A 72,089-nucleotide genomic window follows, 5' to 3' on the forward strand; every position below is an offset into this window, starting at 1 on the left:
GAAGACTACGAAAATAAATAATGAAAAAAAATTCCTCTCTTGTGAACTCTGCTGTCCTCTGGTGATCTGCCTCATCTGATGAGCAAAGTCCATATGAGGTGCTTTTTTGTTTTGATACCAGCCAGTTGGGCAACCTGGTTGTTCTTGCTGTGAATGGTTGCTCGTGGATTGTGAACAACTATGTTTTGTGAAACCTGTGCAGTTATCGTTTGGGATTGCTGATTGATTTAGAATCACAGAGTCAGAATAAAAGAATAAATGGTTTGAAGGAACTCAAGGGTTTATCTAGTTAAAAGTCTGAGCCAGCTTAGAATAGGCTCCAAATTATTCAATGCCTTGCTGTTTTGTTTTCTGGGTCTTGAACTTGCAGGTAGAGAAGAGAGGAAGCAAACAAGTATTCAATTGAGAATTAAGTGAAGAATCTCAAGAAGTTACATACACAAAAAGCATTATAATGTAGTGCCTCTGAAGTGCCACCCTGATTAACCAGTGTGCTGCCAGGGTACCGTGACTTCTGTAGATGTCTCTCACAACTTAGTCTGTTTTTCCTAAGAAGCACCTATATCTCAACATCCTTAAAAGTAAAAAATATTAGGAGAAAAGAGTTAAGTATTCCAGATGTAAAGTGGCAGGAAGTTATTCAATTGGAGCACTTGAGTTATAGATGCTTTGTTCTCAGACTTACTGCAATGTTCTTTATTCACCCTGTTGTCCCCTCTATTGTCAGTTGTCTTCCCTCTTAACTGGATGGAGACCAGGAAAAAAAGTTGTTTCTTATAAGGCAGGTTTAGCAGAAAGAAAGAAAAAGGGTGTTGAACTTAGATTTATACGTTGTTGTTGCTTGACATATCTCCTCTGGAGCACAGCTTGAATTCTTTAAGAAGAATGTTCTCTCCACCTTGTCTGACAGTCTAAACCTGGCAACACTCTACCTGCTGAGTACAGCCCTCCAGGTGTACAGAAGATAGCAGGATGGGTTCTTCCCTACCAGAGCCAAGATCCTCTAAAATGTGAAGAGCCATAAATAAGGGATTATTAGATCAATGTCTCACAGCAGTCCTTTTCTTGTTTGTTTTGGTAGCAGCAAACCCCAGAACGTTTGTGCATCCATGTATTCTGTCACTCCAAAGTGGAGTGAATTCACAGATTCGTAGGTGTTGGAAGGGACCTCTGGAGATCATCTAGTTGAACTGCTCTTGGAGAAAAGGAAAACTTGCTGCTTTCCGATGAGCAGGATGTTACTGAATTTGAAGACATAGTGGTCATTAAAGATTCAACACTCTTGTTGCTTCCATCTTCTTCCCACCTTCTAAAGGGATGGAGAAATAGCCTTTGGATGTAGTTCTTTATATATTCTGAAGCATTCAGCTTGGAAAACAGCAGCATCTCTTGGGGTTATTATGAGATATATTACATCATAAAACATATTTGCCAGGTTGAGTTAATGTGTGGGTTTTAAAGTTCTCTCTGTGGCTCTGGGAGGCTCTGCCAGCAAAGCACAGGCTATTTTGTTTGAGTATTTCAGTCTGGTTTTGACCATGGCCTTTTGTTGAAAGACGTTATGGGTGAGGAAAAGGTCAGTTACTGGTTCTGAAAGAAAGTAATATCTTGGGTTTCATTTGCATCTTGCATACTAATTAATTTCTAGAATTTTTAAAAGAAGTAAACCTGAAAATACCATTATCTGTCTCTGAGTTCTCTCTTTACCTAGGAATTAGACATTTTAAACAATATTTGGAAATGTAGGTATTGTAATGTTTTATAATTATACATATTTTTAACACGTTAAGATGACAGAAGAGAAGACAGCATATGTTGGTATTCTGATAATAGAATGGATTGCATTTTCCCAGTGAAAATTCAGGTTTCAAAGTCTCAGCCTAAATCCCCTACAGAAATCAGTTCCATGGAATTTAATAATTCATGTCTCATATAATGGCTGGACTTTAGGGGGAAAAAATTGTTTTAATACATTATTTGAAGTTACTAATATATATGTTATTCAGCATAGACCCAAAATAGAATACTGTATACTGAGAAATACATTTTACTGCATTGCTTTTTTAAAAGAAGTGTCCATGTGATATTTCAAAAGATATATGGCATTTAAAAGGTGATGAGCAGATCTGAAACTGAATTGCAGTCATAGTAGGCAAACAGAAGAATATTTGTATACCACATGGGAATTGACAAATTCATATGTCCTTCCATTTTAGAATGTGTATTAAATTGACATAACAATTTTGTAAAGGAAAACAGTATGTTTTTTTAATATTGGAAAAAACCTTTGAGACAATTCTTCTGAGACTTAGCAGTCACTTGAAATTGATGGGAGGGACCATAGGAATAGGTAGCCAGATAAACAGTGTATTTGAAGCTGCACTGTTGTTGTGGAATCAAATCTAGGGTTAGCCCAATTAGTCATCTGCTTGGACATAATTGTTGCTATTCCACTTCAGCTTGACTACTTCTTTCTGTGCAATCTAAATACAGTGCAGACACATTTGTTTTAGAGTTCAGAAAGGTGATACTACTCTATTTCTGAAATAAAGTATATGTTTTGTCTTGAGGTAGCATGCAATGGCTTTAAATTGTCCTAACATCTTCATGTGAGAGAACATTTTCAGAATTACTGTAAACACTGGATTTTGTTTCCAAAGTCAAATCAGCAAGCAAATGCTGGTAGCAGGACCATTGTTTGAGCTTCAGGTGCAAAGCAAATAAAGTTAATACAGTGCTATTTAATTGGGAAAAAGATATTTATTTCTTAAATAATATTAAAATGTTATTTTTAAATAGAATATACTATTAAAGAGAAGCTGCCATTAACTATACAGAAGAGACACCTCTTTCTTTCAACTCTGCTGTCCACTTCAATCCCATCTGCAGAAAGCTAATGCCTTTGTTCGCTGTGCACTAAAGTAAGGCATGGTACTCATGGGCTTCCAATTTTAAGTTACTTCCACAGTGCACTGAGGTTTCCATGGGTGAATGGCACTTCTAAAACTGCAAAATCATGGAAAGCTGGGATCTTGCCAGTCAGGCAGTTTAAACAGTGAAAAGTACTACAGTGCCGTACCAAAAAATGTCTGTTCAGATATGGTATCTGTCATTTTTGCAAGACTATGACATATGTTTGGAATCTTCTGGGGAAACAGAAAATCCCATGCTATAATCAGTGCTTTGGATGATGTTTTCACTTGTCCTGTAACAACTGTCTTTGCTTCAGTTTATAAAGAAACTCATGAAATAGCTTTCTCTAATTTTCAGCAGTGTTTTGTACTCTTCCAGTTCAACTGTAGGAGTACAAAATTATAGTTGTTAAATGCAAGCATACACAATTTTTTCTGTGTACCTCTCAAATGTGAAATGTATACTGAGTCCAGCGAACAATATTATGTCATAAATACATGGAAGAAGAGCCTTCCGTTAACCTGAATGCTGAATAGTGTATTGAGGAAGATGAAATCTACAACATTTAGTGCTGTATAGAAATAGGTGTGGAAAAAATATGATGGAATCTTTTGTGTTATGATGCATTTTTTTGGAACTCCAGACCTGGCTATTCAGCGTATCAGAATACATGATACTCTTACTGTAAACTCTGCAGTCTCTTTTTCCTTATAGCATTAATGTCTAGGAAACATGATTTTCATCAGTAACAGCAGCAATTAGTCCTTTAGAAATTTCATTGAATGAGAAACCTGTCAGGGTGAATTGGTTTACTGTCCTTTTCCTGCTGGAGACCTAAGGTTGAATTCTGGGTTGAGTCACAAGTGAAAGAGTAATTTTATACAGGTCCCAATCTGTGCAGCATCACAACATTACTGCATGTTCCAGCATCATTCAGAATGCTTTGAAATCAGAGTAGCAGAGACACGCATCCTTGCCTCTGTAGTGAGATGTACTGATAGTGCTGCTTGGGAACACTTAAGCAGCACTACTGTATGACGGTTCATTCTGTTACCACTTCACTTATTAAAAGCAGATTTTCATCTCTTGCATCTGAGGAAATGAGATCACAATTTGGCCCTGTAGTAGTGAAATAACTCATTTGCTATCTGCTGCGTTACTCCATTAAACACCAATACACCAACCGGTCACACATCTCATCCCATGCATCTTGTTTTAATCCTGCTACACTTTCAAATATACTTGGAACATTGGAGAATATTTCTGCGTGGAAATATAACTGCATCTTTAAGTTGAGACCATGAAACATTGCATCTGGCAACAGTGTCTCTGATACCTACAGATAGATTGCATTAAGCTAACTTTGCTGCTGAAAACTGACAGGGCTTACAATTATGCTGTCACTAGATCTGCAAAAGCAGAGCAGGGAAGCAGCATTTGTAAGACTGCTTTGTGCCAGATGGCACACCATGTCAGAAAAATCTATTTGAGCCCTTGTGTTCTTGCATTATAACCAGCAGATTGTCAGCTGGAGTAAAGTACAGAAAGTATGTAATTTAGCTGACCTTGTCTCTGTAGGAATTGATTCAGAATCAGAGGATAAAACCACTGGTATTTTGACTTGGGAAGGCCATTTCCTTTTTTTCTTCTCTTTCATGAAAGATGTATCAGTGATTGATAAGGACTGCTGCAAAACTTGTTCTGAAATTTGAATGATTTATGAAGTGGAAAGACATGTCATTTTAATAAAACAACACTTTAATACTGCTTCTCGATTCTAAGACCTCAGATACCTGGAATTAAGTTTCTTTGGATGGCAAATTACAAAATGCAGCTCTGTTCACATTCATGGTTACAAGCTGGAAACCGTGTCTTTTCAGGTTGTGATCTTGAAGTCAGACTTCAGGCACAGAATTACGCTGCTCTGCAACCAATCTGCTGACTTCCTGGGATAAACCATTTGAGGCTGAAGACCCAAAGCACACTCTCTCTTACACTGTGTGGTGGGCAAGCACCAATGTTTCAGTTACCTTGGGGTTCTGTCATTAACTTTCAGTAAGAAAACATCAGGTAGTGTGCTCAGAGAAACTCTTTGAGAACCCTCGTGACTGGGTATGTAGGCAGTCAAAAAGAGCAGCTCGTGCTCTCCCACCAATGCAACCTGCCAGGGTGTGTGTCTTTATTGCTTTATTGTGTAACAGGGGAGGATGCTCAGACTGCTCATTGGCTTTATGGATACATTCTGATACAGTTCTGAGAGTGCCCTACTGTGGATTCAGCAAAGGTTGTTGAGCCCAAGATATTTAATATTAAATACTTTAGAGTCAATGAATCAGTGTTTTCTAATTCTGTTACCAGCAACATAGGGCCTTTTGTGGAACCCAGTTAAAAAAAATGGGGGGTTATCTCTCAAACCACTCACTAGTATTTTTTCATGAGAACAACTACATTTTTGACTGAACCCAGTGAAAATCAAATTTGAAGTAACTGAACAATAAACAGTACTACCTTAATTATATTCCCTCATTTCTTCCAGTGCTTTAATTATAAAAAATCAAGCAGACTGTTGTTTTCCTGGAAACATAGGGCGCTTTTTTTATGTCACTGTTTATGACTAGGATAAATTTAAACTGCCTTTGAGCCTGGGAAATGTTCAAGGCTAATGCAACTTGTGAAATCAAACTGGAGGTGTAACTGTCTCTTGAACAGGAGGTAGGTGAATAGAAAAAAATCCAGCCTTAAATTTACATCTCTTTGAGCACTCTACAACAGAAACAAGAAAAATTATTTATTAGGATAGTCAGAAATTTCAAAATATTGATTACTGCCAGTGCTGCCTTTGTTGTTGTAGAGAAGTTTCACCTTGTCAAGCAATTTTCCTTCTCTTTAGTATGAAGTTAAACAATAAGTCAGAAACAGCTTTTTAAACTCTATCTCTTTGTCATAGGTCTCTAGACCTTTTCCAGTTAATGGAAATCTACATCATGTAGTGAATTCATGAGTAGGAAAAAAGAAACCAACCTCCATCTCTGCACACTGTTATCCTGCAGGCAAAGCCAGACTGAAGGATATTAATTTCAGGTAGTTTTGGATTAAGTTTGTGCTTCGTAGTTATATTTAAACTGTAGTAAGTAAAATTACTTTAATGGGAGTTCTGAACATGGTGCATTTATGTGGAAAAACCTGTATTTGAACACAGGTGATCACATTTTGCTTGTTGTTATAGCACTAAGGTGATTAATAGATATTATGCCAAAATTCCGTGTATCATTTTGCTTTGCCTTTACTATTGTACAATTTATGTTCCCAAAATCATATTTAAAAAGTCATTAACTTTTCTGTTTGTGACATCCTTAATATGTTAGTTCCCATTTATTGAATGAAAAAAATCATGTTTTTCTTTTTCATTCTATCTGTGGCTATTTTTTATCTTCAGTTCTGTGATTAGTGAATCTGAGCTTCGTTGTTTCTCTTGTTTTTCCCACTATGATGGGTCTGTAATTTGATCCATATGCCACTTGTTCTACTTTTAGACTAGTGTTTCTGTTTCTCCAAGAGTACATCTGAATGCTCTTGCTTCTTTTGAATAAGCTGCTGTACCCATGTTATCCAGGAATAAGTTATGTCCATGCAGCACTTCTGAGGTACATCTAAAAAATATATCTTGCTATGCAAACACTGAATGTTGCATCTGCAGACAATTGCATATTGAAAGTGTACTGTGGGCCACCATAATAACACTTAAAGAAAGAAAAAATAATTTCTAATGTCTCTGAACTTCAAGCTCATCTGAAATTGTGCATTGGGATTCCACACACCCTTTCAATATGTTAATCGCCCACGTTTTCCTGACCAGCTCGAACAATGGTTGTGGTTTTGCTCCCTATTTACAAAGATACAAATTTAGTACTTCCCCCTTTTTAATGTCTTTGCCTGTTAACTTTCTGTGATTAGAAAACTTTAATTAGCTGTCAGTTAACAGATGTATCAGTGGACTTTTCTTTAATTACCAAGTGGCTAAACCCATTTCCCTCCTAATGAATTTTCTGATTATTTTTTGTGATTTTTTCTGTCCAATTTTTTACTAATGATTCCCCCTGCCCCCACATTTTAATTCTCTGCTCCTCATTTATTATTTTTTACCTCACTTAGGTCTGTAGCCACCTTGCTGTTAGAGGTCTGCACAAATGTATGCCCTGTTACAGTATTTGTCTGCAAAGCAGGGTAAATGCTCTGTGTTTTTTCCATATGCAAAACTGTTGGCTGGAACAAAAGCTAGCTAGAATGGGCTTTTGAGTTATGCTGACTAGACAATAATTTGGATATTTTTATATTTCTAAACAAAGCTTCAGTGGAAGTGCTAAGCAGGTGACAGGATATATCAAATCCTGTGGTACATCTGATATTGTAACATACAAAAAGAAGGGCTGCACTTTCATGACTTTCGTAGTTTTGCAAACCAGAAAGAACTATTACATCATCCAGTCTGGTGTCTTACATATTGCACCCAATTAAATTTCAATCAGTCACACCTTTATTAAGCTAAACCCATTGCTTAATCAACCAATCAACAGTTTACTCTGTAATTCTGAATTGGAAAAAAAACAGAGGTTAATTTTGATTGCAAGGGATGTCTGAATATCATCTACTCCATTTCCCTGATGAAAGTATGTCCAGCTTGGACTGCCTTCTGCTAATTTCACAAGGCCTCAATCCAGCCCTTCTAGGCTTGTTATCAACTTGTTTTACGACCTTGGGACAGCAATGGTATGGCTCTGTGGTTCTTCACAGCTAGATGGGAACGAACTATGCCTCCTCCATGCCCAGCTGATGTCAGCTGTAAAGAAACAGTCTTTGGCTATAATAAGTAGGAGCTGACTGTGACACAGTTTATTCTCCCTCTCGGCAAGAATTTTTCCAAACTTGTACAACAGTAACATTGAAAGAGTTTTGTTTCAAAGGTATTTTGGTGATTTGATTTAATTTTTAGGAATCCTCAGTGATTTCCTAACTAAAAAGTATACCTGCATAAGCCAATGTAGAATTTTTCTAAAGAATTATTTCCTTGTTGGCTATAGGTTTCTCTTGTGTTAGAGAAATACTTTAGGGGAGATTTATTCCTAGATTAAATTAATCACTGGACAACCTGGAACTTTTCATAGCTCCTATATGAGTAGTAGACTGTTTTTAAGTTTTTAAGTAGCAACGTTTTTTAAGTTAAGAAAGAAACCCCTCTACATTCCTTTTTTGAACTGTATTTCTGGGAAAAGGTAGACTATATTCTTATGTAGTTAGATTTTCTTTGAAAGCATGGCCCTTAGGGAATTTTTTATTTTTTTTTAAATCTATCTCCTGGTGTGGTCTGTTATTCTCCAGGTTCTTTTTCTCTAACTGTTCTCTTTCATGTTAGAGTAATTATATTAGTATTATCCGCTACTGTAAGATGCAAAAGACCCATTTCATCTTACTGGGATTTTCTCCGTTCCCTAAAAATCTAAGCTTTATATAATGGTGTTAAAGCAGAAGAAAGACTCTCCAGTCTTCAGTAGTTCTGTTCTCATTGAGTCAGTGAGCATTCCATGCCTTTAAAAAGCCCCACTCTACTCTTTGTTGCTTTAACATAGACTTAATGCTCTCAATTATCAGACATAATTGTTTAAAATGAATAGTTCATTTATCGTTTACACTTGAACTGGTAAAAAATTCATCCTGGAGCATTTGGAACACTGTGGTAGTTCTGCCAACAACTGAAGACATCTGTGGCTTCAGGTCTGACCCAAGGAGGAGAAATCAAGGAGGGTAGAGTCCCCACGGTATCCTAAGTTATAGAGGGGCAGGTAGGCAATTAGTGGGTGAGGGTAACAATTTCAGTGTTTAGTCCTGAACAATGAAACTTAGCCTGAGCTCGACTGCAGCATTTTTTAATTAGAAGCCAATTTCAGATCTTCATTTCCTTAGCAAAAATTCTTAAAACAGTGTGGTTCCTTGATTATAATTATTAATCCAGTCCCTTGAATATAGTTATTTACAATGGGATTTGCAGTGTATTGCAGAAACTCTGCTTAAAGACAAGGTTATATTGGCAGCCCTATTAAAACTATCTGGAGACAAAAAGATAAGTGGTACCTTTTTTAACCTTGTTGAAGGTTTTAACCTTGTTCAAGACTTGATTTTTATTATTATTTTGACTAACTCTTTGAAATTAAAGAGATTCCTTTAGGTTATATCTTCATTTAGGAAATGAAGGAAAAACAAAAAAACCCTCCTGGACCAACTTCCCAGACTTTCCAATTTGGCACACTCTGGAGGAAGAAATTCTTTGGGTGGTTGTAGCTGTGTTCACAGAGGGTACTGCTATGGGGAACACTGTGTAACTGCTTTTCGGCTCTTGACCCTCAGAGTGTAATCCTCCAAGGCCCACACGATGCGAAGACAAGATGACAGGTAAATATCCTTGACCGATAGATGTGAGATATCTGGCAGATGTGTCCTTCATCCTATTGGATTAAGTCATTTAGGTGGCACTGGCAAGGGAATAGAAAAACCCTTAACTATTAAAAACATAGTGTCTTGTGTGGCAGCAGTTTTGAAGTAGGGGTCTACATTTAATTATGGTGGTAAGTACTTTGAGTCAACAACTGCTTGTTTCTTCCAGTATGACTTGATTTCAATGAACTCACTGGATTCATATTATGTTCTTTACTCTTGAAAGTTAGCAAAATGCAGTTAAGAGAAGTTCTACAACCTAAAGAAGATTCATTCCAGTGGCAGGAAACTTCAGTTAGGTTTTAAGAAATACGTCAATAAATGGACAGGAAAGCAAGTGTTTAAGCCCTTCAGCTTACACTGAAGATCAAACGTTTAAAAATGCAATGTTTTACAAACAGAATAATAATGGACCTACTGTCAAACAGTTGATCTGCCAATGACTTTCAAATATTTGCATTTGTTTCATGTCTGAAAACCAAATATAGTAACACTAAATACGTTATTGCTTCATATTTTGGAAGGTAATGCTGTTTAGAGGGTATGGACATTTGAGGACAAGCCTGCTGAGCCAAACCAAATGTCTATGTAGACTGATCTCCTGTCATTAACTGTACCCATGGAGTGCATACCTAGGAAGATGTAGGAATAAGGTAGCTGTATACTTTCACCCAATGCTTTTGCCAACTTTTTGCACCTGAGCAATCCTTTGCAGCTCAGAGGCTTTCAAAGTCAGGTGCAGTTTCTGCATGCTCCGCCTTAATGTGCTGTTCTCCTGTGAACCTGCATAGCCTTCCTCAGTGCCAGGATAAGCTCTGAGTGTCTGCAGTGCCCTTTGACAGAGTTCCACAGCTCTAATACCTACTGTAGCACCCATTTTATTGCTCTGAAGTGGGATCCCACTACCTTGATTTGTGGTGTTTTTAATTGATTCTTGTAGTCCTTGTAGTAGAGGAGGCGATGAATACCTGAGATGTCCCCAGCCTTTCCGTTACACTCACCACCCTGTACTTTTATCATATCCCTCCATGATACCTTTTCCTCAGATTAAAAACTCCTGCCTTACTTAATTGGTGCTAGTAAGGAAGTTTTATTTTTGATCACCCCTCAGCTCTTCTCTGAATGTTTTCTAGTCCTAGTTTACATTTTTTTTGGTAATAGCAGGTGACAGGACCAGCATGGTAAACCACAACAGAGAAATTTCAGTGGTTTTGACTTTTTTTCTATGCCAAGTTATATTCTGAAAGTAATACTAGAGATTTCAATCTGACTTGTAATTTTTCTGTTATTTCCCTCATCTTTAAAGCAGGGATAACATAAAATACTTATCTCACAAGACTGTTAAGAAGATTAATGGAATTATTTTGCTGACATAAGGGACACACTTGGTACTTCTGCCTGCTGGGCCAAGACACACTGTTTTGGAAGTATCTAAATGGCACAGTAGAATAGCATAGCTTATATCTAAAGACATCTCTGAAGATGTAAAATAGAAAGTAGAGTACAATGTAGAACTGGACAAGAGCTGGCTGGATTTTAGTTCTTACAGCATGGGACAAAAAAAAAAAAAAAGGCCTACTGGAACAGAAGCCCCAATTATATATTCCTCCTGGAAAGGCTGGCAAAGAGGAATACTTCTTCATAACTACTATTATTATTACAACAAAAATGAAATGGAATTACTGAAAATCTTCTCATCTTCCAAATTTGACAAAACAGTGTGAAAAGGACTTCGTTGTGTTACTCTCTGCAGATTTCTCATGACACAAAATCACATTAATGCTAAGGCTTTAGCTAATTGTCCTGGTTTCAGCTGGGATAGCATTAATTTTCTTCCTAGTAGCTGGTACAATACTGTGGTTTTGATTTAGTATGAGAATAATGCTGATAACACACTGATATTTTGGTTGTTGCGAAGTAGTGTTAACATTAAGTCAAAGATTTTTCAGCTTCTCGTGCCCTGCCAGTGAGAAAGCTGGAGGTGCACAAGAAGCTGGGAGGGACACGGCCAGGATAGCTGACCAAACTTGACCAAAGGGATATTCCACACTATATAACATGATGTTCAGCATAGAAACTGATGACAGTTGGCCAGGGGGCAGCACAGGCTGCTTGAGGACTCACTGGACATCAGTCTGCAGGTGGTGAGCAATTGTTTTTCACTTGCATCACTTGTTTTTTTTCTTATTTTTCACTTCAACTTATTAATATTATTACTTCAATTATTAAACTGTTTTTATCTCAACCCCTGAGTTTTCTCACTTTTACCCTTCCTTTCTATTCTCACTCCCACTCTACCAATGGGGGGGGGGGGTAGATGAGCAAGCAGCTGGAGTAAAACCACAACACTACTTTTCGACTCTAAGACTGGAATCAAAAGATTAAATAAACCTAACACATAGATGGGTTTCATTTGACATTAGCGTGTCACTTTTGAAATGCTCATGTCTTTTACAGGTTAAACACATTAAAATTGAAAGAGGTGGCTTTATCATCTTTAATGTATATATGCAACAGCAATGGAAAGTAAGCAGCTGCTGTTGTGGATCACAGTTACCATAGCAATGCATTCCCATAGTCACTTTGAGCATCATTTATAATAATAGGGCCTTTGGTAAATAATGCAAAAGTTGCCAGTAGTATTCATGATGTGGCTTCCTGTATTAAAGATTTTTACTGTTTACATAACTTTATTAACAGATGGACAGTCACCACTGAAGGAATGTGAAGTAAATGAGAAGGTTGGTTTTCAGTTCATTTGTTCCCATCTGAGTAAATCCTTGTAAATAATCCTTTGAAATCAGTACCATCAGACCCAGGACAACTCACTAAAAGTCCAAGCCCATGTCTAATGAATGATCATCTATTAAATTTGGTGCAGTCTTATTATGTTCGTACTTATATAAAATACCACAAAAAAGAAGAACAACTTTCAGGGGCTCACGCATTCCATGCCATGAAAATTTGGATTACTATAAATTAAATAAATTAAAATTTGCAGACTCATCAAGTGGTGCATGTACAAAGCAAGAAAAAAACCCCCACAGCTCTAAACCCACCCAGCAGACAAACCTGAAAATCCACTTTAAGCAATGATACATTAAAACAGATGTACCGACTGCTATGTAGTACTTACATGTAGAACTAACTGAACAATATCTGCTACTTAGAAGTAGCAGAATTCTGCACTCAAAGAAAAAAATCTTATGTGTTTATGGTAAAACTGTTTTGTGAAGTTTGGAGATGAAAACAAGCCATTGTTTTCATTGAGAATTTCAACATTTCCACGAGGGATAAATTAAATGGACTTCACACAGTAACATAAGCACTTTCACCTTATTGCTACACCAATATAAAGTGAAATCACTGTAGAACTAGATGTTGAATGTAAAGGACAAAAATAATGACCATCCTTTCTCAGTACTTGAAGATGCAAAGAAAGGAGAAAGGAGAATTTGAAGTCAGTTTGCAAATTCTGATATTCAAGTTCAGCCCTGTAATCAACAAATGTGCACATCATGATGATAAAGCATGTTTGCTAGGATACCAATTCGGCAAAATAACTCAGCTGTTCAAAGCATGTCATACTTTGCAATTAAAAGGAAGAAATTGAGGAAAAATGCCAAATTACTCAAGGCAAAAATTCTACAGAGTCAGTATTTCTGTTATGATGTGGCATGTACAGTATGTTAGGTGCATGAAATTCAAGCCAATTGTTGTACAAAGACAATTAAAATACCAATTAACTGCAATTGTTTATTGGTCCAACTTCTCATGTGACAGATTAACCTAAACCATGTTTTAGGTGTTATTTTTCCAGAGTCACAGTACTAGTTTCATTTTGCTGTACAGTAAGTGGTGCGACTCAGTAAAATACATTTTGAGCCTGCAGAAGGTAGAACACAGAACAGAGGAACTGCAATTGGTGTCCCTCCCTCTTGGTCTCTACAACAACTAGGAGAGAGGCCCACTGCAGCCATAACCTGTGACCTGTGCTTCTGAGATACGTGTGAGCAGTCAGTCTGATGCATCTCAGCAGAAAACCATAAACTCTGAATCATAAAAGTGCATAAATTATAGAATTGTTCTTCCTGACATATCTTCAGACTTTCCTGGTTAAAGTGACAATGATCCCTGTTTCATAAGTGGCAAGGTGATTCTGTGGCTGGATGTGGGAATGAGCCTCCAGACCATTAAAAAAGGAGAAAGAAAGAAAAGATACTCTGGACTGTTTAGCCATATCTGCAAGGAGTGTGAGACAGCTGCCATTTTGCCATTTAGTTTGAAATAGAAGAGCTCAGAGTGAAGTGCCCTAGTGTCTGTTACCACACCTTTACATAGAATTGCTGCATTGTGTTTTCATTCTAAACTGTTCAAATTCTGGTGGTTGGTTGCTTTCTCATTATGGAGAGAAAAGGCCTGGATCATTTCAATTTTCTTTCAAATTAAAATACCAGATAATCTATGTAAGACATCTCTGTAGCCATATAGCCTGTGATTTTCATGAAGCCTCTTGATGTCTCTGAAAACAGTGGGAGTATGTTATGTCCACTTACATTAAATATCTTTGTGAAACTCCAACACAACATTGTTATGGGAAATGTAAAAAGCGTCCCTCTCTAACTAAACTAACCTGCTATACATCAGAGAGCTCCATGTACTTGTACTCCACTACTGATGGTCTGTGTTTTCATTCCAGTCACTGGAGTCTTTGATGAATTACACTGTCATATATAATGAATTCTTCACGGGATACTAGAGTTTATTTTGAAGCTTAGTCAGAAGGCAGCAACTCTAGAAAAGACAGGAAATGCATAGATTGTAGTTCATTATCTAGTTTATTTTGCAATCCCCTGCACCTTGAAATAGATCATTCACAAGTCATGCTTTTTACGAGTTACAAGGCACATACATCCTTCTCACAGAATTAATCATTTTTTACTCAGGTGCTCTCTGCTTTTACTGCCAACTGTGCCCCAACTTCTTCCCTTCTCAGTCTTTCAAATGGAACCTTCCTTCCTTTCAGTCTCCTTCATTTCTTTAAGCAACATTTGTGAAATTAAATTACAGCCACATTGTGTAAAAAGGCAGCCTTTGGCTTCCTTTATCTGTCAGCAACAATTCCCAGAGTCTCCAGTGAATACCAACAAAACCAGGGGTAACAGAACTTGTACATAACACAGAACAAGTTTTCGGATGTTTAGAAACAGCAAATTTTTTTGTTTATGGATTTGCAATGTCAAATGCTTTAAGAACACTATATTGTTGCTGAAAAAGTGTATTAGTTAAACTATTCAAAAGATTCTTTGTGCTTCAAAATCATGCTTTTCACCTTGTAATGATTAAAATACTCTGTTCATAGTCAGAAGGATCAAGCTGTTTCCTTACAACTGGGCAGATAAGAAAGCTTGAGAAATAAGCATTGCAGAAAATGAAGGTTTGTTCAATGTATTTGTTTATATTTGGATTTGTTAGTGACTTGGTAAGTAACAGACTAAATATTGTTAGACGAAAAAACACCACCAGCATGCAAAAACAGATCAAACAGGTTTGGCTGGTGAGTTTGCAGTTTACATCCATCAAAAAAAAATCAGTTCTGCTCTCTTGAGAACATCCACAAATTCAGAGTTAAAGGATAATACACGTATCTATAGATACTTTGTTATTTCTAATAAACCGAGTAGTTGGTAGACTAAAACGTGCTGTTTGGAGGATTTGACCCTACACACAGCCCGGAACAAGGCACGCTGAATGAGAAATGGTCACGCCCGGGTCCAAGTTCACCGAGCACATCCAGCAGCGACAAAATCCCAGTACGATGGATTACTTAGGCTGGTTTTATGCATACAGATGTCAAAACACAGTACAGAGAGGTTAGTACATGCTAATGTAGAGAGACAAACGTATCTCCAATGTTCTGGATACTAACCACTGAAGTTTAGGTAGCGTGAAGTAACTGGAGATTATCCAGGCAGCTCCCCTTCCTCCCCCCATCGCATCCCTGCTGCACCCTTGCCAGGCAACACCAAGGCGGTCTTTAACTTGGGGGAGCACAAGCCCCCTTTACGAAAAGCAGTGGTGACGACCAATGCTTTCACTTTTTTCCCCTTCTTCCTCTCTTTTTCCCTGTGCTGTGTCACTTTCACACCGCGGCCGTTAACCCGCGACAGGCCCGCACCGCACCCAGCCTCGCCGCTCCCGCCGCCTCCGGCCGGCGCAAGGCGGAGCCCGCAGGTTGCCGCCCGGAGGCGGGATGGCCTCGCACGCCCGGCATGGCGCGCAGCGGCCCCGCGGTAAATCCCAGGCGTTTGGCAACGCCACTCAGGAACCGCCCCTGGAATTCACGGGAATTTGAAGCTGGAAAACCCGTCCTGTGGCCCCAGCAAACCCGACTGGTTTGTGCAGCGCGGGGAACGGCACCAGCTGTTCGCAAGGTGCACACAGAGCCCAACGAGCTGTTTTACACGGACCTCAGCTCTGTGCTTCTGTCCTGAGGAAAAGCACCGTAAACTGGGCAGGGAGGGGCGGGTTCCGGCTGCGGGCGCCAGGCAGCCTGGGCGCCAGCACCGCACTGCTCCGCGCCTTTCCCCGGGCGAGAGGCTGGGTCCCACCGCGCCTCGGCGTCCCGGGCCCCGCCCGCGGCGGCGCGTGTCGCTGAGCAGCCGCTTAGCGGCAGGACTGAGCCGCGCCGGCTGCCGGTACCGACCCTTGAGCCCGCAGCGCCGTGAGGCGCCGGTTTCGGCGGGGCGCGGGGGGCGATGGAAACGCACTGGCAGCGGTAAGGTCAGGTCCCGCCGGTCGCGTAGCACCGCTGCCCCGGGGCGGTCCCGGGCAGGCCGCCTCCCGCTGTGCGGCCAGCAAGCGCCCCTGTCCGGGGCCGGGCGCGAAACAACATGGCGGCAACACCGACCGACCCCTGCACCCTCTCCCGCCCCTCACTCGACCGGCACGAACACCCAGCAGGGTCTGGGGGCTTGGAGGCGTGAAGAGCGCCCCGCCCCCTCCCACTGCCCGCCTCCCGCCCCGCCCCTTCCCCAGCGCGCGCACACGGACCTCCCCCGAGCCCCGCCCTCCCCGCGTCCACCCCGCGCGCGTGGCGGCCCCTCCCTCCGGCTCCGAGGGGGGTGGGCCGCACGCGACCCCGCCGCGTCACGTGCCGCCAACCCGCCGCGGCCGCCGGCGCTGGCGCGAGGCCCCGCCCCGGGTGGGCGGGGGCAGCAGCGCGAGGAGGCGGTTCCTCCGGAGGGGGACGGGCGGCTCGCGCCCACCTCCGCGGCGGCGGGAGCCACGGCGGCGGCGGCGGCGGAGCCCCTCCCCCGGGGGCGGGGCAGCCCGGGCCGGCGGGCTGCTGGCGCCTCCCCCCCTCTCCCCCCTTTCTCCCTTCCCCCTCCCCGCCGTCCCCTCAGTAACTTGGCTGCCTTTTATCGGGCGAGCGGCGAGGCGGAGAGTTTATTGGTGCTGGAGCCGCGGCGCGGCCGGGGCGGGGAGCGAGCGCGGCGGCAGGGCGGGGGGCCCGGCCCGGCTCGGGCCGGTCCGGGACGATGCTGCGTCTGGTGTCGCTGAAGTTGGGGCGGCTGTACCGCTACGTGAAGCTGGCGGTGCTGGGCAGCCTGGCGGCGGCGCTGGTGCTGAACACGCACTCGCTGCTGGCCTCGCTGCAGCGCAACGAGCTGTCGGAGCGGCGCTTCCTGCAGCTCAATAAGTGCCCGGCCTGCTGGGGCACCAGCTGGTGCCGCAAGTTCCTCAACGGGCAGCTGCGGCTGGAGAGCTGGGGCCGCCTGCGCCTCTTCGACTTCTTCAACGTCAAGAACGTCTACTTCGCGCGCTACGGGGAGCCCCGCGAGGGCAGCCGCCGCGTCGTCCTCAAGCGCCTCGGCTCGGCGCAGGAGCTCGCCGACATCGACACCAAGATCTGCCGCCGCGCCACCGGCAGGGGCCGCTGCGACCTCCTCCAGGCCCTGCACGCCACCGAGTTCGCCAGCCTCAACGGCGACGTGCGGCTCCTCACCCCCGACGCCGTGGAGGGCTGGTCGGACCTGGTGCACTGCCCCTCGCAGCGCCTGCTCGACCGCCTGGTCCGGCGCTACGCCGAGACCAAGGACTCGGGCAGCTTCCTGCTGCGCAACTTGAAGGACTCGGAGCGCATGCAGCTCCTCATCACCCTCGCCTTCAACCCCGAGCCGCTGGTGCTGCAGGTAAGCGCGCCCGACGGCGCCCGCCCCTCGCCTTCATCTCCTTGGTGCTGCACAGCCGCCCCCGCCGTTTCCCCGCCGGGCAGGGACCTGCGGGCCCCTTGCTTGGAAGCCCCGTCCCGGCCGAGCGCCCGCCGTGGCCCTGCCCCCCCCACCCCCGCTCCCCGCGGGGCCACCGCGCCGGGTGCGGGCAGCTGTGCGTGTGTGCGCGGGGGAGAGCGGGGTTCCTGGGAAGCCGCACTCAGAACGGGCGGCGAGACGCTTGGGAGGGACCTCTTTCCTCCAGGTCTGACAGGGACTCCTGTGTAAAAATGTCAGCTGGCTGGGCCGAGGAGAGGGTCTCATTGCCGCTCTGGGCGGGAGGCGTTTCTCTGTCTCAGCCTCACAGCTCTTTCTTCCTCAGAGACTTGGTGCGCTCTCCCCTTTTGCCTTCCTCCTCGGTGCTGCTGTACCCGAAGGCGTTAATTGGCGCTCCGTCCGTCCTGCCTTTCCCACCCAGGCAGAGCAGCGAGCGGCCGGAGCGCGCAGCTTGCCGCGGGGAGCAGGCGGGCTGGGGCGCCGAAAGGCAGGTGCTTGCTGTGCCTTTCTCGCAGCCAGGCGTTACTCCCGTAGCATCTCCCACCATGCAGATATGCCCTGGCGGCTCTGGGGGGTTCAGGGATGAGTTTCCCGAGGTCTGGTGTAGGTAGATAGCGGGGGAGAGACTTTAATGCCGTTGTGCTTTCCTTGCGAAAACTGACCCCTGTGCTGTGTTGCCTTGTGTGAACTAAATACAGTTTTTGTTTGTTTGTTGGTGAAAATCAGAAATAGGTATTTTGCAGCCTGACAATGGAGTGACAAAGAAATGAACAGTAGTCTTTTTCCAGCAGTTACGTATTTTATATTTTTCATGGATGTGTGCAGACCACAAGTTTGTGCTTGAACGTGTCATGTAAATTTTCAGGTGAAAAATTCGTAGCAAACTGTTTTATTCTGTAGCACCACTCAGTTGCTTCTGTTGCCCATCTACTTAGATTGGGAGCTTTGCATTTTGGCTCCTTACACTACTGAGGGAACTCCAAATGTGCCTTTAGTGTGTAAGTTTGGATGCTGAATTGTTTTGTCTTAACTACTGAGCTGTCCTTGCCTCTGTCCCATGTATGCTAAAAAGAATATTTGCAGATACATTCATTTGAAAGCATCACTGCATGATCACTGTTCTAAACATCTGCTGTTCCTCTGGTGAGAGGCCAAGAAATAGCTAATGCTCAGAAAGCAGTGCTGCAGGCTTTACCCTCCAGCAGTTCACTTACTGATTAATTTCCAGAGAATACATTTATGAACTCTGCTTAATTAAAAATACAGTTTTGGGTAGTATGCCTTCTGTCCTTCAGTCTCTCCATGTGCAGCTCTTGGATTTTGTTTTCAAAGTTTCCAGTTTGCTTCAGATGACTTAGGGTACATATGTCTGTCCTGCTTTGCCATAAATCTGCTCCTGAGCACAGTGAAAAAGGAAAACCCACTTAAGAAAAGAAAAACAATCCAGCTTTGATTTGCTAAGTGTATTTGGAAATTCTTTGAGAATCAATTTGTTTTGGCTGTGTTTCATGCAACTTGGAATTCTGGTTTTGAACACTGGTTCCAACATCCTGAGTATACCTAGATGACAGGAAAACAGCTGTCTGTTTCTTTAGAATTTGAGGGGGGGGGGTAATGTATCCATTACAGACAAAGGGTCTGGCACAGTTGCAGCATCTCCTGTTGTGGGGTGGATTAAAAGCAGTGGCCAGCCCTGGTTAAGAGCATTAATTCCTGTCAGCATCTTGACAAGCTGTGGATGAGCCCTGAGGCTGTCAGGCAGATATGTTGAAGAGATGAAAATCTTTGGACTTGAACTTTAATGGTGAGCAGAGTGATTGTTATCTTAGCCAAGGTGCTGGTGAGAGCAGAGCAGGTCAAACTGGTGGGCAGTGAGGTGCCTTTACCATGCTGGAGTGTGGTTAAGTTGTCTGTCACCTCTTATCAGATCAAAAGTGTTTTTCAGAGTCTTGTAAGTGTTGAATAGGCATATACTGGAAAATATTTCTGGGGAACTTCAGGCCAGCTTTGTGTGTTGAAAAACTTTTAAAAGTTAATGTATTCTCCAGAAGAGTATTCATCAGTTTCAGTAATGGGTCCTGGAAGTTTGAATGCCTTCCCCTGGTTGGGAATGAAATATCTTAATTATATCAATCGGGATGACCTCTTGTCATTTGTGTAACATGTTACTCAGCAGTTTGTTCTCAGCCCCTACCCTAGAAACATGTAGGGAATGGATAAATCTGTGCTATGTGGCTATTGCAACAGCGAGATGTGTGCTACTCATTGTGAGAGACGAAGATACTTTCCAGAAGAGATAACTAGCTACTGAAGAAGTTTGCTAATGAGAGCAAACTCGAGATCCCTAAAATATCTCATGGTATAGGTTTCTGCAGTATCGACAAGGGCAGATACTGGAATGCGAGTTGTAGGCTTGTTCTAAAAACCAGCTGCTGCCAAGAAAGGGAATCTGCTGATGTCATGTGAAGAATTGGCTTTTAATTTAAAATAAATAAATAAAGATTTGATGCATTTAACTGAAGCTGTCTGTTTGTCACCAGAAGGCACAAGGGAAAAGTACTGCTACTTTGTGTGTTGAGCTTTTCACGAAACACTACAGTGATTGTTTGTAACACTGCCATGAATAACAGTTTTGGTTGAGAAGCAGAGATAACTTCTAAATTCTTAGTGCTCAGTGCATTAAAGTCCTGTTATTTAATTAAATTACAGGAACAGTCAAATATAGAGGCACTGAATTTAAAGCTTTATCTTTGATTTACAACAGAAAATTCACTTTAATCATCTACTAGCAGTTTGTGGATTATAAAACTCTTTGACAGAGATTGGGATTTTAGCTTGAAGCCTGTTTGGAATATGGATTATTCCTAAAGTGGCGTTGCTTACAAACTGCATGTTGTCACAACTGACAGTTCTCAGGTGGGGCTTTAACCCATAGCATGATAGACTTTTGGTACGAGTCTCTGAACAGTAGCAAACCACCATGGTTTTGTATAGATTACTTAAAAATGAGGAGCTAGAGTTGCAGTATTTTTTATAACTTCCATGTTAACCTTCTTTATCCACATTCATAAGCAGTTCCATAGGTACACTCAGTGAACTCTTGCTATTTTACTTCATGAAGCAAATGGAAGGACGGTGGCATTAATATTCGGTATAGTTTACCTCATTTCTGGGTATTAAAATACTAGTTTTACTTCTGTAGAATCTTGCTAAACTTGTCAGTAATTCCATTCTCTCACATCTTAAAACCGGAATTCGCATTTGAATGACGCAACTTATGTGCGAGTGTTGAAGGAAGAATTTTTTAAATTGAAGTGCAAATACTTTTGCTAGGTTTGGGTTTTTTCTTTCTCTTTCTAACTGTCCTTTCCTGCAAGAAAGGCAAATTCTTTTTTGTAAAATAGTTCTGATCTGTAATCAAACGTTGCTACATCTAAATGAGTATTTTACAGAAACATGAACAGTTAACTTGGACAAAAGCAACAGCAAAACTTGCTGCTGCTCCCTTCAGACTCATTTGATAGAACAGAGTATTTTTAATAGGAGTCACCTGGAGGATAGGATTTGTGCATGGCATCTGATTCATAATTGAATATGATGACTGTGTGCGTCAACACTTGCAAAGATAGGTCAGCCAAAGTTGCCTTGTGAAGAAACAGCAAAAGTTTAAAAATAACTTGGATTACAGACTGAGTGCAGCGTGAATATTCACTTCTTGCAGAATTCATAGAACCAGCAAGGATTTAAGTAGATTTATCTTCACCCTGTGACTTTTTATAAACCACCCACCTTATAGTTTGTTTTTTAAAAAATAACTACTGGAGAAGCTTTTCTTTTGATTTCTTTAGACATACTTCTTGTTTTCTGTAGACCTCCTTTACCTATCTCTGTCAGCCTCCAGATTCGCTATTTAGAGCTGCTGTGGCTGTTATTAACAGGTTTTGAGCTGCTGTCATTGTGCCACCATAGCTGCTGTGCTGTGAGCCATCATACGCAACTGTGTGTTGTCCAACACATGGAGGCCTGTGCAGAGTTCTCAGTTTTGTACTGACACAAACACAGAAACCAAGGACACCCAAAAAACAGGGCAAACCGGAGGATTCCTTGTTGTGGGAGTTCGGGGAACCACAATATAACTCGCTGCTGCTGAAGAAAGAAATTGTTTCTTGGTGAGAAAATAGTGGTTTTCAGTAAAGTGGCTGTATTTCCCCTAAGGTTTTACTGTTGGCTGAAAAGACAGTGTACATCTGTCCCAGCAAAACCGAAACACAGCTTTTATTCATTGTCGTGACAAAAGCACATCTAGAGCTGGTCTTGCAATACTCTGTCTTGCCTTTGTTCTGGCTGTTGTGTTGGTGTATGGTACTGCCAGATGCAGTGTTAAAATGACAGTGCATTTCCTTTGTTACCTAAGCAAATGTGAAGTTTGCATGCAAACTTTGTTATTAAAATAAAAGTAAGTAAAATGCTTGCAAGCAATAAGGTCTTTCCCCCCTCCTCACCCCTGAACTATAGACAGTATCTGTGAATTATATCCAGAGTGCATTAATGCAACTTTGTCTTGAGCTGTGGCTTTTAACAAGCTGTTTAAAATGGGGACTTTTTAAAAGAACAATGGCAAGTGCTTGCATCTTATGTGTAAGTTCTAAGTCTCAATGAATTTTTCTTTTTCTGACTCTAAGAAAAATTCCAATACCTATATGAAAAATAGCAGTATTTTGGCGGTTTTTAATAGACAGTGTAAATCGTTGCCCTTCCCTCAGATATATATTTAGCTTCCCAAACACTTAACCTTAATGACTTCATTCTTTTCGTGACTTCTAATCATTGTTATTCCTTGTGGGAGGAAAAAAAAAAACCAACAAACAAACCAAATCCTACCAAACCAAACAACAGCTGTATCTCTATTCCTAGTATAAATACTCTGCATGAACAGTCTGTTGCCATGTAACCTAAAATTCTTCTGGTTTCTCTCCATGTCATCATTAGGGTTTCTGTTTGGTTTTGTTACAGGAAGAACAATAATAGACATCTGGTAAACATATATTAAAACATTAACTGTGATCTCTTTGCAACAATTTCTTGTGCTGAATTCAGTCAAAGTAGCAATTTAGCCAAATGCTTTGCACAATTATTTTGCTGATCCATACTTAACTCGGTAAGAACTGAATGGGCAACTTTTCTGGCCTGGGATTTCTGTTTCCTTTCTTATCATACGCACTCCTCTAGTCCTAGATTATTTTCTGTAGTTCTGAATAGATTGGTAGAATGCTACTGGATTTTAATGCCTGGTGCCTTTTGAACTATTTTCATTGCTTAGTGTGGTGCTACTGATACATAATTGCTATGCTAAATGCCAAGTAGCGGATTTGAGGCAGTTATCCACACTACCCCATGTGTCTTCTGGTGGACTTAAATACAAGTTCTGGCTCATACAGATGCTGGCATTTTGATGTACTAAGTAGTATTTAGTATATAGAGTATTAAAATGATGAGTATATTCCGCAGTTCTTTCTGCAAAAAGTTAAAATGTAGTTGGTTGAGATCAGTTGTTCGTAGTCATGTTACTTCCAGTTGATTTGAGGCTTTTTAATAAAGAAGTTCTTATCTGCAATTTAATATGTTGTTCCATTTTAAAGATTTGCTGTAGTCTTCTGCAGATGATTATGAATCAGGACTGTTTTTTCTCTTTGCAGTAAACATAAAGGAGGATTAAGGAATGTCTAATACTGCTTCCTTGGTAAATGGTGTTTTTTGGGGTTTTTTTTAGGTCTTAACTTTTCTTTTTTTGCACAAATTCTTTGACTAACACCTGTAGACAAGATAATTCAGAGATCAAGAGATTTAAATTTCAGGTGTTGATGTGAGACTAGAATCTTTTTTCATTCCTGTTTTACATACTTGTAAGTATTGCAGAGAAAGGAGACAAATTTGTTGTCCCTACCCGAATTTCTGTTGTGCTCACTTTGAATAAGAATTGAAAAATTGTTTTGATTCAATTAAAATTATAGCAGCTTCATGGTATGAGAACATTCCACGAATTTGATTGTATTGGGTGTGGAAGAGCTATTTTTTGCAGTGACACGTACTTTACATATGAGGCCAGAACTGGCTTGTACTTCTTGTATTACCCTATTTAATTAAGTTCCTTGAATGATCAAAACTATTTTCCTCCTCCTTTCCAATGAAACTTACTGAAAGTGATGACACATGAGTAAAGAAGTAAAAGGAATGCTTTAGAATGCTGCAGAAATTCTTGAAGGTGCTGTGGGTTACGTATTAAGACAAATACCTGTCATAAACTAGAGGCTGCTGTGAAATCACTGTGCAGACTTGAGCAGAAATCCTCCCGACAGATTGTAACCATGAACAGCTTTCAGTAACACACACAAAAAAATACAATACCCCACATCCCAAGTCTTGAAATACTGAAGTTGTCAATTGGCTTCTGGAATGTCTAATGTTGAGGGGGACCTGTGTTTTACTTCCCTGAATTTAGTAATTGAGGCTTTGGTAACTGAGGTTTTTGTCTCTTGGATTTTGCAAATTAACTTCCAGACATAAGAACAGCCCTTCTCAGTTAGGACTTCATAGTGATGTATTCCAGGCTCGTAACTGGTGAGAAGTTGATCATTTTCATGTGTTGCCAATTTAATCTGAACAAGTTTTGCTGAACTGCAAAGTAATTTGACCAGTTAACAACCAATAGGATGTTATGTTTTCTGTACTGTGGTTGTTACATTGAATCATTATTCATTAATTTATTTGGAGCTATGACATACCTCTGCTAAAATTGTGAAACTACTTCTAGGGTTCAAGTGTTTAAAGACCTAGTCATTGAGCAACTTCTAATTCTGAAGTGGCTTTATATTTAGAGTTGTCTGTGAATTTTTGTCATACAGAGTGTCAGTTCAGCTTGATGTGTACCTCTTGTTGGCATGAGTTGTATGCAGCGGCTGCTTGAAGTGTCATAAAACTGAACACAAGTCAAACAAATGAAAGAAACATAGTTTCAATGGGAATACTAATATTTGGAATATTCAATGCAATCTACTCTTCACTGTGTGTGTAGGCTGTGTGTATATATATGTATAAGCTTAACTTCTGTGGGAGTTTTAGTTGATTGTCAAATGATTTGTCATAAAATTGAGAGTGAGATTGTTTTCATTGAACTCACTAGCATTCACAAATTCACTAGAATACATATCTTCTACAATGTAGATCAGTTCCTGACAAAAGAAGGCATCTGCCTTTAGACTCTGCTTTTTAACCTCCTTTGATCTGAAAAGCTTGATTGTAAAATCTGATCTCCCTGTCTGCGTGGTTCCAGAGCTTTAGTTATTTGCCTTGGTGACTAATACAAGTGCTACTTCTGTTTACACTGCAAGAATCAACAGTGCTGTGTGAGAGCTAACTAATTTTTTTTTCATTTGAGGAAAAGCACATTACTGAAGTTGCTGTGGCACTTTGTGACTGGGCAAGTGTGGTTGAGTAGGGTGATTTTAGCCAAGACATCACAGAGGGTAATTCTGTCATGAAGGCCTTCAGGATCATTAGGTGTAGGAGGAGAAGTCTCCACTTTGTTTTGTATAGGTGTTTAAAATTCATGATAGTTATGGTGTAGCTCTTTGTTTCTTTTGGGGTTTTTTCAGCTTGTTTTTAGACAAACCTTGCTTTATACAAAGATTAGCAGTTGCATCTTTGTAGAATCTTCCAGAGCAGCTTTTAAAATGAAAAGCATGTGTTTGGTAGGGTGGAACAGTAGCTCAAAGATGACAGGTTTGGGTTGGGTTTTTTTTTTTTACTTATTAGGGTGAATTATATGCTTGTTTATGATAAACTAATATTCTTTTAAGTGTTTAATTCAAAAAGGATCAGTGTTACTGCCGACTACAATAGGCCTTATCAGCTTCAAGCTGGTGAGTCTTTACTACGCAAACTAATTCACAGCTCTGAAGGTTGAAAACCAGTGGCAGATTTGTATATCTCCTCATGTTTAGACAGATGGAAGTGAGGAAGACAAATGCACTGATAGTGTGTTTTATGCTCCAGTGAAATGATAAAATCACCCTATTAATTCTCAATATTTATTCTGAGAATGCAGCGTATTTTTTAAGACGACATAAATGCAGTATTATTCTTTCAGGAACAAAGTGTCCTTTGTCCCTTTGACACAGTTGGCTTAGAGAGAGATCTTGTAGCTACGCTAATTAGGGCAACTGAAATATTTTTTGATTTATGTGTCACTGGGAATGGAGGTAGCAGAAGTTTTTGTCCTATTTACTCTTTTCCATCTTCCCATTAGAAGACTATACATATTTCTCAGAGAATGCAAAAATATAACAATGTTTAATGCAGGAAAACTTACTAAGCTGCTTGATTGTAATTTTTCACATGCATTGCTGTATTTTAAAATACTTTTAAAACCTTAATTGCCTGTGGTTTCCATGGCATTTGTATGTATATTCACAGATAAAATGTGAGTGGGCGCATCAGAATTGCAGATTCCTTTGTCAGATAGCCATTTCTGGCTTTGAACAAGAGCTTAGTTTTTAACTTAATTGTCAAACACACATTTTTAAGTCTTCAAATAATGTATTCAAGTGGAAAAATTAAGTACGTATGCTACTAATAATTCAAAAATTAAAAAAAAAACCTTATGCATTACCCTACAGAAATCTGAAATCTTTGTCAGCTATTTACTTAGCTTTTTGTTTCTAAATGCAAGTTGTTAATGGAAAACGTTTAATGACTGTACAAATGCAGACTGTACAAATGCGTGTTCATGTCTTACTGGCTTCCAAAATTTTAATTAATCATGAAAAAAAAACTCAAGTTGGATGCAGTTGAGTCTATAAAAATGCTTTTGAAATAGAATAGTACAAAAAGTTACAAATCTGTGCTTGCAGAGACAACAGATCTGCACTTCAATTAATATTCTTGTCAGAGTCACTGGGTGAATATAAAAATGCTGAATGAGGCACTTGCACATATTTTTATCCCCTTCTTCGGCTACTGACTTGGGTAATGAAGTGTAGATGTGGCTGTTACATGCCAGTTGGAAGGGAGCCAAAGCAGAGATGTTGTTTGTACATGTGCAGATGTTGGCAGGATTCCCTGCACTCCTGTTGTCAAAAGATCTTCTTATTGCCACAGATTTATAAATATAACTGTGTTACAGTATGGCATGAGATATTTTGCTAGTAATGTTTGGGATGTTCACTTCTTAATAAACCAAACTGCTTCTAGAATTTGTGTGAAATGAAATTCAGTGTATGTAATGCAGGAAGCATAATAGATGTGTTCTGGAGATCAGTGTACCATTGTGACTAACGCTGTACTTTCAAAATCGGTTTAATCCATTACATAAATCCCTGCTGCTGCTGGAAAAGAAAGCAAAGGTCCTTTTAGCTCCTTTGCTCTCTTCTGCTATTCAGGCCTTTTCCCTTCCTTTTGTCAGTATTAACATGTTGTGATGAGCTGGATCAGGCTGCTGATCCAACTGAACACCAATCCAGCAAGTACCAGCTGCCTTGCTTTCTTCATGACGTGAAATGAGTGTGCTTGGTGGCTTGGGAGGGATGGACACCTTCATTTCAATAGTGCCATGGCTTTTGCTGGGTTCAACTGTTTGTGGCTGAATTGATATTTGAAAAGGGAGGTAAAGGCATAAGCAGAGCAGGACTGATACCGCTAAGGAGAGAGGCAGAAAAGTAGGGAGGTGCTCCAAAATTATACTCAAAAATATTTGGGCATCATTGCTGTAGTGATTTGATTGTGTTGTATCAAGTGCTGATAAAATGCAGGATTATGAAAATGTTATGCACAGTTGGTGAAATCAGTTAACCTGTATTTATCAGAAAATATAAGCAAGTAAATTTTTCTCATTTTTAAGATACAAATTCAAGTTTATATGATAGGATAAAGTAGATTTGGATGGGTACAGGACTGATAGGTACACGTGTTCAGACTTCCCCAATACTAAACAGTGTGGCTTTTTCCTGATAGATACTGGTAGGCAGTGTTCTGAATTTTTCCATATACCTCATGATCCCTCTCACTGGAATAAAAAAATTTTGCTTGCCCAGAGTTGTGTGGAGGTAATGCTGTGGCACCAACTCCTGCCTGCTTCTTTTTCAGTGAAACGTTGTGTTCTTTTGTAAGTAATTCATTTAATTTGATGGACAGCAGCCATTTATGTATTGGTTTGTTTTGATCCAGGATTGAATGATAAATGTACAGGAAATCTCATTTTGGTGGTGCTTATTGATGCCACAGGCATGAGTTTTCAATATTTTGATCTGTTTGTAGAATAAGCAAGGAACACTGAATTGCCACAAACTCCCATTTGTTAGAAGGTTATTTTGTTAACCACAAAACAAGCAAAAAAATGCCAACAAACCCATCCACCTTCCTAACTGTGGAATGTGTTGCTTGCCCTTGAAGCAGTGGATACTTGCCTGTACTCACCATATTCACTAAAAAGTTGAAGACCGGATAACGTCATCCTTCTTGCACAGCAGATTTAATTAGAGAGGTTTACTTCTGTTCAGTCACACAGTAGCCCAGCTTGAAGATACCAAACTGGTCTCAAAAAGATCAAATTCAGCCTTGGGTTTTTTTCATCACCAGATTTGCCAGTGTGGGTAGATCAATAGATCAAAATAGAGTGGAAGTCCAGATACTTAGGCACCTCAAAAACCTTGAACCTCTTCTGTTACTAATGGGTCTGATGTCCTTTTGACCAACCAAAAAAGGTCTGTAGCAATGGGAAATTGTCTTCTGTGCTTGCTCTGTTAGAGGTTAGCTTAATGGCTTTTGCCACGAAGATGGCAAACTATGTCAATGATATATATTAATTATGTTAATTTTTGCTCATGTACCTTAAAGACAAGGTTAGTTATGTATAAACTTTGAAGAGACCTTGAAAATGCCGTGGAGGACATGTCGAACCAGAATAGCCTGAGATGAATGCTCAGCTTCCAGTAGGATCCAATTATCAAATAGCGTTAACACATAAATAAATGGTTATTTTTACTGTCTCAAAATTGTATTCAAAATATTAAATGATCTCAAACCTGTAAATGAACAAATTGCAACTTGCTTAAGTGTTCTGAGCAAGGACTGCTGGAAGCTCGGGACAAGTTAACCTGGTGCTCAGCCTTAATTTTAGGTACTGGCTCAATTAGGGCCCCCATAACATTTTATTAAATGCTTTAATTATATGAGACAAAAGTAGTTTAATGACTTTTAAATCATGCCCTTTAAGAAAAGCCAATTAAATGTAAAAGTGGGAATTTTTCATTTGTGCAAACTAGAAGGCTCATCACCTTCTTGATGAGAGGAACTAGGTAACACTAAACAAGATGTCCTACCATCATAAAGCTTGTATTTGTAATGGAAATCTTGAAATGCTAATCCTGCATGCTCTGATGCTACCCTCTGTCTCATGGATTTGGTAATAATACTTGCCTTAAGCTTTTCTGTTATTAATGTATGAAGATAAAAATTTAGTAAAGGCTGCCTTTATGCTGGAGGATTAAACACTTCAGGTCCTCCCCTACCATGTGATCACAAATACATTGATTCTTTCTTATTTGACAAGTATATATTTGGAGTAAGATTTATAAGCAAACCTTACTTGACATGAAAACAGGGGTGGGCTGTGAGTCACTTAGCATAGATTTTTCTAGAGCAGAAACTTCATGTCTGAGTCTTCTATGTGTCTGAAAGGCCTGTGGAAGGGTGGAAATGAGCAGGCTATAGGAAGATGGAATGAGGTTTCTGGGCTGGAGATGTGAAGTGAGAGTGTGAGAGTGACAGTCACCAATATCAGTGGCAGAAAAGTGGAAAGGGGAAAGGGGAAAGGAATGTCCAGACCTCTTTCTCACCTTTTTTTTTTTTTTTTTTGAGGGGGGTGTGTGTGTGTGTGTAGAAACTGCAGCCTTTTGATAGTAACTGTTCCTTTTTCCTGGTCTCCTCTGTGTAGTTTTGTACTTCTTCAGATAATGATTTGGAATGGGTGAGAGGAATTGTTGCTGCCTGTGAATTGCTGGGAGAAGTTGTACCATGGAAGCCCTCATGTAGCCCATTCATAGGGGAGGCTTTGATGTGCTTCAGTAAACCTTTTCATTATTAGGATTTATACTTTAAAATATTGTAACTAAAATGTGGTGAAGTAACGTAGTGGATGGAGACAATCTCTTCATGGGGCTTTGGATTTCACCTCCTGAAATGTACAGCTGCTGTGACATCCCCAGAATACGATAACCAAGAGAATCCATTGTTGCAGTGCTGAGCAAGTGTTCCTGTTTTGCTTTTCCTTCTTGTGTGTTTCCTAGCAGTGCCTTTTAAAAGGTAGAGGAGACAAATACAAGCATTTTCCTTTTGGATACTGCTCGAAGATTCAGTGATCCAATGACTTCTTGGGTCGGAGGGCGATTAACAGGCTTTCTAGTGAAAGTTCCTGCCATGACAGCATATTTACAAAGAAAACAACTTCTGAAATATGCAAGCAAGTTTTGTGAGTAAAGGTTGGAGTGGGTATTGGTGATTTACATTATTGACTATTGTGATCTAAGTAGATTTATTTTGGTTTTTGAGGGCTTTTTTAATACTGAATTTGAAGTCACAGTGTGTGAATTGAATGAAGGAAGCACCATGTGTTTCCTTCCAGTGTCTCTCTTATCGATTCACTTCAATTGTTTTTCTGCCATCATGGATTCTAGGAGGTGTAAATCTTCATTCACTGAAACCCACTGTGCCATTCAACCCAAAGGTGGTAAAACCTTTGCTATATCATCATTGCAGAATTGAGGATGACTTGCTTCTGGTAGTGCATGGGGGGAAGGAGTGTGTACACACAGCGATATATCCTAATTATTAAAATTAGTTTTCATTCTATTCTCAGAGTGTGCTAATTTCTGTGTATTTAGTGATTCTTAATTTCATATTTCTGTGGTTTCTTCCTGATGTGTAGTACTGAGGATAGCTTTTAAATGCTTCTCATGTTGAAGTCTGAGGGTACGTTCAGCACAACTGAAGTAGGAAAAATATGCTGGTGTGGTTTTGGATTGTACATTTTTTTGAGTTTGGTTCTTTCTATATTTCTTGAATGTTATTACTGTGTTAGTTTCCAAGAAAAGTACTACTGGAGACAAAAATGTTATGTGGCAGTGCGTAATAAACACACCAAGTATGTATGTAACAGTTCATAGAAATAGATTGTTAAGGAGTATTAGATGCATAACAAACCTAAAGCTTTCTTATATACTTTAATCTGTTCTGTAATCCTTCCTGTGAAAGATTTTCAAGTGAGAGGATCCTCAAAGGAATCCAGTCAACTGGGAAAGAAGGGGATGGTGGGGAGAAAGGAGGTGTTGCTTTTTATTTTTTTTCTTGAGGTTATTAAAAAAGAAATGTTTCAATTAAAAAAAAATACCAGATGCAAAATTACCTTTGTGGGGAGTATGCTTGCATTAGTACAACAGATGTGTATAAAATACCAATAGAGAGAGATGGCTGGTAGAATTGTGTATGAGAATATGTATGTGTGTGTATATGGACTGTATGGAAAGCTAGATGTGGGTTGTATATTATCTCAGGTCCTCTGACTCTTTGCCTTTAGTGTTCCCACAGGGCCTCTTGCTCACGTAAATATATGTGGTGGGTTTTCTTCTTTCTCTTCAAAACTTAGAAGTGTATTGGAATGTGGCATTGATGGGTTTTTACAGGTGTCTCTCCTAAATTCTAATGAAGAGCCTTACAGTATAAGCTGTATTCTATTAATGAAAGTTTAAAAAAATCTCTTTGTATGCAGAGTTTTCCATCTGATGAGGGTTGGCCCTTCGCAAAGTACTTGGGAGCCTGCGGAAGAATGGTGGCTGTCAATTACGTGGGAGAGGAGCTGTGGAGCTACTTCAACGCACCATGGGAGAAACGAGTGGATCTGGCCTGGCAACTGATGGAGATAGCTGAGCAGCTGACAAATAATGACTTTGAATTTGCACTCTACCTCCTTGATGTCAGTTTTGACAACTTTGCAGTTGGACCAAGAGATGGGAAAGTTATCATTGTAGATGCAGAAAACGTTCTGGTAGCAGACAAAAGGTTAATCAGACAGAGTAAGTATCATCTTTCTCTCCCCTCACCCTGTGTCTGTTGCTTCTTTCTTTCTTTCTCTGCAAGCACTATGTTTAAAGTATCTGTAGTTGCTAACTACCCATTGTGTTGGCTTTACAACTAGACTGCTAATTAATAAACTAATTAGCTTTCTTCTGCAATTAGACTACTAATTAACTTGACCAATTTTTCAATTTTATGAAGGGTTGATCTTACCTGAACTTGATTTACATTTACATATCCTGCTTAAATGGAGAGATAGGGTGGGAGGGAAAGGGCTTGAACATTGGATGGGTTTGTACAGCTGGACAGACAGATAGAGGCATGCTGCCTGCCTGGCTGCCTGCCTGACTGCCTGATTTAGCTAAAAGAGAGAGAGTCCTTTTCGTTGGTTCCAGATGACTGTAAGGATGCAACTCTTGGACTCCTGTTTTCTGTGAATGACAAGACAGTCTCACTGCTTGCTTTGCCTTAGTTACATAGCCTGCCTCTGGGTCGGTTGTTCAGGTAGGTGCTCCATAATAATGGAACATCAGGAATGGGTAATTTTAGTGCTGTTTCCAAATGGGAATAATGAAAATTGGTTCATCTTTCTGTCAGCTGTAAAAGCTGAAAGCAGTGGCAGCAGGAGAGATGTTTGACAAAGTGGCGTTACGTGGGTTTATGTTCCTTTTGAGCTTAGAAGGAAAACTGAGAGACCTAAGGGCTACAGGCATTGAACATGAAACTCAGGTTCTGCAGAAGTTCATGGCAGTAGGCCAAGTGATTCCAGTTTGCTGCTGAATTAGCTTTGAGGCTGTATTTTCTATCTACATGCTTTTCTACAGGGAAGTATGTTTTGGGGGGCTTTTTGAGGGGTGTGGGTTTTTTGGTTTTGTTTTTTTAATTTTTGTTCTATTAGATTTATTATACATTCTTATGGACCTTCAATTAAAATTACCTGAGCCCACCAAGAAAACATTTTAATGATTGGGATAGCCAGGACAATTACTTCAGTAATTATGGGCTACAGAAATAAACTTTTATTCTTCTTTTTTCTTCTTTTTCCACACTATTAACCTTTAAAATAATACTACTTCAGATAGGCTCTTGTAGCGTGTTCTAATTGCTCAGTCACAAAAACGACCAAATGAACTCTGGAAAAGCTGGAACAGGAGCAACTACTGTCCTGAAGAAGCTGAATGCTGGAAGTGTCACGCTTACATCTGTTCTCTATAGTTCTCAGGCTAATTTGGATCTAACTATGATTTTGCTGCATGATTTGTAATCTAACAATTAATCAGGAGCACAAAACAAATGAGGACACAAGAAAGCTCTCAGTCTTTATATAAACTTGACATTTAATACCGATTTCATTAATCTTCTGGCAAGTTTCATTAAACAATCTCTGTCTAGAGTGATTAATATGCCTGTTTAGATATTTGAATATGTACATTATGTCCAATTGCCTTGTACTGTAATATCTGATTATACTCTGTGTAGGCTATATTTGAGTTTGCTGAAGTCCTTTTTTCCCCCCATTCTCCTTTGTTGCTTTTTGTCCATTTTGAATCTGCTATTCATCCTTTAGTATGCTCCCCCCACACCTGGCTGGCTTGCAGTGCACCATAAGTAAGTAGACCAGTAGTCACCTCAGAGACTACCAAAACCAGATACCTTTTCTTTTTACATCACAGTTTTCAGACTCCATGATAAGGGCTTTGCCTCTAAGCTGGCAGTTACCTAGAAACTTGAGATGAAAGTTTTCTAACATGAAGTATTAGATCAAGAGATCTCACAGTTAGTAACCTACATATTATTCCACAAGGTATTTTCTGTAAATCAGGGTTTTTAAGTTAATGAATGCCTTGTGATAAGGCCACCAGTTACACCTTCAAATTTTATTAACTTTTAAAATATATATAAGGAGGTGTATATACATATATATAAATACCATTTGGTTTTTTGATTTATTTTTTTCTTTCGTTAAACATTATATGTAATGTCTCTGTTGGTTTTTTTATACACACTTTTGAGTTACTACCATGTCTAAAGTAAGAGGTTGGAAGAAAATGTTTTGGAAGTTTATGGCAATTACTTTACAATTTTTCTTTTTTTTTTCCTTTGGTAGAGCACTTTCCAGTGCTACTTCCCAGGGCAAGTGAAGAAACCAAATCTGTGTTGCCTGTTTGTTTTTCTCTCAGCTTGGGCTGTAGATCATTCTCTTGTACTTGTATGCACCCCATTTTTTTTGTCTGGGGATGTGCTGTTTGTTCTGCTTCCCTCAATTTGCTTTCTATTTTACCCTCTTTGTTTCTTTCCCTTATTTGTTGTATTGGCAGGGCCATTTCAGCAGAAGGATATAGAAATTGTCAGATACAATCTTAGACTAGAAGATGTAAGACATGAAAGTTGGTGTATAGCTTAAACATTACCAGTTTGCTGTGTATTGAGTTCTGATTGCGTTCAGACACGCATACGCTCTTTTCTCCCCTCTCTCACTCTTCTTACTGTCCCCTTATATTTCACAGATAAACCTGAAAACTGGGATGTATGGTATGAAAGCAAATTCGATGACTGCGACAAAGAAGCTTGCCTGTCCTTCTCAAAAGAGATTCTTTGTGCTCGTGTCACTGTGGACCACAATTACTATGCTGTTTGTCAGAACCTTTTATCAAGACATGCCACGTGGCGTGGCACTTCGGGAGGGCTACTTCATGACCCCCCAGCTGAAATCGCCAAAGACGGCCGCCTCGAGGCCTTGCTGGATGAGTGTGCCAACCCAAAGAAGCGATACGGTAGATTCCAGGCCGCTAAAGAACTGCGGGAATACCTTGCACAACTGAGTAACAATGTGAGGTAGTCCACAGTGGAAAAACTTGGGCAACACTGACTAAAACACTATTGCAGAGATGCATCCAAAATGAAGTTTTGAACTTGTGCATTAAAAGGAGAAAAAAAGAAAAAAAAAAAAAAAAGAAACTAGTTTATCGGTTTTCTAAATACCATAAAAACAGAGTTTTATGGTGTTGTTATGTTCCTTTGCAAACAGACAAGGTACTTAATGAATTAAAACTTGAGCTACTATTGAGTCTGCTCCCTAACTATTTAAAAGGGAGTAGGTCAAAAAAGACTGTGATAGCTTGATTGACAGCTTGTGTGTCAAAGGGTACTTTACATAAAACTGCATTAGTGTCACAGTTCTGTGAAGCTGATGTTCTTACTTGGAAAGTCAAGTTAGACTGATGGTCTGTTTTAGAGGCCTTTTTCCTGACATCAATGTCTCATTTTTGTGTTTGTTTAAACACCCTGAAGTGGCATTTGCATCCAGGTAAATCTAGCTGTCTGCATTGTTTCAAACTTAACGGGCTTTCATGTTGATGCTGTGCAGTACATTCCTACTGTGAGTGCAGGATTCCCACGTTTACTGTCTAATTTTAAGGGGTTTTACACTGTATTTTACTATGTTTAGACATTGTGTAGTTTTTTTAAGATCATAAATGTCCTTTGAACTACCATTAATATGTCGTTTGTAGTTCTACCATTGGAAGTTATCACTTAATGTAATTATTGTACAAACCTTTTACCCTTCATGATGGTATATACACATGACCATTTAGCAGAAAATCATGGTATGAGCAAACTCTAAGTTTTAACTGAGATAATTTGAGAATTTGAGAGAGGTGACAATAAAAAGATCTGTGTTAATTTAAATTGGGGATAGAAGCTTGACTAAAAGTAAAAATTCACTAGTCCAGTGTAGTTAAGCCAAAGAAAAATGGTTTTATTTATTAGTTACTAAACAAATAGTAAAGAATGTTGTACCACAGTGAAGCTAATTATTCTCAAAATTCATATTTCACCGGTCCTTGGTTACTCTTGGAAGAAGTTCTAAAACAATGTGCTTACACTAGGAAAAAAACCCTAGTTTGAAAAATAATGTCTACAAAGTTAGCAGATTGTTTTACATCGTTCCCAACTCTGTCTAATTCAAGTGTAATGGAGTTTACTGAATATTCATCTTCTGGTTTAGCAGCTACATTGTTTAAGTTGTATTCACTTTAGACACCTTTTCTTGAACTAATTTTGACTCTTCCCAGTGCTGTTAAAATTGACTTGCTGAGGTTTCTGTAAATCTGGAGTTGTTCTTCTAAATTACACTTTTTACAACTACTACAGTGCTTCATTTTCCTGAAGTCTTATTCTTAAAAAGATAGTCTTAGAAAATGTATGCATGTTACTGCTTGTAACAGTAATGAAGGGAACTAATATTTAAATGCATGTATGAAACAATATTTCATACAAGCTAAAAAGAAATCTGAGCAAGGTAGGATGTGCTTCTTTGCAGAGCAGAGTTAGTATGCCTCTCTGCATCAGTATGGCAATAGTATGCCTCTACTGCATCAGAAAGCTGATGGAAGCTGTTGCTTTACCAAATGGCTGCGATGCAAGGTGAGGGAAGTGGCAAACTCACTGACTGGCCCTTCTGTCTCAAAGCTCAGAAAGTGGAGCCGTATAAAAATGCAGAAGGTTGGGGGTTTTTATTTTACATTACTAAATTAAGGATATTGTAGCATTTGAAATTCTCACTTTAAGTTTTCTTTGCCTGTGTAGTCCTAACTTGCTCCCAATCCCTTGTCTTATTTTATGAAGTTAGAATGCCCAATGCAGTTTTTATTTGTAATGTGTCCCTTCCCCTCATTTGACAAATGGTTTTACATGCTTGCTGTAGCACAAGCTGTCAGGGAAGGTTCATGTTATTTTTCATCATAGAATCCACTTATTTGAAGAAAATAGACTGACTTTCAGACTAGGTAATACTACCCTACCATAAAAGCCTTGATGTATCACTAAAGTTGATTTTTAAACATCTACCACACTTCCCAGTGAGCGAGTGGAGTATGATTGTTAAAGTCTAAAAGAAACAAACACTGTTCTGGTTACCACTTGAGGCAGTTTTGTAACTGTCAGAATGTCCTGTCAGATTTGGTTTGGGGTTTAGTTCCCTCAGAAATAAGTTACTAAAGTTGATTATAAAAGGAATTTGGAACTTTAAGAAAACCCACATACACTACAGGGAAAACATTGTGGAGAGCAATAAATCTTGTTCTGTTTGCACCTATCAGATATTTATTGTACAATAACAGTTTATATTTTTAGTCATTTCCCATTATTATTGATGAACACAGTTAAATATTTTTTGAATGAGATGTTTGGGGTTTGTATGTGCATTACAATTGTCCTTTTGTACTGTAAGTTACTGTTTGTTTGGAATATTTTATCAAAAATGTCTCCCTGTGCCTTTATATTACAAGAAAGTTGTTTCTGCAACTTCTAATGATATTAATAAAGAATACTTTATGAACCTCATCTCAGATATTAATTTTCAAACCAGTCAGTCTTTTAAGATTAAGAAAACTAAGTCTTTTAAGATTGACTTAGTCTAGGATGCATTAAAATATACATAGAACTAGTTTTTGTAGTGTTGTAGAATGCACCATTTTGAAAAGTCACAGATAAAGAACTTTTTCCCCTCTCCTATGTTTCTGGAACCTGTGATTTGGAAATGAGGATGGATTTGACTACAAAATCTCTGAAATGCTTCTGTCATGAGTATCAGAGAATGCTCCTTTAAGTAAGTGTATTTCTCATTTCAAAGATTTGGTGCACAGCCTGCCTAAACTGCTTTGGAAGTTCCTCCTGGTTTCTTTCTTCCCCACAGTCTTCCCAAGCCTTTAAAAATCTAGTCCATCAAATGTAAACTTCATTAGTCTTGGTTTCACCTACTTTCTTCTGTTGAAGCTGCAATATACAGATCTGTTAATTTATTTGATAGCCTTAATCTGACTACTTCACTCATCATTAGCATCACTGTTACTTCTACTTTAAATGTCTGCCAGTGTTTTCGTTTTGTTTTGTTTCCTTACCTCCATATCATGTTCAAAGGTGTACAACTAGTTTCAATAGATCTTTATCTTCTAGTTTCATTTTTCAGTGTTTCAAAGAAATTTTTACGATGCTGATATGTCTTTTTTTTTCTTTTCTTTTTTTTTTTTTTTTTTAATGTGACTCTCCAGATCTGACAAGTGTCGGTTTGCCTGGGGTACTTCTAAGCATCAGATTCTTTTTATATTTCACACTGAGTTTTAGGAACACATCTCTCTAGTCTTCCAGGCAAAAGACTTTGGAAGCCTGACTTGTACTGTACACTACACTAATGAGTTCTTGCTAGATGCAGAAAGGCCCTGTGGGTGCTGGATGTCTTTGTAGAGTGTCTTGTTTTGGCAGCAGATGAGTCTGTTGTTGCCACGCTGGAAGTGTGAGAATATACCTGGTTTGCGTGGTTCAAAAGCTAGACCAATTTAAGGAGCATTACTAATGAACATTTGACAGGAATACTGGCTTGTGTGTTCAGGTCAGAGCAGGAAAGGTCTGACTTTAAAAGAAAAAATATCTAAGGCTATTTCTTATATTTGGTGGGTTAGCTCCAGTCTTCTGAGAACAGAAATGTGAAAGCGGAATATACTTCAAAGCAAAACAGGCTGTTTAATATACAGTCTGTGTTCAGATAGAAAAAAGAGCTTTTTTTTTTTTTAGGTCAGAGTTTCAAATAGCTTGTCTATTAGTCAGAATTTTAATACATGTCTTTCTGTTCTGGATGTGACGCTTTTGTGTATGCTTAACTTCTACTACAGTTTCTAGCTTTTTATGTTATCAGTGGAGGCTTAGTACATCCATTTAATGTGCCCTTGGTCTCCAAATAGTGCCTCAAAATATAGTGCATTTGTATTTTGTGCTTTTTTGTCCCTCCAAAAATAATTCTGAACTCCTCAAAATAGTTGAGCAGCTGATTTCATAGCTGCCAGCCATTAATGCAGTTAAATTTTGACTTGAAAGTTCTTATCTCGCTGTGTTGCTCAGTGTGCATCTATGTCACCTGCACCTTAGGAGAAAGAGAAAAGATGTTTTATTTTGTTGGGATTTATGGTAGTTTCATATATTAAAAAACTTTCGTACTGTTGCAGTTTAACTTGCAGTTTCACTGAGGGAAGAAGAGCCCACCTCCATCTGGAGACAACACAAAGAAATAATGATAAAAAAATTGGAAATATTTAGAACTTTAACTTCAGTGCCTCACAGTAGAAAATTAGTATACCAATAACAGGCCTAATTATTTCCTTTCTTATAGAGGATCAAGAGCAGTTCTAGTTGTTATTTAGCTATTCATTTTAGAAACTGAATGTTGAGATGGGTGACGTTAACACGCCTGTGCTTGCTTTCCGAAGGGTAAATGTAGAGCTCTGGCAGAAAGCAGATGTAGTTGTCAACAGCTTGTGTGACTGGCTGGCTTTGAGGGGCTCGCTCTTCAGCAGCAGCTGGCGCAGCACACTCAGGGAGCCAGCAGGGAATGTTTGTGCAGTGGGTGCACAAAACGGCACCAATACGGCAGCGCATGCTTTCGGGTTTGGTTTCTTGAGACTCCTCTCCCACTTCCTATCCAGTTCTAACATGGAGTGTTAATCAATGCATTTTTTTTCAAACAATGTGTAGATTTAATTTGTTTGCTGTTTTATGAAAGCTGTACAAGTGGACAGTCTGACAACTGCCCCATTGTTTGCTTTGGAGGAAGATCAGACTGGACCAAGAGTGGAAAACTAAGTTTCTTTCTCAGAACACAGCCCTGTACATGCTATTGGTTGTGTTTGTTTTTGCTGGGTTTGTTTTGTTTTAAATCTTCCCAGTTTACAGAGGAGGGGAACTTGACAAGATAAAAGTGGTTTAATAGCTGTCCCTTCAGCTGTTCACCTTCCAGTCTTACTCAGCTGTATATACTGCTACAGTTCTCCCCAGTCTTTTTTTGCTGATACTATCAGCTATTTCATGTCACTGTTTCTAATGCTATAGTGCTTTGGGCTTTTTTCCCAAAGGCATTAGAAAAAACTTTAATATAAAACTTCTCTTAAGGTCTTTGTTCAAACAGGTGATATTTTGTCCCTGGAAATAGTAAAACTATGTATGTTTGTGATATTAAATTATGTCTAACTTATCATCTTTTTATATTGCTTATTTTCAGCATAATCATTAAGTGCAATTAAGTATAAGTAGATTGAATTTGCTTTCTACTAACATTGTATTTTTTTCCTTAATTGGCAATTAAAACAAAGGTTTAGGGTCATATCATTCCTGAATCCTTTTAGGAAAGTGGGGACTGGGTGAAAAGAAACTGGCCAATGGAAGCATGGTTGTGTTCACTGTTTAAAATGTGAAAAATTGTGCTATGCTACAAGAGCACAGGCAGACACCTCGTTTGATACAGCATACACTTGCTGTGATGTACGGCTGCCCTGGCACCAAATACATACGTTGCTGGAAAGCTTTTTTTTTAATCAGTTTTGTAGAAATTCTTTGCTTTTGCAAATGCTTATCATGCAATGCCTGCATTATCCAGACAGTTCAACAGCATGTACAACAGGAAGAAAACAGAAGACTTGGTCAGTCCTAGTTTTTCCCCATGTGCAGCGTGGCCATTCTTTCCCAGCAGTGCCATAGGAGCTGCTTGGCAGACTCTGGCATTGTTGCCAAAACCTCTACATCTTCACTCTGCGTGTGCCCAGGCTTCTGCTGCAGCCTAAAGGAAGGTTTGCCTCCCTGACGGAATGCCTGCAGGTACATTCATGCTCAATTAGCGGTTTGAACTTGCGTGTATCTCTTGGGGCTTGGAAGACATTTGGAGTGCACATGGGTAAGTGCTTCTGGCTCAGTTTTGTCTGCAAGGAACCCGGTTCACTTGTATCAGCACTCCTCTGCAACAAATCCAACACCTGGAACTGGGAAGCTGGTTGAGGGATTCACTTCAAATCTGCCTTGGTTCTCTGGAACAAAATGCTAATATAAACCTGGACCCTAAATGGGCCCTTCAGTGTGCAGTGGGAGCATCCTGCACTGACTGAACTTCCTCTGAGGTCTTATGTTTATACATTATTTAGCTATTAATTTTGTGGATTTCATATTCAAATTTTATCTGTGCATACAAACACGTGTATATGCACAAATTTAACTTATAAAACTGTCACGTATATTTGTGTATCTACACATGTATATACATATGTGCACATGTATGTATAGTTTAAGCAGCTACTGCAAAATTCCAATTGAACTGCAAGTTCTCAGCTAAGAATGATGTTTTAATGGAAGTGTTTTACTTGTGTAAAGTCCAATAACCTCATTTCCCTGCTTCATTGTCTTAACCTAATTCATTTGGGGCAGCAGATCTGTCCTAAGTACCTAAAAATTGATCTTGCACTGGTGTTAATCTATAAGCAGCTATTATTTTTGGACACACGAACGATCTATCTACTCTTACGTAATTCTTAAGTTTTTGATTTCTAATATAATAATTGAGATTATATGCCACTGTTGTGTTTGTATGACAAGGAACTGGGGTTATGGATTGTTTTGTTAATTACAAAGGTGTTTATGTTGTCTCTCTTTGGAATACTAGTCTTGCAATAGTTCTAGATGTTTTGTCAGTAATGTAGGGGGTTTGGGACTCTGAGTTGTAGATATCCAGGGGTTCTCCACAGAGCCCATCACAGAAATTGTGAACTGCAACCAACACATCCCATCTCTGTCACTGACCACATGCAGAACTGAGGTGGGCTTTTCCTGTCAATGCCTGGAGTTTGGGCATATGAGAATAATCTTGTGTGTTGGGGTATCCGTAACCCCACCTTAAGGCTAAAACCTTGTGAAAAGGAGAAAATATATTCTTATAGATGAATGTTTGTTACACCTTTTTTTTTTTGTTATGCCTTATTCCATACTTGTCTGGAGTTAGAGGTTACACTTCATGAGACACGACTGTGCTGTTAAGAATCTTGCAAAGGTAACTTTTTAGAAATTTATAATTGTTACTTTAAGTAGAGTTTTATCATTTTCATGTGATGTATTTCCAAAAGCTGATGTCTTTCTAGTCAGTCATCACTAAGAGTCATGCAGTGTAAGGATCCCATCACAGTTGCACTTACCCTCTCCTGGCTGGGGCAATACCTGTCCTGGTCTGTGGCACTGCTCATTATTGGTAGATTATCAGAGCTTCTTCTACCATGCAAACAAAAAAAAATGTATTCTGTTGCTGAGGTACACGAAGCATTACATTGCATTAGCCAGACTGGGAAGTGTATTTGTGTGCATTGCAAGTACCTGGGACTGCATTAGACGCATTGCCAGCAGTGTCATTTTTAGTAGGTAGTAAAATACTCAAAATTACATTGCTGTGCTAGGTGGTTTGGAGAGGTATCCCTTCACCAGCTGCAGACTGCAACCTAGCAGAAGTCCAGAAATTGGAAACAGTGCTTTGAGGAGTGAAACAAAAAATGGTATCACTGCATGGAAGAAGCAAGAACAACTTGGGTAAGTAAAGCATTATAAATGATCTTGGGATTTACCCAGTACCTGTTTTTGTCGTAGTGAAAGAGAGAATTGCTGTGGTTGGGATTGCTGTGTCTTGCAGAGGAGCAGCACTGCAGGAGCTCGGGGCGCTGAACAGCAGTGCTGTGACACGGCCTTGGCTCGGCGGCAGAGAAGCCTGTACTACCAGGCCTCTGGTGGCCTTCCCGCTAGTCTGGATTTATTACTACCCCAGGAGCTGCCAGAGCCCTGACCACACACGAGTTGGTGTCTAAGCAATGAGCCATTCTGCAGATTGATTTGCTGTTGCTGTATGACAAATTGCTTGGGCATGTTGTAGCTGTGACAGTGGGTTTCTCTGTAGTACTCATATAGCTCGCAGCACAGATCAGGTAAGGTACTGTGTCATGTCAGGCTTGTGTTGTGATCATGACAAGGAGACAGGCTGAGCATCAGAGAAAGGGAAGGCATATGGGCTGTACAAAGGGGAAAAATATTTTTGTATTGGTGACTAAGAAAAGAGAGAGAGAGCGGGTCTTTTACAGACATGGGATGAAATAATTAAAAAAAGGATAACTTTAAGAGGGACATGGTTTTCATCCTGAAGATTTTTATGGAATAGATAGGAATCACAATTTGTTCAAATTTGCTTTCTCTATTACTAATTCAGCCTGTGTTAGATACCGAGTAATGTTTAGTGGATCGCAGAATTTTAGTGGCTCAGACACATTGATCCAGATGATACACACTCTGAGTACTGCTTGGCTAAGTATATTGTGTTGCCTACTGCTGTACCCTGCAAGCAACGTACTGCCTCAGTAAGGTTTCTACAGTGTTTGGGTAAAAAAAAAACCCAACCGACAACCTGTTAGTTGTGATCCTGCTGAACCTGGGCCTGAGCACCTGGGCAATAACACATACATATATCTTTATATATCTATATGTCTATATATATCTGTGCAACAGCCAAAGAAAGTTACAGTGGTAAAGCACAGCAGTTCCGTAGTGTTTCCACATTTCCATGTGTATCTGTTGTGAGACTGTAGGGCTCTATTTCTATTCATGCTATTACAGAATCCTCCTTCAGGAGACCTGTATGGCCTGTCTCATCTGGTGTAACACAATCTTTGTTTTGCCTCAGGCCTCTTTGAAAACATCATCTATAGACGGAGGTGTCAGTCTGTATGAAAATGATTCTAACTTGTACCTCCATCTATAGAAGCTACTAGACTGTAAGAGTGCCCTACAGTCTCACAACAGATTCAGTGATCTTAAACCTGAACTAAAGAGGTGAGTTAAGACATGGAAATGCTTGGTAATTGTGGAGCAGTGGTGCATTTGGATTACCTCACTCTTCCCAATGGTCCAGGGCCAGGTATTCGAACACTGAGATGGCTCATGAACAACTGATGTGGTTTAAATGGATACTGGCAGAACTCCACTTAGCTAATATTAACAGCAGATGTCTAAGTCAAGGAAGATAACTTTCAAATTAAAGATGTGCAGTTTGGACTTGAAGACCATTCCTGACAAGATTTCAGATTTCTAGTGGCTAAGGAGTTACCCTGGCAAGAGTCAGACCTTGCTTTTTTTGCCTTACAGTTAATCTTTCTTAATTTTTAAGTCTACATTTTGAAAAATAAGGTACCTGTAAGTGGAGGGTTCTGATGATGGAAATGTAGCCACCTGTGGTCATTTATGCCATTTGTTTTTAAAGCAGCTTTCACAGCTTTTTTCAAAGCCAGCTTAGATTACTGTATTATTTTCCTTTGGAGCCCACACTGTGGATAAATGTATTTCGATTACTGGATGCATTAGTTTGAAGCATTTCACAATAGTTTAAAACACAGATTGGGTTTGGTCTCACATGTACATGATGTGATTTGGTTTACCTTGACAAGATTTAAGGAATAAGCAAAATGCATTTAAACAGGTCTAAGTTTGTATCCTTTTTAATGGGCACAAAATCTTAAGAGGGAGCTGAAGAGAAACAAAGGAAAGTCTGTCTCTCCCTCCTACTTAATATTCTTGAGGAAAGCCTCTGATGAAAATACATAAAGGACACAGGATCTCATTAGCAATATTTTCCTTAGTCTTTTTTTCTAATTTTTAATTTTGTAAAAGTATATACCAGAATCTTTTTAAATGCCTTGAGGTGGAGGAGGTAGAGGTTAAAGGGGAACTGTAAATGACTATGAATACTGGTATAAGCACAGCGGGGACACTCAGAGCAGCTCTGATCAGGATTGTGACATTTGGATCGTTTCTGAGTGCCTAAAGACTGAGGCCTTGTGTTTTTTTTAAAAGTTGCAGTGTGATTTAAATCAGACATCCAGGAGTCTGCTCACAGGATAGAGGTGCCTTCTGTAGAAGTGCTTTGCCTTGCTAATGACATCCCTTTTCCAAGGACAGGGAAAGGAGCCTCTGAATCTCTTAAGCTGTTTTGCATCTGCTTGCTTTTGGTTTTATTTAGCTGTTTTTAAACATTTTTTCTGTCGTCATTTCCCATCTTCCCTTCCAGAGAAGGTGGAACTTTAAAAATACGTGTACAATTAATTCAAGGCTATTTCTTAACATTACATCAGGTTTGTAAAGGTAAAGGAGGGGAACCCATGTTACTTTCAGGTACTAGAACAGTCATGGTGTGGGCAGGAAAACTTGGGCTGCATCAGAACAGCAGTTACGTCTATTACCTACAACAATGTCTTCATCATCTTACTGTAATTCAGAAACATTCATAATTCATAGTCTTCCAAGTAGAGAGGTTATTCCCATTGTGTATGTTATTAAAAATCAATATTAAAATTTAATATTCTCTGGCCAGTTCTAACTTGTAGGATGAAATGTCAAGGCATGTGGGGAAACTGCACCGTGGGAATAGGCAAGCAGCTAGAAGCTGGGTGAGAAAATGGGCCTTGACTTTTTGCGAAAGACATCGAGGAGATTTCCATGTCTACAGAAGATCTTCTGGTAATTTATGATCACCGTGTAATGGTGACATTGAGTCTTTCCTTGTGACACAAGAGTGTGTTACAGTAAGTATCTATTAAAAAAACTCATTCCTGTCATAGTTCTAAATTAATGTTGGAAACATTTCTCAAGTCATTTCCCCTTTTACAGCTTTGTGGTGGGTTCCCTACAGACAGTGTGACTGGGGAAGAAGTTGCTGCACAGTCCAAATGTGGCACCATCTTATAGCTGCCCATTTCAGCAATGTGTTCCAGGTCTGTAAAAATGCTGGGGATAAGTTGAAAATAGTATTAGCAGTACAGCATCTTAGTGATTAATGGGTTCTAAGTGCACACAGTGATTAAGGAAGTGCTGTTATAAGCTGACCATAGCTGCTTGTTAGAAAAAGCAGGTGAGCGAACCGTGCCTAAAAAAACCCACACAATGGGAAGTCATCCAGAGAAAAGAGGTTATGTTTAGAAGAGCTTTTGTTCCCTGTGAGCTACACATGGTAATGTGTATCTGGTATACAATGATATCAGCATACAGAATCACAGGAAGAGCAGGTATGGGGCGGGGGGGACACACACACAAGTCAGGATCTGTTTTTAAGATTCATTTGTGCTCAATATTTAGTAAGAAGGAAAAAAAATACAATTAGAAGACCATGAACCAGGGTAAGAGCTGTTTCTTCCAAGGAAAAAACAATGAGGGGAGGATGTCTGCTGAAATAGCCTCTCAGTCCAGGCAGCTGAGAGATGTCCATGGAAGGAAATCTGTTCAACAGCCCATAATTGTCCTGAGTTCCAGGTAGATATTGATCTTCTTTTCTGCCAGTTTCCTTTTGGTAACTGTTTTCTGCTTTGCAATCAAAACCAGAATAAATTTGACTTACGCTTTTCCTTAGCTAGTGACAAAGGAGTCTAAGGACAAGTGTTGGTGCACAGTGGTTGCCCTTCAGGCAACCGAAAATGTAAGAGCAGTGGTGGGCAGGTAGCAGCAGAATGCCTCACTTCCACAGTGTTTCAGAGCTCAAACAGCTTGGGATCTATTATTCCCTAGTTCTGGTGGTTGCAAAGCGGGAGATTGCAAAAGGAAGCCTGCAGTGGAGGTGGTAGCTGGTGTGCCTTTGCCAGGTTCCAGCTCAAGAGAAACCTGTTTAACTCGGGTAACAGCTGTGTCTCTTACAGGTTCCTCTGCAATTACAGTGACTCGACTGAGTCCAGTTTCTAGAAAACATTTTTTAACCAATATCTGACTACTGGTTGCTGTAATCTAAAGGGATACTGAGCAGTAATTCATAGAAGGCTGAAATGTATGGTCAGATGATTCCTCTACCAGATCAAATGTGTGAATTCAAAGTTCTGGGTTATTTAATGATATATTTAGCTGAAGCCCATTCTTCTTTGGTAATCCCTATAGGTTCTTGCTAGTTGTCTTATTTACAGATAACTGTAAATAGCCCCTGACATTTCTGCACTTTGACAAACCATGGGGGGAAATGAGACAACAGTCTAAAATTCATTATGTCTTTTGTAATTTCAAATAGATGTCCAAGGTGTCAGAGAAACTTTGAAGTAATTTTGGCTCTTAAGAAAAATTTTGCACACATTCAAAGGCATTAAAAGCAGGCAGTGTTTCTAAAATTTATCAATTCTCTATATTGATTACAATTTTGGAGTCAAAATGTTCATGGGTAGCCTTTTTATTCATCCTGCTTTGTACATGTTCAGTTTGTGTCAAGTTTTTTTTCCTTCCCAGTTTGTTTGGGAAGGTTTTAATACTTACAGGCCACATTTTCAAAGCTGAATGTGCAAAATTGCAGCATTTATGCTGCTTGCTGAATATGCTAAACCCCATTTTTCTAGTGAAAAAAAGATTGAGTAAAATAATAGGTGTGTTAATTGCCAGTTAAAATAGTGCAGCAGTCTACAATAATCCTCTCACTTCCTCTGGTTCACTGTGCGTAAGGTCTCTATTTGGAATTAAAAAGGAAAAAAGAAAGTCTCTGAAACCATCTCACCTACCCATCTTCATGGACAGTTGGTAAGGTGTGGGGTGTTTAAGGTTTTGCCCTGTTATAGGTACCTAGGGGATGGTCTTGCACTGAATCAAGTCAAGCACTGGTGTGGCCATGGGGCCTTCGAAATCCCTGGGGAGATCCTAGAATGTCTAAGTATTGAATTCCCTGACTTCCTGAGCTGTTCTTCCGCCCTGTACCAGAGAAGTCCTTCCTCCAAAAGTCCTTGGAAGACAATACTGTGTTTTGAAGACAGTCCAGAAAAGTAGGGGAAAGGTTCTGTGAGCTCTTCTACCAAACCCACAGCAAACATACTTCATTCCTGCTCCTTACCCCAAGGCAGCACTTTCCTCTTGTGCCAACGTGTACCGCATTGCGGGTGCAGTGCAGGTCACCGTGGCTCAGCCTGACACAGCCGTGTCTGCCACTCGTTTACCCCCGCTGAAGAATCACAGAATCACAAGGTTGGAGAAGGCCTTTAAGATCATCAAGTCCAACCGTTCCCATCCTATGCTAAACCATATCCCTAAGGGACATGTATCTACACCTGGCTTTTCCATGAAGTAGTAGTTGAGTACTAAAACAGCACTGTGAAGACATACAGGATTTCAAGGTTTGTGTGGAGTTTTAAGATCAAAGGGCTGAATTTCCCTTACTGCTGAGCTACTTGTAGGTGCTGTATGTTACTAGAGACTTCACCGGTTTTTGAAGACTGGTGTTTGTAGAGAGCTTTTTCAAAAAGGGGAGTATTGACTGCTACTGCACTGAGATCATAGATAGGGGATGTGTATAAGGTTGTACGTTAGCACTGGTATTCAAGAACAGGCTCACATGCATCAAAGCAAAGCCTGGACTTGTTTATAGTACTGTTAGAAATCTTTCTCTGCAAGACATATGTAGTAACATCAGTAATGGTATTCATAGGAACAATTCATATTAGGGTAATGGCTAGGCACTGCAAGGGCTGAGCCTCTTCATGTAAGAACTAGAGAAGCAAGGAGACAGGAACAATTTAGGCATTTGTCTGCATGCGGATGGATCAGGAAAAGGTGCAGGAGGGAGGTACGGGTGGAACAAACCTCCTCAGCACGAGAAGCTGCTGTTGTAGTTCACCAACCTAACAGTTACCATTCTGTGCTGTGTGTAGGCATCGTGGCTGTGGGCAGGTAGGGAATCTCATATCACTTCAGCAAGGAAAGTGTGAGGTTCCAGCAGTGAAGGACACAGAAGAAATCACTGCAGTTTGTGTACAACATAGGGATTTTAAGCAAACTTCCAGGCCAAGGCTTTCCCTGAAGGGAACTCTTGAATGTTGCTGAAATTGTTTAAGCCTGCTAAGAATCTGTTGGGGTAAGTGAAGTGTTGTATCTGGGGCTTTTGAGAGTGGCTGGACTGACAAAATGTCTCTCACAGAGGAGTGAATGTTCAAGGTTTGTACTATACCATCTGTATACTCAGTTACCTATAAAGCAGGAAGCATTTGCAGGCCTGGTAGGAGCCTCATAATACAGTTCCAGTGTGTTTCTTTTCCACATACTGGGTTTCAGAGATGGAAAATTGAAGTGGGTAGGCTCAGAGGAGTCCGAGTCCTCTGAGGAGTGGGCTTGAAGTTTTATAGCAAGCTGAAGTGCAGGAGAGAGGCTGAGAGGTGGCAAAGAACTGTTTCATCCTGAAATGTAAAATACATGAAAAATCAGGGCCCCAGAACTCATTTTCAGGAAATTTATATTGCTGAATCAGGTTCACTAGGGCCCTGTACATGGAAAAGCTTTACTCCTTCCCTACCTTTTTCCCAGCTTATGCATACGGATTCCTCTTAGTTTTTCTTCAGCTCCTAGATGTAGGTTTACAATCCTGTGAAGCGAATGCGGTTACGTGCCGTACCTTAATATGATTACACTTGCCTCTACAGAGCTTCACAGTGCGAACCCCTGGGGGAAAAGGTAGCTCAGGTTCCCGCAGTAGCATTTCCTTGTTCTGCCATGGAGAGAAGAGGAAGGTTTATTTCTGCTCTTGATTCTGTTTATTCCGGTGCTTTACTGTGAGCTTGAAAGGATCAGAACAAGTCTGGCCTAATCGAAGTGGCTTTGAAAGGGTAACCTTTCAGCGCTGTGATCCTCCCCGTGCTGCAGCGCTGGATGGACTCAGCAAAGCACTTAAACTTCCATTTCAAGCGTGTGTTTAAGCAAAGTTCCACAGAATCAGGTTTACATTTGTGTTATTTTAAAATGCATTTGAGGACCATTAAGTGTTCGCATCTTTTCAGGAAACCTTTTTTATTAGACATGAGAGGAAATTCATTGTGTCTAGATTTGACATAACCTCAATATGCACTGGGATTGTTGTCCATTAGTTTTTAGATTTTATGACCAGAAGAGAAAATTAAAACCAAATGAAATATTTAGGAAACTATTATTATGACTACATCAAGCTGGTCATGCAATTAAAAGGCTTTAATAATAGTGAAAAGAACATGTTCTGCAAATTTTAGAGATAAAAATCCTCTGTGTGTTTTGTATCCAGCTGTTGAATAACAAGTGTGGAAGCTGGTGGCTCCACTTAAATTTTGCTTCTCGACCAACTTAAGTCTATAATCAGACATTCATTTGAAGAAAAGGTTGATCTCTTCAACTTCTTACAATTGGAATAATATTTGACTGAAGGAGGGCAGTGAACTGAGTAGTCTGATTTAGTAAAAGACATTATCCTTTTCACATATCTCATAATATCTCAGTTAGGAAAGAACTAAATAGACTTGCAGATGAGGTGAGTAGCTTAGTAGAAGGTGTAGTGCGCTCTTCCCTGGAATTACAAGAGAGACACAAAGTCAGTTTTATTGCTTCAAAATTTAAAAAGTTATTTGTCTATTTTACAATTTTAACCTTAATGAAACTAAGCCTTATTTGAACTTGGCATAACAGGATTCTTTTAAAAGATATTGGCTTTATTGAAAGGCAGTCTGAATATCACCTCTGATGTACCTAAATTCTTACCTAATTCATGGAGAGGCTCTTTGAAATAGTGATTTAAAACCTACTTCTGGAAATAATTTGCAATATTACCTAAAAAAAGAAAAAAGAAAATAAAGGGAAAAGATAGTCAGGGATTTCTGCTAAAGAAGCAGACAAAACAAAATGCCTGTGTGTGGATATCAAATTTACTGGCATAGATTTTATGACACAAGGGATGTGTATGAATGTGGGATGCTCATTTATTATTTCCCAAATGAGATTTAAAAAGAAAAAATTAAAAGTGATTGTTCTAGTAGTGTGCACATAGGAGAGCTGGTTAAAATTTAAAAGATTCTTCTTCAGTATTTTGAACTTGAGAGATGACTGTTTCCTGAAATGTCACACTTCCATTACATATGGCTCATAACCTTTAAATGTGGTTACAGTAAAAGAAAGCGCATCTCAGATTCAACACATTAATGCTCCATGAGAGATGTGCAGAGCTGTCACTTTCGCCAAGCGTTCATACGTGGTCACTGGGGTTCCCACGGGTCTGTTCCACAGAGACACTTTGCCTTTTAGCAGGTAAACACAGATTACTTTTTTTCCCAGCAAAACTGAGAAAAATCTGTCCCTGAAGCAAGCCAGCTCCCTACAATCTGTAGTGCTACCCGCTTTTTTCTGGAAAGCCTTTGACAGCTACTAAACCCTTTTTCACTCTGCTGCTGTCAGACTGTGCTTTTATTTGCAACTTTTAAAAACATCTCTAGTGGAGATGGTTAATGAAGGTGCATGTTATCACCCATGTGCCAGCTGGAACAACCAGGTCCTTTAAACCTGAGTATTTAGAGATGAGGTGATGTAGCCAATAATGCTGGATAATATATGGCATCTGTATTTTCTATTTTGGTTTGCAAATTCCTTCATGCTATGTGCCAGCCCATGTTACCCTCGCTGCCTTTGGTATTTTGGAGAAGTGGCTCCTCTGGTTAGTTTATCATTTCCTTGCCAAACATATGTGCAAGGGGTCATTCAGTAACATGGCACTGAAACTGCGTTGTTGTTGTTGGGGATAGAAACAGTTCTGGAAGTATTTTTAAAAGGACAAAGGCAAATTGCTCAGAGGCACAAAGTCAGCAGCAGTTGGGTCCCTCTGCCCCTATGACTTCTATTCCATAAATTATGACACAGAGTAATTTCCAAGGGAGGAAGGAAGTTGAAACATCTGTGCTAAATGTCTGGTAACTTTGGCACCTGAGCAGTGATGTTGCTTGACATCCCATAGGCCTGGGCTGATGGCTGATGGGATGGGGGAGGGAATAGGAAGAGCAAGAATGAGACACTTAAACAACATTTTAATAAAGAAAGGGAAAAAACCCCTGTGATGCAAAGGCATCCACTCCCCACTGCCCACCCGCAGAGTGATGCCCAGTCTCTGAGCATCAGACCCCTGGGCCTGGGCCCCCACTTCTTCCTTTTCTGCTGGCTGAAGCTCTGAGCATGGCATGAGGTGGTGCGGGGTGTCCCCGGCAGTCCTGGCACTGTCCCCTACCAACCTCTTCCTCCTGGCTGGGAAGAGTGGGAAATGGAGAAGGGCTTCTTGACAGGGTGTGAGCCAGAACATGCTCAGGTTGTCGGGTGCAGCTTAGCCACTGACCCAAACCCCCGCACTGTATGGGCTGCCATGAAAAGTTAACCTGTCCTGGCCAGAGCCAGCACAAAACCAGTCCAGGAGGAACTGCCAAAGAGGGGCTCACACACGCTGCCTGTGCAGGGAAAACACCCAAGGACAGTATTTAATTTCAACTGCCTTATTTAGACTTAGTTTGTCTCTCAGATTTTGGGGCTAATATTGTCTTGTTAGGAGAGATGATAAACTGATCTCAAATGACTAGTGGTTTATTGAACATGACCTAATTATAACGAGGTGAAGGGGAAATATTTTCTGACAGGCTGAGAAAAGCTCTGTGGGAAAGAGCTATGCAAGGTTGACTTACCCATGGCAGGAGGGGATGAATGGAAGTTAACTCTTGAGAGACTGCTCCAGGCACTTTGATAATTGGATGATAGGAGCTATACTGGAACCCAGATAGAATCAGTCAGACTTGTCTGAAGTCATTAAAAGGACTAAATCCACTTCAGAGCAGCAGTGTGATTTTTGAGTACAGTTTCTTTGGAGAGCCCTGAAGTGAGCAAGCTTATGTCTCTCAAAGACCAATAAATTAGTGCCTACAGTATTATTCTCAAATGGATTTGAGTTTTTAGCATTAATTTAAAATTCTCCCCATAGAATTTAGTGATTCCTTCTCACCTCAGCACCTCCACAGGGCTGTGCTATTTGAGCACAAGGTTCTGTGGGCTGCACAGTTTAGTATTTATTTCAAATTGCCTGAAATATGCCAATAAACAGTGGTGGAGAATGTGTTCTTGTACTTTGAGTCCCACAGATGATGTACAACTCATACTAGGTGTCCATGGAAGCTGAACCAAGAAAACAGTGAGAGGCAGCAGCTGTGCTGGGCTGTGTTTGCTACCAGCTCTGTGTACTGTTTCAGGACACAGCGCAGCAGAGGAGCTGCAGGAACAAGGGCATGAGGTTCAGTAAAAGCATGCCTTGACTTTTCTGGCCTCTATTGTTTATCAGCTAAAGCTGAAAAACCTATAATCGCCCAAAGGAATTACAGTCTTAGTCGTAAGCTCTCGAGATCTTCCATCTTAGAAGCTTTCCAATTGATTTCAAGAGTGTGACCTGGGAGAAATAGTATAATAGATAAGAGAGAGCGTCTTTTTGGAGTCACTTGGGGGAGAGAATATAGAGAATTGGTTGAAAAAAGGCTCCCCCCCTTTTTTTTTCCTTTTAAAGAATACAGAGTTCATAATGCCTAGAGTTTACATGTAAAGTTGCTAACACCATAAACATCGCTAGCATGGCAAACAAATGACGTTTGTTTTCTCTTTGTTCTGATTTTATAGTAATGGTATAGATATAAAGATAGAAGCCAACTGCACAGAATAACTGCAAATAACTGCAAATTCTGGAAAGAATTTGGATTGGTGTTAATATTTTGCAAAACAAACGCTGGAGTTGCTGGAGGAAATGAATGTGCAGCATAAATTCTCACAGAAGTGTTTAATTTATTAATTATGGACAGTTTAAAGCATGTATGTATCTATATTTGAATGCACTTCTAGAACCTATTGTATTACTAGTATCCTTACTATAATTTTATTTTGATGGTTTGATTTCAGTGTCGCAACACTTGGTTTCAATCATTAGACATGTAAGGTCATATTAAATGGTAATTTAAAAATTGATCCTGATTATTTTTAATACAGATACAAGAAAGCATGAGGCTGGGAGAAGTGCCTGTACAGAATTTTGAAAGCTTTCTTATTGTGACTTACAATGCTTTCTCTTTATCAAATGGTGGGGGTTTTTGCAGTCAGATTCACTGACTGGAAAATATGTTCTTTACCTAAGAGAAAAAGGTTGTTTCTTAAGGTAGTAAGCGAACTGAACTTGTGTGGACTTTGGTGTCCCACAAGGCCCCTGAAGAAGTCGGTCTCCCCTTCCTTTCATCCCACATCAGGACAAGGACAGGGTGCTGTGGTTAGGAGAGAAGCTTGCTGTGCAGTCAGATGGACAAGCAAAAATCTTTAGTGGTTGAATTCTGCTACTCTACCCTCTCGGGATGTACGAATTTGGATCTCTCGTCTCTGCAAACACGAGTTGACAAAAGACCTTGAGGAGTGCAGTTAAGTTTGAAGCCACAGCTCCCTTTTCAGAATTGCCTGAAATCAGACAAAGGATGAAAACCTGTATGGACAGGCAGTGTGGCTGTGCAGCCATCACCTTTGTAGGTGAACTGGCTGACGCTAACCCCTCTGCTGATCTCCTTCCTGAACCACCCACTGTCCCCCTGCATAAGGCTTTCAAGTCTTGGCCAGGTCCGGAGTCAGGTGCAATAGCTCACTCTTGTACAGAATAAAAATAACAATAACAATCACTGTTCTCCCACAAAGCGCTGGTTGAGGATACAAAGGCTCAGGACTATATTTAGCTGTTAGTTTTCATTTTGTTTGAGGTTTAGAGGTCTTTTGGCATCTAAGGAATGAAATGTGATCCCATGTTATTTCGGTGAACTGACAATGTATCTTTTTAGCCTCATGAAGAGATATAAACCTCCATGTGTTTTATAAACTGGATATTATTTCTACTCAAAGAGAATGAAAAAGCTAATATTTTAGTTAGCATTAAGAACAATATTTTTGTGTTTTCTTGCTTTATTTTGACTTTTACCACAGATCTGTAAATGTTTTGGCTTTTTTTTTTTCCTCTGAACAGGAAAATTGTTTCTGGAAATGTGTTAGATAATATTTGTCTCTCCTAGTGCCTAAAATTAGTTCTTCCTTATCCTGTATTAGAAGTATTACAACCTCTCCTCTGCAAAAAGCTCAGTGTGCAAGAAGTTAATAACAGTAGGAAATTAAGCTGAGAAGCAGGTGCCAAATAACCTAGCTGTACTTTTCACAGTTATGAGTAATCTTCACTTCTCTTTCCTAATGCCTTGACTAAAAGGGCTTATTTAGTGTGTGTGCTTCAAACTGTAATATAGTGCTTCATTTCCCTCATAATTTCTGAAGCTGGGAGCTTAAATAATGTTTTTCTGGGCCTTAGCACATTGCTTGATCTTGCGAAGTCTATTTCATGGTCTGCTAGATCCTAATGGAGATTGTTGGTAATGAGATAACATTTATTTATATAAAAGTAAATTTACTGCCAACTGCCTAAAACTTACATTTAATTGAAGTAACAAGTTGGTTTATGTTTTTAGTTCATTTTGGTGGTATGGAAGAAAATATAGAGAGGTCACAATTTCACGTTCCTTTAGGACCCTCCAAAATACTTTATATGTCATAGCATGAAGGCATATTGTCTTTGCAAACTTTTAAGTGAGGCTGTGCATTATTGTTTCTGTTGGAGATATGTTTGTTTGGAGCTTCTGCTTCCTAAGCCATTAAAATAATTTGGCAATGAATGTTACACCTCATTCAGTAAAATCAGATCTTATGTGCATCTGCTAACGTAATCAACCTTAAAGCTCAACCATATGCAAAAATATGGGGAACTGCTATAGATGCTCTTGACAGGTTTTGAGGATGACCTTGATATTAGCTGTGCTAATAGCATTTCTGACAGAGACGCTGCAGTAGGCTCCTTGCCTAGAGCCACGTTGTAAATTATTGCTGCATTGCAGATCACAGTTTAATTGTTCAAGGGAAGTGGGGGAAAAATTACCATTCTGAATTCCCAAGTGGGGGCTGCATTCACCATCAGCATAAGCCAAACTGAAAAGTCTAGTATGACAAGAGAGAAGCTGTACAAACCAAAGGGAATCAAAAGATTGCTCTTCCCCTGTAGAGCTCATTGTCGACCATCTACGCTTCAACTTATGGGATATGTGCTTTCAGTATGCACATGGAGCTTTATTTTCAAATGGTGATGATGTGGATGCCCTGTTTCAGATGTTTTGAGGGTGTTTTGTTCAGGTTTTGGCAGTGTTTGTGTGCTGGGTGGCTTCTAAAATCAGACTTTTTGATTTGAGATCATCAAAATCCTTTTGCAAACATGAAACTTGTTAGAAACAACTAGGCATCCAAAAATCTTTGTCATCTCATGTATGCTGTTCCATTGCGGGCGGGTGGAGTGGGGGGAATATTGGAGAAGATCTATCTGTTGTTCACAAGGTTAGTAATTGGATTATATATTGATTTTAAGTTCAATTCTGTATCTGCAGGACAGAGTGATAATGTAATGAGTTCAAAGGCTTCATGAGTTCAAGTTTGAAAGAGCGAAGCCATGGTTTAATTTTGTAGGTCATATTAAATCTGTGCCAATAATTCTTTAGGTGATAGCCTGTTATGTGTGCACTGACTACTTTTAAAGGGATAGAAACTCTTAAAATGTCTATTAGCTCTAGTTTATTAAAACCTTCATGTAAAAGTTCTGGAGACACTGATTAACACTCTAGCAGACTCAGGCAAAAGGAGCATTGTACCTAACTCCCAGCAAGCTCCCCAAGTTATCTAAAGGAATAACTTTTTAATGTATTTTCTTTTTTTAAAGATTCAGGATGATGGGGCTGTGAAGCTGGCAGTCTACTGCACAGGAAGGTTTACTGAGAGATTTAAGTTTTGAAATCAAAGTGTGTCAGATGATTTAAAATATGAACGCAACCTTTTCATGTGCATTGATACAAAGCACAAGCAATGTAGAAAATAATGCTTCTAAAAGATTGCAAGAGAAAGTTTGTAGCAGTAAGATGATGGAGGAAACAAATGTGGGGCTGGGATTTTGAATTTTGCAGTGGTATGTTTTATCTTCTGTTTTTGTTCTTTTAAATGGTATTAGGTTGAAGTTATAAAATGTTGGTTGCTTGCTTTTTCTCCTGGGGAGAGCATTTGTTGCCTTTTTTTTTCTTTGTTAGTTAAGATAGAGAATTTGAGAGATATTTTGCTTTCATTTATACCAGCATAAATCTGGACTGCTGGATCTGGAATTTGGAATAACTAATTGCATTCGTGCAGTTAGTCTAGAAGTAGATGGACAGAAAACCAGAATCTAGCTACAGCAGTCATTGATGAGCAGGATGGAGATGAGACTTTAAAGAGGAAGATTTTAATTCATGTCCCAAAACTTCTATGAAATTCAGGTTTGCATTTTAGGAAGAGATTTGAAATACACGTTCAGGGAATAAGTTTAAGGAAAGAAGTTATCTTTGATTTGCACATATGCTGCTGGGGAAGATACTTCGTGCTCTTTCCTTGCCTTTCTAGCAGTGAGAGGCATACATAATACACCAAGGCATATGTAATACAGCATCATACATGAGAGAGTTTCCTGAGAGCAGCTGAGCCTGCAGGTTCAACTGTTCATGGCTGCACCCTCAGCTCAGATTCATGCTGTCATCCTCCTTTACGTACCATCAGACCTGCAGTGGTTTCTTTAGCCAGGTCATGCTGCTGAGCCTTTCAGCTCCTGGATTTCTGAATTGGCTCCATGGACCAGTTTGCTTTTTTCCCTCTCCATCGCTGGGGGAAAAAGATGGGAGGGGCTGAGCAGGACTAGGGTAGGGCCCAACTCTGCACTTCTGGACCCAGCCTGAGTGAGCACAGGTGCTTAGCTAGGAGTTACAATTAGGTCTCTTCTGGCCAGTTTAATGTTATCCATGAATGCAGAGATGATGGTTGTTCTTAAAATAAGTAGGAGTGTGTGCCCAGAATGTCTGGCTGCCTGTCCCAGCATGGCAGGGTGGGCCTGGAAACTACGCATGATCAGCACTCTGCCTCTTCCCCAGAATGGCTTCTTCCACTGAGGATGGGATTTCACCCTGCATCAGGAAGAGCACAATTAAAGCTGCAAATCAGCTAAGCAGTTTGCTTTTCTTGAATGTAGGTTAATGCTAGAGCAGATGTGTTTTGTGTTAGTTTGTATTTTTCTTCTGAATTTGTAAAAGGAAACGATCTGTTTTCCAGGCACTTTAATAAAGCAAATTAAAGCACAGAAAGCTGGTGAATAAACACTATAATCGGTGTAGAAAGAAAACAACCAGTAATCACAAAATACCAAATTCAGTAGGTATGCAGAGCCAATGATTAATAGTAATACCACTGCATCTGCAGTGTGGTTGCCCTTCAGCACTTTTAAACACTACCAAAAAGCCTCACAGCATGTCCCCGGGTCACACAGCTGGTTATTGCAAGGCAACAGGGCAGGAGTATGTATGGTAAAGGTGCTGAAGTAGCTTCTTCCTATTTTTTTCAGACTAAGGCTGGCCTTAGGGCATTAGCTGATTTCAGCTGCCACATTGCATTTGGGGGCCAGAGGCAGCCGCTCAGTGCGGCAGGCAGCAGATCTGACAAGGCTTAGGTCAAAAACTGCACCCTGGAAAACTGTAGGTCACTCCTATGTGCTATGAAACACCCACTGAATGTGTTCATGGTCACTTGCTCTGCTTAGAGTTTACATAAATTCCCTCTGAGTTGCTGTCTTGGCCAATTACATTCTTAAGATGAACATCTGCCCTGTCTTGAGGCTTGTAGCGAGCTGACCACAGGCTGAGTGAAGAAGGTAACGTGGACAGAAGTTAGTCATAGGAGACGAGATGCCGCTGAGCTTACCAAAGCCATGCACAACAGGCTAAGCACAGGGACTCATCATTAGAGGAAGCACCATGTATACTCTCTAAGAGGCATAGCTGTGCCTCTGATGTCATGAACTCATTTAGGCTGTATCAGATCCTCAGTTGAAACCAAGCCTAGGATTATAACAGCCAAGGCTCTCATCTGTGCTTGTGCTTTTTGGAACAAATGACAGCTCAGAATTTGAGTCTGTTTTCCAGTAGAGCCGCCGTCACCATGCTAGGCAGCTCCACATAGCAGCACAACCTCTCAACATCCTTAGAGACCGTGCAGACACAATTCTGCATGCCTAAAGGTGAGCACTTCCTGAGGTGGCTCTGAGGCACCTTCCGATATCAGCCAGTGCCCAGTCTGCATCCAGGATACTGCACTGACATTATATTATTGAGCTTCCTGCTTGGGCTGGGTGAATTCCTCCTTACTTTCTGTGGAAGGTTGCTATCTATTATTGATTCCAGGATTCAACATCTGAGGCATGGCTTTGCAGAAGAACTGCTTCACAGTAACGGCCAAACTAACTCTGGTACAATCTATAAAGCGACCCTTAACTTTGCTGGATTACAAAAATGTAAACCATTAAACATTTCTCAACTAATATCCGGATATTTTTGTATGTTAAGCAAGTGGCTTAATATTTAGAGCATCAAAATAGTAGGTCATATCATACTGAGATGTCAGACTAACAGTTTTGGAAACAAAGTTGCTGCACTGTTTAAAAAGTGAAGTATATACTTTGTATCTGGAATAGGTGCTTGTCAAAGTAATGAAATTTCACATTTAATTGAAACAGGAGAGGAAGAACTTTATCTGAAAAGAATATGTGCTAGGAACTGCAGTATTATACTCTGGTCATTATACCTTTTTCTAAAATACATCATAATTCAAGATTCTTTTTTTGAAAATACACAATTATTTAAATAGTTTAATCAGTTTAGGTTGGTTTTTGAGCTTAGAAAAACACATCAGTGCTGAGAGGCAGATGGAATTCCAGAGCTGTATTGCAATACAGCTAGGATGGTAAAATATTAATAAGAATGATTTTAATCTACTGTGCATTGCCAAGAAACATTAGCTTGAGAGAAAGCTGTCACAAAGATGTGATGTAGTACAAGTAGTAGCTGGAATTGAGAATGCTAAACAAAATTATATGCAAAGCAGAACTGAAATGACAATTCTACAATGTATCTGTGTGTGTGAAACCCAAATTGAAGGTTATGGATGAAATTCAAAACAGCAGATCTGGGACCAGTGTAATTATTGTGCTGAGCTATTATTGTAAACTATTCATTCAGCTGAGCCTTCCAGGGTACCACGTATAATGAAGTTTAGATGCTCTTATTTAATTTAAAGCTGCATGCTCATGTTGGTCGATTCCTCTTGGCAATGCTGCAACGTCCTTAAAAGGGAGCAGTGGACTTTAGGAAGGTGGGATGTTAGATGTGAGTAATTTCAGTGGCTCCTGATGGATTTAGAGGTTCTTTTAAAGTATAGAAGGAAGGTGGAGTGATACCGTGTCTCATGATTCATGGTGGTGTGAGCTGCTGAGGTACATGCTACCCTCAACTGTGTAGGAAAATTTGGATGTGTGTGCATCTGCGAACAGCCCCCGACTGAGATGCAGCCAGGCAAGATGTCCCCCTGTTGCTACTTGGATCCAGTGCTCCACTTCAATTCCCTAAGGTACCCAGCAGGACCTTTGAAGCGCTTGATAAATTTGGAATATTTGGACCTTTTATGATTCCTAAACTCCATTGCATTCCACTGTCTCCACTACCACTTTATACATTTGTGATAACTCCTAGATTTGTCAACTGATCTTGGACTGCAAAGCTGTCCAGATTATCTGTAGCTTGTAGAGCTGGGATGTGTTTTAATGATATAAATTCCCATTCAGTACTTCTCGTACTGGAGAATTGCTACAGGCACATGGCAAAAATGCTGACACTGTGTAAAACCCTTTGCAGGTTCTGAGAAGGTTTTAAATTATTGACAAGTTAACCTTCTTAACAGTTATGTTGAACAGGCATCTAGCTGGATGCAAAGCAGGTGACACTGTCCTGCATGAAATCCTTGTCTTTCAAGAGATTGATTTGACCACTGATGGACCATTCTGTGCATAAGGAGTTGGTTGGATGGTCACACTCAAAGAGCTGCAGCCAATGGCTTGATGTCCAAGTAGAGACCAGTGATGAGTGGCATTCCTCAGGGGTTGGTATTGGGACCAGATCTGTTTAACATCTTTGTCAGCCACATGGACAGTGGGTTCAAGTGCACCCTCAGCAAGTTTGCTGAGAAATGACAGAACTAAATTTAAAGCTTTCTGAGGCCAAACCACCAAAATAGTGTTGAAGCAGAAAAAGGGAGGGGGAGTGGAGTTGTGACTGGTGTTTGAGATCTCAGTTTACCATTGAAAATTATAGCTGCAGCTGGCTGGGAATTGGCTCACTGGGTGTCCATGTATTTTTAAATGAAACATAGGAAAACATTTTTGACTGTTCATTTTTAGGACACTGTGAAGTACTAATGCTTACAGCAGGCAGCAATTTCTAGAGGCATTGTATTTTCCTTCAGTACTAATTGACTTATCCTGTAAAATTTACATCTTGAAGAACTGGTCTTGTTGTAGTTGCCCTTGTCACATTGTTTTCCCTGGTACAACTTAGCTATGCAGCCCAGCTGCAGTAGTAGGGCTTCTGTTTCTTTTCTCTCTCAAGAAGCGCGAACATCCTCCAAAATGCGACTAAGTGGGATGCCCATGCAGACAAGATAAGAGGCTTGGTTACATCTGTGTTGTTTGGGGGAAGAAGTAGTCTTGGCAAATAAGTGTTCCTGAAGTAAGATTTTTGAAAACAGGACACAAGGAGTTGTTAGACCTCATGTTTAGCTGCATTAATGTAAGAGACAGGGCAGAGGAAGTTCAGATATTGCTGCCTTTGGCTCTTCCTAATTGCTAAATTCCCTTTTGTTCATCGGAATTCACTCACAGTGAGAGGTTGCCAGTTTTGATAGAAATAACCAGAAACCTGAAGTGAAGGGTGCGAAGACTGTAACATGGAGTTGTTCTAATGACTAATGAAATCAGAATGAAGGCTGAGTGACATTGATGCCTATATGATAAGCACTAGTGGGTCAAAATCAGAGCACCACTGTACCCCAGGAAATGGCAGTTATATTTAGGAGGAGGGAAAAAAAAAAGAAAAGCCTCTGAAACGTGCCTGTCCAGTTGCATTTCTCTCAGTTATGTTTACTCTTTCACTGTTGTCTCTTCAGCTTTTCCTTTTCTGTGTGTTTCTTTCTGAGCCTTGACAAGATAGGCAATATTGTTACGTTGATGCATTAGGGTAGAAAAAAAAATTAAGACAAGTATTACATGAAAGTGATTGTCAGCACAACTTTTCTGGTGTTCCACACTTTTAGTCAAAATACTAGGTACTGTAAGTTCCATTCTAGCTCCTTCCTCATAATTTAATCTACTAGTTTACCCTCTGGACCACAGCATCAGTATTCTGTAGCTGTTGCTTTTCTCATTTCCTGACTTCTCTTTCCCACTCAAATTCGTTCGTGAAAGAAAAATTGGCAGAGCTCCTCTGCCCATAAAGGTTGTCCCAGGTTGTCCTGCATTTGTCTGGTTTTGGTAACACACGTCAATCTTTTGGTTGTGGTGATCCCTGTTGTTTCAGCAGTCTGATCCTAGATAAAATACTTGGATGAAATTATTGGCATTACCTCCCTGTGGTGAAATGGCCCCTGGAACGGCCCTGCACACTGGGAGACCTCAACACATCTCTTTGACCTCTTGGAAGCAAGACAGATGTACCTTCCCACTGTGCTTTTCCTCTAGAATGGAAGTGGGTTGGAAAGCAAAAATATGTTCTTGGAAATTTCTTTCCTTGAAGCAGGCTCTTGAAGCTATCTTTGCTTGTCTGAGTAATGAGCCGTGAGTTGCACCAGAGACATAAACACAACCCTAACTCTTTCACTGAAGAGGTTTGGGATCAATCACATGCTTATAATTAAACAGGTGTTTACTTGCTTTGCAATGTTGCCAATCAAGGATCATCCCACCTCGATACTTGCCTTTTATGCTAAAAAATTACTGCAAAACAGTTCTACGTCTCTGACTGTTCCCAGTTAGCCAGAATGAATACTTGAAAATCCTTATCAACATAATGAATCTCATTCTCAAATAATGCAGGCTTTTATTAGGAAACTGCAGTCATATGTCTCTTCTTACTCAAGGCTGATGATTCTGCAAGTACAGACAAGACGAATGTGCGTCATTCTCCCTGGGATTCTGCGCATTCCTTATTTCTCACAGCTCCTTCATTTTTAGGATGGACAATCACTTTATCAGAGCAGTCCTGCCAGTCATACTTACTCATTCTTAGAGGCATAACCTTGGCTAGTAATTAATTATGCTCTGAATTGGTTAATGAATTTAGGTTCAAGACATCTTAACATATGTTCCTCTCTTATGTCACGTACTGTACCTATACCCTAGTCAATATAAAGGATTGTCTTTAGTAGGCTGATGTTCATGGAAAGATGGCTAAATTCTTTGAAGCTCTCCTCCTGTAAGGTTAGGATCCCTATCAGCTCCTGGACTGGTGGCAAATTATATGTCAGAACTGCTCAGCAGCTTATAATATTGGTGCTTTCTGTGCTTTTTATCATAAAATCCCTACAGATTGCTTAAGGTAAATATTTTCACTTCTCAGGAGAGCAAACTAAAGAAGAGCAGCAATGTTGCTTGCAACAGACACAGGCACTGGAGTAGTTACTTCAAGTCAAGAAGTCACACTTCAGCCCTTGTTTTCCCTTTATTTGGTGGAGGATTTGTGTGAACTGGTACATTGGTGCAGAAGGACCAGCACTAAAACTGTCCCTGTTTTCTGCCCACCATCTAGTCAAGGAGCAAGCAGTCTGGCAGGAGCTGCTTTCCTTCTGACTACAAGCAGACTGCAGCCTGCACAGGAGAGTTAATGCCTTTTTATTCTTCTGTGGGAGTTTATCTCAGTTTCCAGCCTATGAATATAAACATTACTTGGGAAAATGAAAGATTTTCTTATTGATAAGCCATGAAATTAAATTCTCCTTTGATCTTTGCTGGAAATGATCATATACATAAGTCTCTCTGCTCAGGGAAAATGGAAGATTAGTTGCATTAAACATCTGGAAAATAAAACAAAACCCGTGACCATTTTCCTAGGGAATAATGGTGTCATGTTATGCTTTATCGGTATAATTTATCTATGCAGTGTGTGGAAAATATATCCCTTTAAAGGCTATTTTGAGATGAAAAGTGCCACTGTTAAAAGTAACCAATGGTTTTTTTGTCAGTTGTGACCAGATCCAAAACATGTTAAGATCTTTTCAGAGAGAGTGGTGAGGGGCTGGAACAGGCTGCCCAGATAGGTGATGGATGCCCCATCCCTGGAGGCGTTCAAGGCCAGGTTGGATGGGGCCCTGGGCAACTTTGTCTAGATCATGCCTGGAGGTTGGTGGCCCTGCCTGTGGCAGGGGGTTGGAACTCTATGATACTTGGGGTCCCTTCCAACCCAGACCATTACATGATTCTATGTTGTACTCAATAAAATGTCTTACACTAATTTAGGGTGACTTTTGCTTTGCTCCATAAAATCCTGAGTAAGCTGCATGAAAGCTGTTTTGTGTTTCTCTACCATGTCATTGGAAAGTTATTTGGAGGTAAGTCATTTGGAAGTTACAGCAAGAATCATGCCTATAAACCAAGTCTCCCTGTCAGTTATGACTTAAAGCAGATTTTTAATCCATTTAGATACCTAAAAATCAGCTAAAGAACCTTCTGGGCTTTTCAAAATCATGACCAGAAGGACTGCAGCCTGTACACTCCCAACTGGGCTCCTAGTTAAGTGCGTTTCATTTTGAAGAGGGTATTTAGTCATGAAGTCACTGAGATGCGTTTGCAGTTGCTACCCAGAAAAAGAAATTCTCTTCCTAGAATATCTTCTAGAGTATCAGTAACTTCAATATGCAAACTTCAGTCAAACTGGGACTCCTGCTTTAGCTGTGAGGAGTCAGCAATGGCTCTGGAATTTATGGCTATAAAGTAATATGCCTTAAATACCATCCCAACCAGAAACTGTCTGCTCTATTTTGTATAATACAATTATTATGCCAAAGTAATTGTGTTCTAAAAAACCCCAAACAAAGTATTTTAAAAGGTCTTGGAAAAAGACTGCAAAGAGTTACTATCAGGGAAGATGTTAATGCCATGATATAAAACTTGTTAGCTGATATATGAAGCAGAGTAAATTGTTTTTCTCCACAATAGCTTGGACTCATGGAACTGATGGTAAACTTATCTACAAAGTCAGTGTAACTTACAAGTTACGTAAATCCAAATTTTAACTTGCCTTGGAAAATGTCCTGGGAAAAAAATGGTATTGACTTTTAAGAAGCAAGGAAAAACCTAATGTTGCTTGTGCATCTGGAGTGGCATTTGAAGGTTTCTTGAAATGCTTCGTTGGCTGAGAACTGAAAATTTGGAACCTGTGAAGCCAGAGTGTGTAATAAAATGCCACCATTTATGGAAACTTTGTGTGTTACCAGATACTCCCAAAAGGCTCCTGGGTATAAAGTTTAAAGTTAAACAGTTAGTCGATGTAAAAGCAATTTAGTGTTTAAAACTGTGAAATGAGGAACAAAAGCTGTCAAATGGCCAAGATAAATGCAGCTCCTTTTTCGTAGTCGTTTTCAGGCATATTCTAGGACTTTTGTATATTGTCTTCCACCCATAATTTATGAGATGCCGTTTAATTGTCCTTATCTTCCATTGTGGAACTATGCAAGTAAAAGATCTTTGCTTGCAGGCAGCGTGTGGAATTTATTACAGTCAAATTAATGACTCAGACAACGTTAAAGATTATAGCATTAAAATGCTTTGTATATCAAGAGCAGTCGATTATTAGTCAGCACAGTTTGTATTTAAGCTTTCTGAAATTACTTTGTTCTCAGGAGAAACTCTTTCACAGAGGAAACCCTGACTCTGGTAACTACGCGTACATGTGTGCACCTAGTACACTGAGCACAATCAAGGCAACGTAGTTTACAAAGATGAAGCACACACACGGTGTCAGGAATGTGGTGAAAGTATGAAATTATATATACACTCATTTTACTGTACTCGAACATTTCTGAAATCACAGTCATTCACTGTACAACCTGATCAATGAAACAGAGACTCTCTTGCCACCATCTCAAAGGTATAATCTTAAAAATAAGCAAGTGCTAGGATCAGCACTGCAGCCCCCAGCCACCCACAAATGGCAGCTTGTCTACTCCAAAGGCTAGTTAAAAGGGCTGAATTCTGTACAGAGCCTTGATGTTACCTGTTAGCATTCATCAGCAATAACTGTGGATAAACACCGCGTAGTTACTAGGGAAGTGAAAACAAATCATTTCTGCTAGAGAAGACTAGTCATTAGACATCAGAGGTAAGGAACAAAACTACTTTTATGCCGATTTCTCTTTTATCTTTCTTCTTCCCTTTGAGGAAGGGAAAATGAGAAGACCGCATTTAGTAAATGTGGAACTAAATACGGAGTGACGGTTAGCAGTAAAAATGCAACCAGCTCTAGTCCTGTGCTGTCAGATGTGTATAATACGCTTTACTGTTGTCAGAATAAACTACCTGGTCAAGTTCATTAAGAAGGTGTTTAAGGCCTCACATAAACATCCTGCTTCTGACATGCAGAATCTTAAATTATTCTCAAAGGAACCTGCTGAAATCCCAAGCATTTGTTTCTTTAGCAGCTGAACAGCAGTTGAGTGATGGCTGCTGGAAGTGCTGTGGTGAACAGTAAAGGGCTTTGATTAAGAACTAGCTACAAAATTACAAGTTATGAGAAAAAATAAGCATCCAAGTCTTTATTAACATCAAAGGAAACGGTGCAGAGTGCCCAGAGATAGCTGTGGACATTGTCAGAGTCCCCAGTAACCTCACTGAGCTTTTCTACTTGAGGGATGGCAAAGCAGTGAAAGCTACTCATAGTTTGAGAGCATTTTGGCTGGGAAAATGTAGAGGTTTTACTCCCACAGAATCTGAGTACAAAATTTGTAATTTAAATTTGTAATTCAATCAGAGATGTATCTGATTTTCATCCATAATCAAGCAAAAGAAATGCAAGAGCCTTTTGTCTTTTCCCTATCCCTTATCCATAAGGACACTGAGAAGGGCCAGAAAATTAAATTGCAAACTATGGAGATGGACCTGTAATTAAAGCATGGTAATCTCCATGGTCTATTATTAGGGCCGGGCCAGAGGATATAGCTCCTCTAATGTCCTGCTTTCCTACTTAGGACGCAAGAGCAAATATATTATTTACTTTTAGCGGTGGCTGACAGTATCTCTGTTTGTGGCTGCACTGCAGTTATCTTTAGACTTTGTAGCAGAAATGACCTACCTAATATCCCAGACGTCCTTTCCTTAAGGGTAGGGTAGACCTAGATGTCTCTGAAATAAAATAATCACATGTGCTATCTAATTCTGCAGGCAGCCAAAGGGAGTAAATTTGTACCTCCCAAAACGCTCTCCTCTGTGTGGACTGCTCTATGTTGACAGGAACCTCGAAAAGCTACGATGTGATGCTGTTACTGCTTACTGCATGAAGTAACATCACAGAATGCTTTAGAACTGCAAGTGAAATACCAAGTTGAAATTTTAGGGGAAATGCTTACTTCAAATATAACATACTGACAGACTTCACTAAACTTTAATTTTTTTCATTGTAAAAAAATAGTCTAAAATCTTTATTAACTTCAAAGGTTGAGGGCTTCAGTTTTACAGTGGCAAAATGCTGACTGAGCCTTTCCTCAGGACACGTTCAAAAGCAAGAGCACAATTTGCTTTGATCAGAGACATCTTCTTAATTATATTACGGTTCTAGCGAAGTCTGCATTGCCTTGATAACTGCCACTTGCAAATTTTACCCTTCCATTCCTCACACAGAATCACAGAATGTTAGGGGTTGAAGGGACCTCAAAAGACCATCTAGTCCAACTCCCCAATCATACTATAAAAATCATGACTTTCCACATACAACTCATGAGTTAATAAATTATCTCCTACATTGCTTGGCCTCACCTCTGATCTCTGATTAGAAGACCAAGGCTTTCAGTACACCAGTGGAAAGCCTTCCATTCCTGCACAGCCTGACAGAAACCAGTACAGGAAAACAGCCCTTCCTAGGTGGTGTGTACCTGAGTCAACCACTTCAAATTTCTGAAACCTATAAATTATACAATATATTTTTTTTACATTTAATTACTAACAACTATACTCAGGTCTACCAGGCCATGCCCATATTCACCACCAATTTACTACATCTACATGAGAATGGAGAAACTGAATCCTGCTGAGAACAAGAGAACCAAAGATTGCTATTATGCAATTTCATGCCCCTTACTGGGGCTGCCTGGTTTTGTAATGCTTACAAAACCCACAAAATGCTCCACCTCTTAGGACTGAGAGTTAGGCAAAAGGAGATGCTGCTGAACTGTGGGCCTCTTCCTTAGCACAGGTTTCCTGTGGATGAGGCAAAGAAAGGCTTTAGAGAAATTGGACTGGGCCCAAATTCTGCCAACTGCACCGGATGAGAAAGGATGCAAAGCATCACAGGTCCTCACATATAACAAAGATCCAATAATTTGCATGTATGAGCACATGTATGTCATAGACATCATCTGTACTGATGACAGTTAACTGAACTGCCCTCATCACCACCTTACCTGCTGGAGCCTCTTACTGTGCTTCTACCAACCCTGTCTCCAGTCTGCTCCCACCTCGTTTCATTCCTTCCCTTCTAAATTCTATTCTACTTTTCTATTTTCTTCAGTCTTTTCTTACTATACTTTTTTTTCACCTCTCCCTGTCTCTGTCAAGTCTTTCTAACTTGCTGTCTTTCCTAATTCTTCCCAGCTCTCCTGAATTACACAGCTCCCTCTTTTCTTCAGTGCCAAAGCTACAGAAAACATAGGAGTTTCTCTTTTCTTGTCTCTCAAGCATGGTGCTAAATTACTCATGGCAGTTGTGCAATTGCAGAAAAAAAGTTTCTTTAGTTGAAGCTGAAATTGCATAATCAAAGCCTTTTACTGTCACGCTGTACCAAAAGCCTCAACTGTTCACGTGGGAACTGAAATTCTGGAGGCTTACATCTTAACCAAATTTGGGAGGATTTTCACACCATGACACTGCAGTGGTACTTTCCCTCTGCCAAACTGCAATTTCTTACTCTCTAGTCTGAAGGTGTTAGAAATTTTAAATGAAATTTTCTTCTTTTTTTTTTTTTTTCTTTTTTGAATGGTAAATTATTATTCACTTGCATCTTGAAATTGGCTCATCTGTTTAAGCTGATACTTTCCAAAATCTTTCAGCCTGAGGCAAGCACCCAGCAATACAGGAAATTCCTAGGAATGGTCAACACTGGCAAAGTTTTATAAACAACTAAAAATAGATCTTGTTGTGGACAGCTTTGAATATGCTAGCTGTAAGAGGTACTGTCAGCTCCATGTGCATGAGACAGAGCAGAGAGGCTGGTTTTCTTTAAAGGTACCTTGGCAAAGACCTGCTCATCTCCCGAGGCAGTTCACATGCAAACTCTTTCTGGGCACAGTTCCAAACAGAGTGTGGAGTAAATGCTACTCCACAAGCCAGGACAGGATTGAAAAACTTGCTCTGTAGGCCCTGTGCTCTCAAAGCAATAAGCAAAAAATGGTAGGGCGAGACTGTGGTTTAGATCCTCTACAGATGCCAGAGATTACTGTCTCCAGCTGCTCATTGCCACCTCTTTTGGAGTTAATAATTTCTGGTGGTTTGCCAGTGGCAGATACAACTTGTGGGTTACATCAGTTGGCTCACTGATATATGAAACATGAAGGCCAAAAAAAGTAATCAAAAAGCTGGAGAAAGTTTGATGGGTTTTGTGTTTGGGTTTTTTTTTCCTGGAAGGACATTAGCATAGTTACTATACTTTGATGTAAAGGTCAGTTTACTACTAGTTTGCCTTACAGAATTTATGCTCACATAAATGTTAATGTTACTCAGTTCATCTTCAAGTGCTGGTAGATTAAGCATTAGGGTGATCTTAACCTCAGCTCTCCAGCACCAAATCAATATGAGCCAATGGTTTTTCTGATTAGCCCTATATTGATTTACCTTGACCCAAGTGTCACATTTCTCCCTAGTAACAGCAGTCCCTCAGGAATGCCATGCCTTCCTTGGTTATAGATGATGGAATGATCTTCATTACCACCTTTTCGTTTGTTTGTGTGGCATGGTTACTGTTCACAAGTACTGTACAGGCTGCCTCTCCATGACAAACAGAAATCTTAGTTGCCTTAGTGCTTTACTTTGAACCTAGTGGCATCATCTTTTAAGAAGATGACTTAATTAACTTTTAAACTTTAATATAGATGTCTGTAGCTGCATGAACAATTTTCAGTTTTTTAATATTAATGAGCTGAATGCAAGTAATTTCTAGAAAGAGATGAGTACAGTGTGTCACAATCAACAGGGGCTGACTGCACAAGAATGTATTTTTGCCTTCCAGAAGTAGGTCTCTTGAGAAAAAAATTATCTCAGGCCTAATTGAAACCTATTTATGCTATGTCTGTGAAGAAGGTATCAATGACTCAGTGAGACTTTTTATTTTGTGATGGAGTTTTATGAGGTGTGCTCTGCTTATGTATAAAAGACTTTCCCTGATGCCTCTTAGCCCTGTAAATGTCACCTAAGATCTGAAAGCCAAAGTGGATACATTCCTTTTCAACCCTACTACTGCTAGTGAGAACACCACAGGCTAAATTACACCATCGTTTAAATTGTTTGCCCTCGTTTATTTCTTTCTTAAAAGGCATCATTGGATAAACCTGTCCAAATCTATTAGTTTTCAGCAGGATTTGCACAGGTGTAACTGAGGACAGCCTGGCCTGCAGCAGTTCATGCTACTACTGCAGGTGACAGCCCACGAAAGCATGTATAATCAACACATGGCCTGAGCATCCCTGTCTTTTCTTGTCCTTACTGAATAGAAGTTCATTTTTGGGATCACAAAATTACATGCTTGTCACTGCTTCAGTAAAATTGAATTGGTTTAGTACAAATGGAATAAATATTCAGTCACTGTAACGAGAATGATTCTTTTGCTCTTCCAGATCAGTTCCCTGCCAGCAGATTACCCTGTACTGACTTTGGTGTTCCGGTTAGTCCAGTTTTAAATTCTCCAAGCAACAAGGCATCCATTGTTGCTATTTAAAGGCTATTTTACTTTAATAGCTCCTACTCAGGGGACTTTTCAGCTTCCCTATTTTTTTAAATTTTACATTAGCTAAACCTGTTCACATTGCAAGGAGTAACAAACTAAAGAAACTTCATTCTCTCTTCTCAGCTCAAATTACTGTTAAAGCCCAGCAGTTTGGCGTCCCTGGGTGCTCACAGGACTCAAACTTCTTGAAGAGGTATGGAGCACCTACAAACTGTATTGGACTATGTTTTATTCTCTTTAATCCCATTTAACATAGTCACTTAAAATACATCTTGTTGAGAAAGTGACTTTTGATCCAAGACTGGCTTAGCAACTTTTGGGACCATCTAATCAGGCGGCTTGAGACATGTTTTGAGTTAAATGAAGGTGAAATTATGTTGTTGGGTGTCTGAATTCATACCTGGGAAATAATGACTACTTTGAATATAGGGGTTTACCTATTTCAATTACCATGCAGGGGCTGGTTTATGCTATGTAGGTTTCTGAGGGAGAAGAAGTAGGTGTTAAGTTGTGCTCATGTATCAGCTGTGCTAGAGGGAGGGTTAATACTTTGAGATTGTGGCAGCTGTGTAGCTGATTTCTGAGAGGCCTTTTTTGGGAGAGGAGGTTTAAATTCTGCTTACCTTGTTAAGCAGCTTTTTCTGTGGTGGATGCCTGGAGGCAGGGTGCTTCTGTCTTGCCCTCCCTCAACTTCTTTTTAGTTGTCTCCGAATAATAAGTTAGGTAAATTGGAATATAGAGCTTGCAGGTAAGATGCAATGCTTTTGCCTTTTGTTGTTGTGAGAGGTGACCTGTGGTGTATGTATTTAATGTTTTGGGGTGAGATCCCTGGAGGTAGCACTGACTGGTATACAGCATGTTGGCCTGGGTTCTCCAGCCCCCTGGGTTCACCAGTCAGTGTCTGCTAGGGCACCTCTCTCACTCCCTCGAGGCTCACCCAAGGTATATTTGTCACTGTCTTCTCTCCTTGGTTTTATCTAGCTGAGCAGTCCTGACAGCAGCTTAGAGATGTTGCCTAAACCTTGGCAGAGAGAGCTAATGGAGTTACTCAAGGGACTAACTGGTTTTGTCTGGGCTGTATGCTTCTTTTAGCTTTTGCTGGGCTTGGCACAGGGAACTGTTGTGGGTGTGTTCTGCTGCTTCGGCTCTTAGTCTGCCCGTAGTGAGGGTGAGCCAGAGCTTAACCCTGGAGTGGAGGTGAATCTTATTACCGAGGTGTACATTAATCTCTGACAAGCGTGCTGTGTATCTCGGTGTGTTCTACTGGATCCAAATGAATTCTCTTTCCTGTGGACAGTAATCTCCTTTAAATATAGCAAGCATCTACACAGCACGTGAGGAGACAAGCAGGTGCTTATGCCAGCATGCTCCAGCCATATATTAGTGGGATAATTCTAACAAAAAAGCTAGCTCAGCAAATAGGAAAGAAATGATGTTTTGTCAATCCTGTGTTGGATCTGCCTACCCTTATTATACATCTAGGGTT

The 72,089-nt window shown here is 40.1% G+C and overlaps 1 protein-coding gene across 1 annotated transcript; it reads left to right on the forward strand.

Annotated features, from left to right (window-relative positions):
- Positions 1 to 16,940: 16,940 nt before the first annotated feature.
- Positions 16,941 to 35,148, forward strand: DIPK2A (divergent protein kinase domain 2A; the record flags this gene model as incomplete). Its single annotated transcript, XM_084267321.1, has 3 exons — positions 16,941 to 17,594; positions 31,489 to 31,792; positions 34,301 to 35,148. The coding sequence occupies 3 exons, from the start codon at positions 16,941 to 16,943 to the stop codon at positions 34,630 to 34,632; spliced, it is 1,290 nt and encodes a 429-aa protein (XP_084123447.1). The 3' UTR covers positions 34,633 to 35,148.
- Positions 35,149 to 72,089: the final 36,941 nt, after the last annotated feature.

Source organism: Gallinula chloropus (genome assembly GCF_964237585.1).
Source record: "Gallinula chloropus genome assembly, chromosome: 8".
Lineage (NCBI taxonomy): Eukaryota > Metazoa > Chordata > Aves > Gruiformes > Rallidae > Gallinula > Gallinula chloropus.